This window comes from Vitis riparia, chromosome 9 (assembly GCF_004353265.1).
Source record: "Vitis riparia cultivar Riparia Gloire de Montpellier isolate 1030 chromosome 9, EGFV_Vit.rip_1.0, whole genome shotgun sequence".
Classification (NCBI taxonomy): domain Eukaryota; kingdom Viridiplantae; phylum Streptophyta; class Magnoliopsida; order Vitales; family Vitaceae; genus Vitis; species Vitis riparia.
This window is the reverse complement of record NC_048439.1, coordinates 1835138-1906774: the sequence shown is the minus strand read 5'-3', so window position 1 is coordinate 1906774 and position 71637 is coordinate 1835138. Positions and strand designations below refer to the sequence as shown.

General features: G+C 30.7%; 6 protein-coding genes and 2 long non-coding RNA genes across 8 annotated transcripts in view; 3 read left to right on the top strand and 5 right to left on the bottom strand.

Moving 5' to 3' along the window:
- LOC117922496 (WD-40 repeat-containing protein MSI4-like) overlaps nt 1–1041 on the top strand; it is an 11011-nt gene extending 9970 nt beyond the window's left edge. Inside the window, exon 8 of the mRNA XM_034840626.1 lies at nt 1013–1041. Within this exon, the coding sequence (XP_034696517.1) occupies nt 1013–1026 (14 nt within the window). The 3' untranslated portion in view covers nt 1027–1041. The remainder of the gene's footprint in view (nt 1–1012) is intronic.
- Nucleotides 1042–2397: 1356 nt separating this feature from the next.
- Nucleotides 2398–3380, bottom strand: LOC117922499. Its single transcript, XR_004652490.1, has 2 exons — nt 3243–3380; nt 2398–2748 (listed from the first exon to the last, which is right to left on the bottom strand). It is a non-coding gene; the product is annotated as an uncharacterized LOC117922499 (long non-coding RNA).
- A 4450-nt stretch (nt 3381–7830) lies between these two features.
- LOC117922497 lies at nt 7831–8912 on the bottom strand. The gene is made up of 2 exons (XM_034840627.1): nt 8786–8912; nt 7831–8297 (listed from the first exon to the last, which is right to left on the bottom strand). The coding sequence occupies exons 1-2, from the start codon at nt 8856–8858 to the stop codon at nt 8062–8064; spliced, it is 309 nt and encodes a 102-aa protein (XP_034696518.1). The 5' UTR covers nt 8859–8912; the 3' UTR covers nt 7831–8061.
- A 5360-nt stretch (nt 8913–14272) lies between these two features.
- On the bottom strand, nt 14273–15069 carry LOC117922500. The gene is made up of 2 exons (XR_004652491.1): nt 14948–15069; nt 14273–14715 (listed from the first exon to the last, which is right to left on the bottom strand). It is a non-coding gene; the product is annotated as an uncharacterized LOC117922500 (long non-coding RNA).
- A 22627-nt stretch (nt 15070–37696) lies between these two features.
- LOC117922713 (WD-40 repeat-containing protein MSI4-like) lies at nt 37697–46427 on the top strand. Its single transcript, XM_034840908.1, has 15 exons — nt 37697–37869; nt 38961–39024; nt 39873–39959; nt 40058–40120; nt 40596–40661; nt 40797–40871; nt 42259–42334; nt 43357–43552; nt 43897–43978; nt 44651–44724; nt 44929–45040; nt 45163–45237; nt 45381–45442; nt 45584–45683; nt 46075–46427. The coding sequence occupies exons 1-15, from the start codon at nt 37736–37738 to the stop codon at nt 46168–46170; spliced, it is 1362 nt and encodes a 453-aa protein (XP_034696799.1). The 5' UTR covers nt 37697–37735; the 3' UTR covers nt 46171–46427.
- Nucleotides 46428–47575: 1148 nt separating this feature from the next.
- LOC117922745 (transmembrane 9 superfamily member 7) lies at nt 47576–52116 on the top strand. Its single transcript, XM_034840953.1, has 7 exons — nt 47576–47734; nt 49110–49274; nt 49379–49488; nt 49692–49800; nt 49877–49989; nt 50397–50547; nt 50627–52116. Exons 1-7 carry the CDS (start codon nt 47636–47638, stop codon nt 51782–51784), a joined length of 1905 nt encoding a protein of 634 aa, XP_034696844.1. The 5' UTR covers nt 47576–47635; the 3' UTR covers nt 51785–52116.
- Nucleotides 52117–52625: 509 nt separating this feature from the next.
- Nucleotides 52626–57779, bottom strand: LOC117922746. The gene is made up of 7 exons (XM_034840954.1): nt 57019–57779; nt 54477–54529; nt 54156–54243; nt 53981–54079; nt 53394–53530; nt 53228–53309; nt 52626–53096 (listed from the first exon to the last, which is right to left on the bottom strand). The coding sequence occupies exons 1-6, from the start codon at nt 57547–57549 to the stop codon at nt 53270–53272; spliced, it is 948 nt and encodes a 315-aa protein (XP_034696845.1). The 5' UTR covers nt 57550–57779; the 3' UTR covers nt 52626–53096; nt 53228–53269.
- Nucleotides 57780–59315: 1536 nt separating this feature from the next.
- Nucleotides 59316–66427, bottom strand: LOC117922061 (beta-galactosidase 1). The gene is made up of 19 exons (XM_034840060.1): nt 66002–66427; nt 65759–65854; nt 65526–65638; nt 65321–65387; nt 65120–65212; nt 64842–64985; nt 64228–64316; nt 63951–64056; nt 63772–63859; nt 62803–62921; nt 62541–62705; nt 62186–62358; nt 61950–62059; nt 61461–61577; nt 61234–61337; nt 61052–61162; nt 60516–60721; nt 60085–60421; nt 59316–59928 (listed from the first exon to the last, which is right to left on the bottom strand). The coding sequence occupies exons 1-19, from the start codon at nt 66209–66211 to the stop codon at nt 59818–59820; spliced, it is 2559 nt and encodes an 852-aa protein (XP_034695951.1). The 5' UTR covers nt 66212–66427; the 3' UTR covers nt 59316–59817.
- Between the last annotated feature and the right edge of the window lie 5210 nt (nt 66428–71637).

Here is a 71637-nt window from a genome sequence, read left to right as displayed (position 1 = left end):
TTTATAATGTTCTCAAAAGTCAGTCAAGAAACCTTAACTAATTTTTAATATTGTTCTAATAAGAAGAAAATATGACAAAACAGAAAATTGGAGAGAGAAATGTATTCAACAATACCGGTAATATTGATTTCGAGAAAATCGCTTTCCTCCACCCAAACGCCAACATTCTTTGTCCGTTGTTGTTGCCCTGACATTGATAAGGTATGAAGGAAGCAGCAGAAGGGTGTTAGGGTTAGGGTTAGGCCTTGAGCTGATAATTCATGGCTTTGTATATATAGCTGGAAAATGGACCAACTTTTCTTGCACAGCCGTGCGAATCTTATTCCAAACTTTTTGCTTTCTTGACCTAGGATTCTAACTCAGGAAAAGTACCATTCCTTGCTTTTGATCACGATGTTTCAAACTTCGAAAAAAAGGAATAAACTATATTACCCCTTTGAGAAGTAAATAATAACTTGATTCGATGAGTTCGGAGGATAGGTACCTTCGCCGGAAGGCTCTCGTTCCAGTTCTCGACGGCTGGTTCACTAACCACAACCTCATCTGGCCTTCTCTCTTGCCGGTCCGTATACTTCTTCTTACGTTTCTCAATTCTAGGGTTTTCAGGTGCTCGATTCTTGACCGGTTAGGGTTAGGCTCTCGTTTCTCAAGTCTAGGGTTTTCCCTGAGTGACAGGAGTTGAAAAAGGAAGAAATGAGGGGAGTTTTGATTGGCTTTAGTTTTCTCGTTCTCTCTGTTGTTTCATTTCTCAGTTCTGGAGTTTGTGGTTCTTGATTGGTGGTTTTTGCTGAGGACTTGGATTTCAAGGAAAGGATATGAGTGGAGAAACGAAATTTGGTGTTGTTTTGTTTTGATTTGATTTGGTTTTCTACTCTGCAGAGCTTGCATTGTCTTATTTCTCAATTCCAGGGTTTCGAGGTTTTCTTTCTGGTTCTTGGTCAGTTGAGTTCGTCGTCTTCAGTCAGGAATCTGATTGTGTTTCTGTTGAATTTTTTGTGTTTCTGTCGTGAAGGTGAAGGAGCATAGAGAGGAAGTTGGATTGCTCTGATTCGTGAGGGAAAATGAATCTTTTTGATGGCTGTGTTTATGCTTCTGTTTTTCCTTCTTTTACTTTCCAACATTTTCTAGGCAACCAAATGGTCCAAATCATATAATTAATTTTATATATTGCATAAAAAGTTTTTGAAATTGTCAAATTTTTAGATAAATATTAAAATTAACAATTAAAAAGCCCACAAACTCTTAAAGAAAAGATGGAAAAAAAATACTTCATATTTATTCTGAAAAGCAACTTGATTTAAAAAATAAAATAAAATCTTTCCAAATAATAAAATTAATTTGAAAAATAATTTTAAGTTGAGAATTTGGAAAAGAGATTTGAAAAATAATTTAAATTTTGAAAGAAAAATATTTCTAAATCATTTTTAATTTAAAATATGATTTTTATATTAATTCTAATAATTTGTTTGGCAATGATTTTAGGAAGCGCTTTTAATATTTTTAATACTTTGAAATTTTTTATTAAAAATGCTAGAAACGTTTTCTATAATCACTCCTAAATACACTCTAAATTTACTAGATTTTCTTTTATATATACCTATGGAATGAGTTCTCTTTAGAGGATGCGTCTAAACTTTTAAGTCATTATTCTTAATGCTTAACCTAAATTTGATTGAAAACAAGACCTACATTCCCTTAGGAGTCGAGACAAGATCTAATAGAGCATATAAGATGTTGCGTTGCAAACATAAATTATAATATATATTTTAGAAAGTAACTCTAAGGGTAACATTTATTAGATAATTTTCTGTACTACTTTCTTACAATCGTGTGGGTTTTTATCTCTGCATGTTGTGTAAGGGTTTTCTATGTAAAATTTTTGTCTTTGTTGATTTTTCATTGTTTTTTTAGGTTATGTTTGGTTCCCGAAAAATACTAAGGAAAGAAAAAAAATACAAAGGAAAATGATTTTTTCATGTTTGGTTGTCCTATGAAAAATATAAAAGAAAATCAAATATAATTAAAACTAATTAAAAACTTATGTATTTTAAAATTATTTAATCTTTATATTAATGAGTTAAAATAAATAAAATGAGTTTGAAGTAAAAAATAAAAATAACTTATCAACTTTTAATCTATTTTTTATTTTCCTTCACTTTTTCTTTTCTTCTATTTTTCCTTTGCATTTTCTTTCCCTTGTATTTTCCCTCAAATTTTCTGAGAACCAAACATAGCCTTAATCAGTTGAGTTAAAAAGGTTTAAATCTCATTCACTGGTTTAATTGGGTTAAAAATTTTAACCCGTATTTTTTTCAATATTTGTTTGTGGAGCATAAAAATATACATCAAAGGAACAGAAGTAAAAAGATGAAACAAAAACAAAGAAGGCTTATTGGGTCTCACCAATATCATGACATTAAGAAGATATTTTTCATTGCATATTCTTTAAAAGACACAATCGTATCATATATAAAAACAATAAAAGAAAAATAAAATAGTCTTATATACCATAGAAGACAATAACCATTATTTTATATACAATAAAAGTCAAATATCTTCATGTCTTCAATAATATTTCCATATCTCCAATATCATTTGGATACGCTTCTTGCATTTAATTTTTACTGTCTTTCTCGGGCTCCGTGGATTTTGCCTTGGGGTCTCGGATGATTATTTGTAGATTCTTCTTAATGTTGGTTACTTGCGGGGTGCCTCCATCTGTCTTCAGCTCAATTTCTTTTCCAGTAACTAAGAGTGAGAACAACAAATCAAAATATTAACAACATTCTACTGTTTGGTAACGGTTTTGGAAAATAAAAACAATTTTTCATAATATTATTTAATATTTTGTAAAATAAAAGTTTGTCTATAAATCTGAAATGTTCTTAACCAGATTTTAATATTTTTAAATTAAATATGTTTTAAAAATAAATTTTATATCCGATACTTTAATTTTTAATTATTATATATATTTGTATAATTAATTTTTTTTAGACAACTTTGAAAACACAAGTAAAACAACTAAAAACAAATATCTGAAAACATCGTATTTTCTATTTTTAAAAATAAAAAATAAAAAACAATTACTACCCTATGTGTTTTCCTCTATTTTTTAAAATAGTTATCACATAAACCATTTGTTTCTAATAAAAATAAAAAAGTTTAAAGTAAATTCTCATCAAGTAGGCCTTCGAAATAAGATGACAAAACAGAAAATTGAAGAGAAGAAATTCATTCAATACCGGTAATATTGATTTCGAGGCAACCGATTTCGTCCATCTGAATGCTAACAGCCTTTTTCACCGCTTGTGAGTCTGATGGTACCGACATTGATAAAGTATGAAGGAAGAAGCGAAGGGATGTTAGGGTTAAGGTTAGGGTTAGGCCTTGAGCTGATACAATATTAAGTCATGGTTGTGTATATATAGCTAGAAAATGGACCCACTTTTCTTGCTCACCCATGCAATCTTATTCCAGTCTTCTTTCTTTTTTGAATGTACCATTCCTTGCTTTTATTCTCCCACAATTTGTTGGGAATTTGATAAAAGTATGTTTCAAAATTTAAGAAACGAATAAAATACTTAACTTAGGTGGTGTTTAGTTTTTTGGCTTTTTGCTAAAAGCAATTTGTTTTCAGAATTTAGATTATTTGTTTTTTTACTTTTTCATGACTTATTATAAACTTTTTATTAAATAGAAAAAGTCAAAATATGTAATTTTTTCTAAATTAAAAAAATAATATAATAGTTTTTTTTACTTTTTAATATTTAACAGAAATAAAATACTATAAAAATAAACAACCTAATATTTAATACTATTAAGCATTAAGGTTCTATTTAGAATTAAGTAAAAAAACAAACATCACCTTAATTTATAACTTAATTTGATAAAATCTACCCTTTGGTTTGATTAGTATAACTTAACTTGATTTGATTAGTGCATAATCATTTAGCTTGTAACTTAAGATTTTAAGTCTATGCCTAGCTCCCAAAAAATTTAAGGTAATGTTTGGTTCCATTACCTTAAATATTAAGAAAAGTGGTTTTCTAAGGAAAGGAAAAAAATATTAAGAAAAATGGTTTTCTAATATTTAGTTTCATTATAAAAAATTCAAAAGAAAATCATATATCATGAAAATTAGATATAAATTTATGTATTTTGTAATTATTTAATATTAATATGATTGAAATAGTTGGAATAATATTGCAAGTTTGATGGGTAAGGGCTAAGATGGTTTTTTTTTCATTCTATTTTATAACATTTATTTTGCTAAGTATGCCTAATCTTTTTGTTTTTTTATTTTATTTTATATATTTTGTACTTTACAAATCCACTCATGTTGCTAAGTGTACCAATCTTTTATTTTTATTTTTATTTTATATTTTATATTTTATAAACTCCTCTATCTTACTATTTAAATGTCTAAAGTTTTATATATTGCATAAAAAGTTTTTGAAATTGTCAAATTTTTAGATAAATATTAAAATTAAAAATTAAAAAGTTCACAAACACTTAAAGAAAAGTTGAAAAAAAAAACTTCAAATTTATTTTAAAAAGCAACTCGATTTAAAAAATATATATATTTCCAAATAATAAAATTAATTTGGAAAATAATTTTGAGTTGAAAATTTGGAAAAGAGATTTGAAAAATAATTTAAATTTAAAAAAATTCTAAATCCTTTTTAATTTAAAATATGAAATCTCTCTAAAATTCCTAAATTATTTTGTAGTCAAATATGATTCTATATTAATTCTAAGTACACTAAGTTGTCTTTTATATATGTCTACTGGGAGAGTTCTTTTAAGGGATGTGCCAAAAATTTTAAGTCACTATTCTTTGTGCTCAACTCAAATTGAGTTGGGAAGGAAATTGTATTCCCTCGGGAGTTGAGATAAGATCTGTTGGAGCACATAAGGCGTTGTGTTGCATTGCAAACATAAATTATATCATAAGTCATAGAAAGTAAGTTTAAGAGTAGCATCTATTAGATAATTTTGTACATTACTTTTTCATATAGTAGATTGTTGATTTGAAGTTTCTGATCCTAGTGGTTTTTTATCACTACACAACGAGGGTTTGCCATGTAAAAATATTTTGTCTCTTGCGTGTGATTGATTTTTCATTAATCTCTTTAATCAATTGAGCTAAAAAGGTTTGAATGTCTTTCATAGGTTAAAATACCTTTCATAGGTTTAATTAGGTTAAAGATTTCAACTTTTGTATTATAATTTTTTAAAATCATCCATTCACTCACTTACCCTACTACTATGTATTTCATAAGTAAGATTTATAAACTCACTTTTGTCACTTACCCTACCTACTACTATGTATTCCATAAGTAAGATCTATAAACTCACTTTTGTTCGTTACTTTTTTTTTCACCTTCCTTCTTTGTTCATTACTCCATTATTCTTTCCCTTTTTTTTTTTTTTTTTCGACTTACCATCATTGTGAGCGGAGAAGGGTTGTTAATACCATTATATTGAGAAAATATTTGTCATTGCATATTTTTTTAAAAGATACAATGGTATTATCAATGTTTTGAAAACTGAACCAGACTGATCGGTCTAACCAATTCAACTGTCAAGGATTTGAACCTTAGACCTCAGGTTTTGTAAATAATATAATATTTTTAAAAATTATACAATTAGTTTAAATTTTCATTTTTAATATATTCACATTTAAATATTATACATATTTCATTTAATAAAATTTAAAATATTAATATGATTTAATTTGATAATATCAAATATATAAAATAATATTATTGATTTTTAATTTATTCATATATATTTTAATTTTTTTATAATTATTTTTAATTTTAATAATATATAAATCACATATTTATGACGTCACCGATTCGACCACAATTCGACCATCGGTCCAACCAGTGAATTGTGAATTAATAACTTTTTCGGTTCAATGACCGGTCCGATTCTGAAAACATTGGATAGTATATATAAAAACAATAAAAGGAAAAAAAACAAAGGATTCTTCTAAACACATCCATAGCATGGAAAGCCAAATATCTCTATATCTTCAATTATACTTTCATACCTCCAATATCATTTGGAGACACTTCTTATATTTGATTTTTAGCTGGTACCTTCGCTGCTTGAGTTTTAGTGGGGTCTGGGATCATTATTTGTAGACCTTTCTTACATTTGATTGTCAGCTCGATACCTTCGTCTATCTTCAACAGAATGTCTTTCCCAATAGCTTAGAATATACAACAGATCAAACGATTAACAACATTTTACTTTCCCATTGAATATGTTTGGCACTATTTGGTAACGGTTTTCAAGAACAAAAACAATTTTTTATAATGTTCTCTAATGTTTTGTAGATCAAAAGTCAGTCAAGAAACCTTAACCGATTTTTAATATTGTTCTAATAAGAAGAAAAGATGACAAAACAGAAAATTGGAGAGAAGAAATTTATTCAACAATACCGGTAATATTGATTTCGAGAAAATCGCTTTCCTCCACCCAAACGCCAACATTCTTTGTCCGTTGTTGTTGCCCTGACATTGATAAGGTATGAAGGAAGAAGCAGAAGGGTGTTAGGGTTAGGGTTAGGCCTTGAGCTGATACAATATTATTAGCCTGTGGTGATGGTGACCGAGTCAGTTTAATTCATGGCTTTGTATATATAGCTGGAAAATGGACCAACTTTTCTTGCACAGCAGTGCGAATCTTATTCCAAACTTTTTGCTTTCTTGAATGTTCAGATCTAGGATTCTAACTCAGGATTGTCTTATTTCTCAATTCCAGGGTTTCGAGGTTTTCTTTCTGGTTCTCGGTCAGTTGAGTTCGTCGTTTTCAGTCATGAATCTGATTGTGTTTCTGTTGTGAAGGTGAAGGAGCGTAGAGAGGAAGTTGAATTGCTCTGATTCGTGAGGGAAAATGAATCTTTTTGATAGCTGTGTTTATGCTTCTGTTTTTCACTTTTTCCATTCTTTACTTTCTAGCATTTTCTAGGCAACCAAATCATATAATTAATTTTATATCATGCATAAAAAGTTTTTGAAATTGTCAAATTTTTAGATAAATATTAAAATTAAAAATTAAAAAGCCCACAAACTCTTAAAGAAAAGTTGGACAAAAAATACTTCATATTTATTTTAAAAAGCAACATGATTTAAAAAAAAATTTCCCGAATAATAAAATTAATTTGGAAAATAATTTTAAGTTGAGATTTTGGAAAAGAGATTTTAGAAATAATTTAAATTTTAAAAGAAAAATATTTCTAAATCCTTTTTAATTTAAAATATGATTTTTATATTAATTCTAATAGCTTGTTAGGTAGTGATTTTAGGAAGCGTTTTTAATATTTTTAATACTTTAAAAATTTTTATTAAAAATGTTAAAAACGCTTTCTAAAATTACTCATAAATGCACTCTAAGTTTACTAGATTTTCTTTTATATATACCTATGGGAGGAGTTCTCTTTAGGGGATGCATCTAAACTTTTAAGTCATTATTCTTAATGTTTAACCTAAATTGGATTGAAAACGAGACCTACATTTCCTTAGAAGTCGAGAAAAGATCGAGTAGAGCATATAAGATATTGTGTAACAAACATAAATTATAACAGAGATTTTAGAGAGTAAATTTAAGGGTAGCATCTACCAGATAATTTTGTGTACTACTTTTTTACAACACTATGGGTTTTTATCTCTTCATGTTATGTAGGGGTTTTTCATGTAAAAATCTTATCTTAGTTGATTTTCTTTTATATATGCCTGTGGGGGAGTTTTCTTTGCATCTAAACTTTTAAGTTATTATTCTTAATGCTTAACCTAAATTGGATTGAAAACAAGACCTACATTCTTTTAAGAGTCGAGACAAGATCCACTAGAGCATATAAGATGTTGCGATACAAACATAAATTATAACATAGATTTTAGATAATAAATCTAAAGGTGTCATCCACTAGATAATTTTGTGTATTACTTTCTTACAATCCAGTGGGTTTTTATTTCTTTGTGTATGTGTTTTCCATCACATCTTCGATAATATTTCCATATCCCTAGTATCATTTGGAGACGCTTCTTGCATTTAATTTTTACCGGTGCCCTTGCGGCCTGGCTTGCGGCCTGGCTCGTGGCCTGCGCTGGGGCCTGGCTCGTGGCCTGCGCTGGGGCCTGGCTCGTGGCCTGCGCTGGGGCCTGTGCTGGTGCCTGCTGCCTGGGGGCCTGCCTCGGGGTCTTTGATGATTATTTTTAGATTGTTGTTATATTCGATTTTTTTCCGGGGGCGTCCATCTTTCTCCAGCGCAACTTCTTTTCCAGTAACTAAGAATGAGAACAGCAAATCAAAAGATTAAACAACATTCTACTGTTACATTGAATACATTTGGCACTGTTTGGTAACGGTTTCGAAAACAAAAACTATTTTTCATAATATTCTCTAATGTTTTATAAAACAAAAATTTGTAGAGAAACCTGAAATTTTCTTAACCAAATTCTAATATTTTTAAATAAAATATGTTTTAAAAATAATTTTTATATATATATGTATAATTAATTTTTTTAAAACAACTTTAGAAACACAAGTAAAACAACTAAAAACAAATATATGAACATACCATATTTTCTATTTTTAAAAATAAAAAAAATAAAAAACAACAATTACCCTGTTTTTCTCTATTTTTGAAAATAGTTATCACATAAACCATTTGTTTCTAATAAGAAGAAAAAAGTTTAAAGTAAATTCTCATCAAGTAGGCCTTCGAAATAAGATGACAAAACATAAAATTGGAGAGAAGAAATTCATTCAATACCGGTAATATTGATTTCGAGGCAACCGTCCTCGATTTCATTCATCTGAATGCTAACAGCCTTTTTCCCTGACATTGATAAGGTATGAAGGAAGAAGCAGAGGGATGTTAGGGTTAAGGTTAGGGTTAGGCCTTGAGCTGATACAATATTAAGTCATGGCTGTGTATATATAGCTGAAAAATGGACCCACTTTTCTTGCTCACCCATGCAATCTTATTCCGGTCTTCTTTCTTTTTTGAATGTACCATTCCTTGCTTTTGTTCTCCCACAATTTGTTGGGAATTTGATAAAAGTATGCTTCAAAATTTAAGAAACGAATAAAATACTTAACTTGTGGTGTTTATTTTTTTAGCTTTTTGTTAAAAGCAATTTGTTTTCAAAATTTAAGTTGTTTGTTTTTTTTACTTTTTCATGACTTATTATAAATTTTTTATTAAATGGAAAAAGTCAAAATATGTAGTTTTTTCTAAATTAAAAAAATAACATATTAGTTTTTCTTTACTTTTTAATATTTAACAAAAATAAAATACTATAAAATAAACAACATAATATTTAACACTATTAAATATTAAGGTTCTATTTAGAATTAAGTAAAAAAACAAACACCACCTTAATTTATAACTTAATTTGATAAAAGGTACCCTTTGGTTTGATTAGTATAACTTAATTTGATTTGATTAGTCCATAATCATTTAGCTTGTAACTTAAGATTTTAAGTCTATATTAGCTCCCAAAAAATTTAAGGTAATGTTTGGTTCCATTACCTTAAATATTAAAAAAAGTGGTTTTCTAAGGAAAGGAAAAAAATATTAAGAAAAATGGTTTTCTAATATTTAGTTTCATTATGAAAAATATAAAAGAAAATCATATATCATTAAAATTATATATAAATTTATGTATTTTGTAATTATTTAATCTTAATATGATTGAGAAAAATAAGTTAAATGAGTTTAAAACAACGTATAAAAATAATTTATTATTTTCTAATCTATATATATATTTTTTTTACTTTTTCTTTCCTTCCACTTTTCCTTTTTATTTTTTTTTCCCTCACATTTTCGGAAACCAAACATAGTCTTAGGTTATGTTTAGCTCCCAAATTTTTTTTGAAGGAAAGCATCTTAGGTTATATATATATTATATATATCCCATACGATTATCTTTGTGGAAAAAGTGAGGTTGAGGAGCATCTTCTAACTTCTAAGCAACTTCATTCGTCAGATTCTTTTGTGTGGCCTTTTTCAAATTAGAGGCATAACCTAAATATCTTTGGTTGTGTCAAAAAAAAAAAATCATATTAAAAAGGAAAAAAAAGAAACCAATCTTGAAAGGGAGAATTGAAGAGAATGAATTCATTCACATGCCCCATGGAGAGAGGCATTGATGATGATGATGATGAGTGTGGATGTGGTCCACATCATCATCATCATCATAACCATAACCATATCCACCTCCAAAAATTCAACTTAGAAATCCATGCTATATGCCACTCAATTATACATGCAGGGCAATTGATTGCCATTAAGATTGGTTATGAAACCAAAAAACCATTTTTTTTTAATATCTTGTTTCTTTCCTTAGTACTTTATACTTAATCTGACTATGTTTGATTCTCATAAAATTTAAAGAAATGATTAATATTTTACCTATAAAAAATAAATTATTAATATTTTGATTATCTTATAAATAATGATATTAAACAGACCCATTATGAGGTCAAGACTAAAGAATTCCTTCAAACTTGACACTTGGGACTTGATTTATGGCTTTAATACCATTTTTTTTAAAATTATTTCTTTAATATTTCCTTTTAAATGGTTATATATTTATTTTTAGGATTATTTGATTAAAAGCGTGTTGAAAACTTCAAGAAATTTAACTCTCAATCATTTTTTATATCGTTTGGACAAAAATACCCTTATTATTTTATAATAAGTATAATATATTTTTTTAAAAAAAACTTACATATAAATACTTGAAGTGATAAAAAAAAAACATATATGTTAAAAATGAGTTATTTTTCAAGTAAAAACATGAAAAAAGGTAGGGCATGTTTGGTAATTGATTTCAAAAACAATTTTGAAGTTTTTGAAAATTATTCTCTATTTTTGTAAAACAAAAGTTTGTTTGAAAATCTAAAATATTTTAAACATGTTTTTAATAGTTTTAAAAATAAATTTTATATCTAATATTTTATTTTTAATCATTTTTCATATTTGTATAATTATTTCTTAAAATATTATTCATAAAATAAGTGAAAACAATATAAAACAACTGAAACATATTTTGTGAAAACATTTTATTTTCTATTCTTAAGAACAAAAATTAAAACAAGTTTTTGGTTGTCAAACATATTTTTTATATTTTATATTTTTTGAGAACAGAAAACTGTTTTAAAAAACAATTTCCAAATAAACCCTTAGGGTACAACTACTTTCAAGAACAGTTTTATGTTCTTTAGAATAAAAAATAGAAAAATACCTTGAACAATCAAAAACCTATTTTATGTCTTATATTCTTAAAAACTGAAAACAAAAAGCGTTTTAAGATAATATTTTTTTAGTTATTTTTTAAAGGTTTTATAAAAAATAATTATATAAACATATAGAATGATTAAAAATAAAACACTAAATGTAAAATTTATTTTTAATATATATTTCAAAACATTAAAAATATTTCAGATTGCTGTACAAAATATAAAAAAAAAAAAGACAAATTTTAAAATATATTTCTTTAAGAACTGTTTTTGAAAATAGTTTCCGAATAAGCACTTACATTAATATAGGATTATTTTATCCTCCAACTAGCTTAATTCTTATTTTAATAAACTTCCATTTTTGCAAAATTATTACATCATCAAAATCTCAAAAGCAAGCACTCTTCCTACGTGCCATAAACTTGCTGATGTGGCAAGGTCTGAAAGTTCTGCTAAAAAGGCCGGTGACAATCCCACCCACTGAATGCAGAGTGTGGCGGGAAAGCCAGAGAATGAGGAGCAATAGCAACATGGTCAATCAATTTAGCATATTAGACATTATTAGATTCATATGGAGAATTAGCGGAACAGGAGAAAATGAAACTTGTGTATGGGTAGAATTAGACTCTGTTTGACAATGATTTTATAAAATGCTTTTAATCTAAAAAACGTTTTTTTTTTTTTTTTTTAAATTAGGTGTTTGATAAAATTTAGGAAACGTTTTTAAAAATCTAAAAAATCATTTGTAGTATTTAAAAATCATCTGTAATGTTTTTTTTTATATATATATAGAAATACGTAATATGTGATTATCTTAAAAACACTTGCAAAAAAAAAACATTATCAAATATACTCTTAAAAATACTTGAAACTAAAGAATATGGAGATATTACGGATTCTATACCACTAATAGAAAGTTGAGCAAAAAGGGTACCATCGAAATTATGAAAACAAACAATTGATGATTTAGCGAAAGATTTTATACCAAGGGCCTACTCATACAAAAGAAGAAGTGGATTGTAGACTTTATATTTATCAAATATTCATCTTTAAATTGCGATTTGATGAACATTCATTGTACATTGAATGGACCTAAATTGCAACTAGTTTTTGTTGTATGATCTCATATTGGAAAAACAAGCACAACCAAACATCTTGCCACTGAGTAATTAGTTCTTGCTTTGAAAATGACTTTTTTGGGTGAGTTGTGTTGTAGTGTGATAGTAGGCAAGCATCAAAATATAAAAAAAAAAAAAATATATGAAAATATTTTGCAGAAATATTGGGAAATATCGAACCAAGATTCAAAAAAAAAGAAAAAGAAATAGATGGAAATTGATTACTATTAAAAAAATATGAGGAAAAACTCCAAAAAAAATAAAAATAAATAAACAATAATATATATTTTTAAATATGTATATAATGGAATTTGTGGCATTTGGAAATAATATACAAAAATACATTTAATATTAAAATGATAATTTATTTAATTTGGATATATTTAATGATATAAAAAATATTAACATATGTACAATTATTTTTTGTTTAAAAAGTTTATAATTTTATTTACAAGTTTATATTTCTATTATATTTAATAAATATAAAAAAGATATAAAAATTCTTATTAAAAAAATTATTATATGATGGATTATATTTTGAGCAATCAGTTTATTGACATTTGAAAGTGACATAATTGAAATTAATTTACTCACCATAGTGTAATTTTTAATATTCATTTTTCTATATGGATATAAAATTAATGCCTTATACAATGTTTGGTTACGAGAGCATATTAAGGATAGGAAAAAAAACTAAGGAAATATGAAACAAGTACTAATTAAAATTAACTAAAAACTTCTGTATTTTCCACATTTTTTAATCTTTAGTAAGAAGAGATAAAAAAAAATGAGTTCAAAGAATCATGTAAAAATAATTTATTGATTTTAAATTCTTTTTTCTTTCACTTTTATTTACATTTTTTTTTCTTGGGTTCTTTTTTATTGTCACTCAAAATTTCCAACGAGTTACTAGGTTTAAACCCAATCCTCCTATTGATCTTGGCTTTCCTTCGAGTAGTAAAATAGTGTAATTTTGTCCAAATCCATTGAAAAGTTTCACAACTAATCGTTCTGGGTATCCATTGATTTTCTTACCAATTGTCATGATTGCTTCATTTTATTAGTAGAGACCCGTCTTTAGAGACTTAGACGGGTGCTACGGTCCCTACCATACGTTCCTGATAAGTAACCTGACCCCCGAATCCTGATTCGATTTTTCACAGACCACTTAAATAAGGAATCACACTTAGAGTTTTCTTTCTTATTTTGTTTATCCTATGAAAATAAAACAAAAATATGTGACAACTCCAAGTCATTTTCTAAAAAAACAAGTCATTTTCAAATAAAAAAACGAGTTCACCATCGAGTGGAAGCTCATGAATAAAAGTACGAGGTCACAACCAATCTTTTATTTTTATTTTTTATTTTATAAACTCTTCTATCTTACTATTTAAATGCTTAAAATATTATATATTGCATAAAATTTTTTTGAAATTGTCAAATTTTTAAATAATATTAAAAATTAAAAAGTTCACAAACACTTAAGAAAAGTTAAAAACTTCAAATTTTTTTAAAAAAACAACTTTAAATATATAATTTTAAGTAGAAAATTTGGAAAAAGAGATTTGAAAAATAATTTAAATTAAAAAAAAAAATTCTAAATCCTTTTTAATTTAAAATATGAAATCTCTCTAAAATTCATAAGTGTCTAAATTATTTTGTAGTCAAATATGATTTCTATATTAATTCTAAGTACATTAAGTTTTCCTTTATATATGCCTATCGGGAGAGTTCTCTTTAGGGGATGTGCCAACAATTTTAAGTCACTATTCTTTGTGCTTAACTCAAATTGAGTTGGGAAGGAAACTATATTCCCTCAATAGTTAAGATAAGATCTGTTAGAGCACATAAGACGTTGCATTGCAAACATAAATTATATCATAAGTTATAGAAAGTAAGTTTAATAGTAGCATCTATTAAATAATTTTGTACACTGTTTTTTCATGCAGTGGATTGTTGATTTGAGGTTTCTGACCCTAGTGGTTTTTCATCTCTACACAACGTGGGTTTTCCATGTAAAGATACAATGGTATTATACATAAAAACAATAAAAGGAAAAGGAAATAATCCTATATACAATAAAACAAACAGTAAGGATTCTCCCAAGATCTTCATCCATAGTATGGAAAGTCAAATCTCTCTATATCTTCAAGAATACTTTCATACCTCCAACATCATTTGGAGACGCTTCTTATATTTGACCTTTAGCTGTTACCTTCGCTGCTTGAGTTTTAGTTTTGTTGGGGTCTGGGATCATTATTTGTAGACCTTTCTTACATTTGATTGTCAGCTCGGTACCTTCGTCTATCTTCAACAGAATGCATGTCTTTCCCAATAGCTTAGAATATACAACAGATCAAACGATTAACAACATTTTACTTTCCCATTGAATATGTTTGGCACTATTTGGTAACGGTTTTCAAGAACAAAAACAATTTTTTATAATCTTCTCTAATGTTTTGTAGATCAAAAGTCAGTCAAGAAACCTTAACCGATTTTTAATATTGTTCTAATAAGAAGAAAATATGACAAAACAGAAAATTGGAGAGAAGAAATTTATTCAACAATACCGGTAATATTGATTTCGAGAAAATCGCTTTCCTCCACCCAAACGCCAACATTCTTTGTCCGTTGTTGTTGCCCTGACATTGATAAGGTATGAAGGAAGAAGCAGAAGGGTGTTAGGGTTAGGGTTAGGGTCAGTTTAATTCATGGCTTTGTATATATAGCTGGAAAATGGACCAACTTTTCTTGCACAGCAGTGCGAATCTTATTCCAAACTTTTTGCTTTCTTGAATGTTCAGATCTAGGATTCTAACTCAGGATTGTCTTATATCTCAATTCCAGGGTTTCGAGGTTTTCTTTCTGGTTCTCGGTCAGTTGAGTTCGTCGTTTTCAGTCATGAATCTGATTGTGTTTCTGTTGTGAAGGTGAAGGAGCGTAGAGAGGAAGTTGAATTGCTCTGATTCGTGAGGGAAAATGAATCTTTTTGATAGCTGTGTTTATGCTTCTGTTTTTCACTTTTTCCTTCTTTACTTTCTAGCATTTTCCAGGCAACCAAATCATATAATTAATTTTATATCATGCATAAAAAGCTTTTGAAATTGTCAAATTTTTAGATAAATATTAAAATTAAAAATTAAAAAGCCCACAAACTCTTAAAGAAAAGTTGGACAAAAAATACTTCATATTTATTTTAAAAAGCAACTTGATTTTAAAAAAAATTCCAAATAATAAAATTAATTTGGAAAATAATTTTAAGTTGAGAATTTGGAAAAGAGATTTGAGAAATAATTTAAATTTTAAAAGAAAAATATTTATAAATCCTTTTTAATTTAAAATATGATTTTTATATTAATTCTAATAGCTTGTTAGGTAGTGATTTTAGGAAGCGTTTTTTATATTTTTAATACTTTAAAATTTTTTTATTAAAAATGTTAAAAACGCTTTCTAAAATCACTCACAAATGCACTCTAAGTTCACTACATTTTCTTTTATATATTCCTATGGGAGGAGTTCTCTTTAGGGGATGCGTCTAAACTTTTAAGTCATTATTCTTAATGCTTAACCTAAATTGGATTGAAAACGAGACCTACATTTCCTTAGAAGTCGAGAAAAGATCGAGTAGAGCATATAAGATGTTGTGTCGCAGACATAAATTATAACAAGGATTTTAGAGAGTAAATTTAAGGGTAGCATCCACCAGATAATTTTGTGTACTACTTTTTTACAACACTATGGGTTTTTATCTCTTCATGTTATGTAGGGGTTTTTCATGTAAAAATCTTATCTTAGTTGATTTTCTTTTATATATGCTTGTGGGGGAGTTTTCTTTGCGTCTAAACTTTTAAGTCATTATTCTTAATGCTTAACCTAAATTGGATTGAAAACGAGACCTACATTCTTTTAAGAGTCGAGACAAGATCCACTAGAGCATATAAGATGTTGCGATACAAACATAAATTATAACATAGATTTAACTTTTAAGAGTCGAGACAAGATCCACTAGAGCATATAAGATGTTGCGATACAAACATAAATTATAACATAGATTTTAGATAATAAATCTAAAGGTGTCATCCACTAGATAATTTTGTGTATTACTTTCTTACAATCCAGTGGGTTTTTATTTCTTTGCGTATGTGTTTTCCATCACGTCTTCAATAATATTTCCATATCCCTAGTATCATTTGGAGACGCTTCTTGCATTTAATTTTTATCGTGGCCGCCTGCCTTGGGAGGATCTGCCTTGGGGCTTACCTTGGGAGGATCTGCCTTGTGGCCTGCCTCGGGGTCTTTGATGATTATTTTTAGATTGTTCTTATATTCGATTTTTGTCGGGCGCTCTCCATGTTTCTCCAGCACAACTTCTTTTCCAGTAACTAAGAATGAGAACAGCAAATCAAAAGATTAAACAACATTCTACTTTTACATTGAATACATTTGGCATTGTTTGGTAACGGTTTCGAAAACAAAAACTATTTTTCATAATATTCTCTAATGTTTTATAAAACAAAAATTTGTGGAGAAACCTGAAACTTTCTTAACCAAAATTTAATATTTTTAAATTAAATATGTTTTAAAAATAATTTATATATATATTTGTATAATTAATTTTTTTAAAACAACTTTAGAAACACAAGTAAAACAACTAAAAACAAATATATGAACATACCATATTTTCTATTTTTAAAAATAAAAAAATAAAAGACAACAATTACCTTGTTTTTCTCTATTTTTGAAAATAGTTATGACATAAACCATTTGTTTCTAATAAGAAGAAAAAAGTTTAAAGTAAATTCTCATCAAGTAGGCCTTCGAAATAAGATGACAAAACAGAAAAGCGGAGAGAAGAAATTCATTCAATACCGATAATATTGATTTCGAGGCAACCGTTTTCGTTCATCTGAATGCTAACAGCCTTTTTCACCGCTTGTGAGTCTGACGGCACCGACATTGATAAGGTATGAAGGAAGAAGCAAAGGGATGTTAGGGTTAAGGTTAGGGTTAGGCCTTGAGCTGATACAATATTAAGTCATGGTTGTGTATATATAGCTAGAAAATGGACCCACTTTTCTTGCTCACCCATGCAATCTTATTCCAGTCTTCTTTCTTTTTTGAATGTACCATTCCTTGCTTTTGTTCTCCCACAATTTGTTGGGAATTTGATAAAAGTATGCTTCAAAATTTAAGAAACGAATAAAATACTTAACTTGTGGTGTTTAGTTTTTTGGCTTTTTGCTAAAAGCAATTTGTTTTCAGAATTTAGATTATTTGTTTTTTTTACTTTTTCATGACTTATTATAAACTTTTTATTAAATAGAAAAAGTCAAAATATGTAGTTTTTTCTAAATTGAAAAAATAACATAGTAGTTTTTTTTACTTTTTAATATTTAACAGAAATAAAATACTATAAAAATAAACAACCTAATATTTAATACTATTAAGCATTAAGGTTCTATTTAGAATTAAGTAAAAAAACAAACATCACCTTAATTTATAACTTAATTTGATAAAATCTACCCTTTGGTTTGATTAGTATAACTTAACTTGATTTGATTAGTGCATAATCATTTAGCTCTTGTAACTTAAGATTTTAAGTCTATGCTTAGCTCCCAAAAAATTTAAGGTAATGTTTGGTTCCATTACCTTAAATATTAAGAAAAGTGGTTTTCTAAGGAAAGAAAAAAAATATTAAGAAAAATGGTTTTCTAATATTTAGTTTCATTATGAAAAATGCAAAAGAAAATCATATATCATGAAAATTAGATATAAATTTATGTATTTTGTAATTATTAATATTAATATGATTGAAATAGTTGGAATAATATTGCAAGTTTGATGGGTAAGGGCTAAGATGGTTTTTTTTTTCATTCTATTTTATAACATTTATTTTGCTAAGTATGCCTAATCTTTTTGTTTTTTTATATTTTATTTTATATATTTTGTACTTTACAAATCCACTCATGTTGCTAAGTGTACCAATCTTTTATTTTTATTTTTATTTTTATTTTATATTTTATAAACTCTTCTATCTTACTATTTAAATGTTTAAAGTTTTATATATTGCATAAAAAGTTTTTGAAATTGTCAAATTTTTAGATAAATATTAAAATTAAAAATTAAAAAGTTCACAAACACTTAAAGAAAAGTTGAAAAAAAAAACTTCAAATTTATTTTAAAAAGCAACTCGATTTAAAAAATATATATATTTCCAAATAATAAAATTAATTTGGAAAATAATTTTGAGTTGAAAATTTGGAAAAGAGATTTGAAAAATAATTTAAATTTAAAAAAATTCTAAATCCTTTTAATTTAAAATATGAAATCTCTCTAAAATTCTTAAATTTCTAAATTATTTTGTAGTCAAATATGATTCTATATTAATTCTAAGTACACTAAGTTGTCTTTTATATATGTCTACTGGGAGAGTTCTTTTAAGGGATGTGCCAAAATTTTTAAGTCGCTATTCTTTGTGCTTAACTCAAATTGAGTTGGGAAGGAAATTGTATTCCCTCAGGAGTTGAGATAAGATCTGTTGGAGCACATAAGGCGTTGCGTTGCATTGCAAACATAAATTATATCATAAGTCATAGAAAGTAAGTTTAAGAGTAGCATCTATTGGATAATTTTGTACATTACTTTTTCATATAGTAGATTGTTGATTTGAAGTTTATGATCCTAGTGGTTTTTTATCACTACACAACGAGGGTTTTCCATGTAAAAATATTTTGTCTCTTGCGTGTGATTGATTTTTCATTAATCTCTTTAATCAATTGAGCTAAAAAGGTTTAAATGTCTTTCATAGGTTAAAATACCTTTCATAGGTTTAATTAGGTTAAAGATTTCAACTTTTGTATTATAATTTTTTAAAATCATCCATTCACTCACTTACCCTACTACTATGTATTTCATAAGTAAGATCTATAAACTCACTTTTGTCACTTACCCTACCTACTATTATGTATTTCATAAGTAAGATCTATAAACTCACTTTTGTTCGTTACTTTTTTTTCACCTTCCTTCTTTGTTCATTACTCCATTATTCTTTCCCCTTTTTATTTTTTATTTTTTTCGACTTACCATCATTGTGAGCGGAGAAGGGTTGTTAATACCATTATATTGAGAAAATATTTGTCATTGCATATTTTTTAAAAGATACAATGGTATTATCAATGTTTTGAAAACCGGACCAGACCGATCGGTCTAACCAATTCAACTGTCGAGGATTTGAACCTTAGACCTCAGGTTTTGTAAATAATATAATATTTTTTAAAATTATACAATTAGTTTAAATTTTCATTTTTAATATATTCACATTTAAATATTATACATATTTCATTTAATAAAATTTAAAATATTAATATGATTTAATTTGTTAATATCAAATATATAAAATAATATTATTGATTTTTAATTTATTCATATATATTTTAATTTTTTTATAATTATTTTTAATTTTAATAATATATAAATTACATATTTATGACGTCACCGATTCGACCACAGTTCGACCATCGGTCCAACCAGTGAATCATGAATTGGTAACTTTTTCGGTTCAATAACCGGTCCGATTCTGAAAACATTGAATATTATATATAAAAACAATAAAAGGAAAAAAAATAATCCTATCTAAAAAAACAAAGGATTCTTCTAAACAAATCCATAGGATGGAAAGCCAAATAGCTCTATATCTTCAATTATACTTTCATACCTCCAATATCATTTGGAGACGCTTCTTATATTTGATTTTTAGCTGGTACCTTCGCTGCTTGAGTTTTAGTGGGGTCTGGGATCATTATTTGTAGACCTTTCTTACATTTGATTGTCAGCTCGATACCTTCGTCTATCTTCAACAGAATGTCTTTCCCAATAGCTTAGAATATACAACAGATCAAACGATTAACAACATTTTACTTTCCCATTGAATATGTTTAGCACTATTTGGTAACGGTTTTCAAGAACAAAAACAATTTTTTATAATGTTTAATGTTTTGTAGATCAAAAGTCAGTCAAGAAACCTTAACCGATTTTTAATATTGTTCTAATAAGAAGAAAAGATGACAAAACAAAAAATTAGAGTGAAAGAAATTTATTCAACAATACCGATAATATTGATTTCGAGAAAATCACTTTCCTCCACCCAAACGCTAACATTCTTTGTCCGTTGTTGTTGCCCTGACATTGATAAGGTATGAAGGAAGAAGCAGAAGGGTGTTAGGGTTAGGGTTAGGCCTTGAGCTGATACAATATTATTAGCCTGTGGTGATGGTGACCGACTCAGTTTAATTCATGGCTTTGTATATATAGCTGGAAAATGGACCAACTTTTCTTGCACAGCAGTGCGAATCTTATTCCAAACTTTTTGCTTTTCCAAACTTTTTGCTTTCTTGAATGTTCAGATCTAGGATTCTAACTCAGGATTGTCTTATTTCTCAATTCCAGGGTTTCGAGGTTTTCTTTCTGGTTCTCGGTCAGTTGAGTTCGTCGTTTTCAGTCATGAATCTGATTGTGTTTCTGTTGTGAAGGTGAAGGAGCGTAGAGAGGAAGTTGAATTGCTCTGATTCGTGAGGGAAAATGAATCTTTTTGATAGCTGTGTTTATGCTTCTGTTTTTCACTTTTTCCTTCTTTACTTTCTAGCATTTTCCAGGCAACCAAATCATATAATTAATTTTATATCATGCATAAAAAGCTTTTGAAATTGTCAAATTTTTAGATAAATATTAAAATTAAAAATTAAAAAGCCCACAAACTCTTAAAGAAAAGTTGGACAAAAAATACTTCATATTTATTTTAAAAAGCAACTTGATTTTAAAAAAAATTCCAAATAATAAAATTAATTTGGAAAATAATTTTAAGTTGAGAATTTGGAAAAGAGATTTGAGAAATAATTTAAATTTTAAAAGAAAAATATTTATAAATCCTTTTTAATTTAAAATATGATTTTTATATTAATTCTAATAGCTTGTTAGGTAGTGATTTTAGGAAGCGTTTTTTATATTTTTAATACTTTAAAATTTTTTATTAAAAATGTTAAAAACGCTTTCTAAAATCACTCACAAATGCACTCTAAGTTCACTACATTTTCTTTTATATATTCCTATGGGAGGAGTTCTCTTTAGGGGATGCGTCTAAACTTTTAAGTCATTATTCTTAATGCTTAACCTAAATTGGATTGAAAACGAGACCTACATTTCCTTAGAAGTCGAGAAAAGATCGAGTAGAGCATATAAGATGTTGTGTCGCAGACATAAATTATAACAAGGATTTTAGAGAGTAAATTTAAGGGTAGCATCCACCAGATAATTTTGTGTACTACTTTTTTACAACACTATGGGTTTTTATCTCTTCATGTTATGTAGGGGTTTTTCATGTAAAAATCTTATCTTAGTTGATTTTCTTTTATATATGCTTGTGGGGGAGTTTTCTTTGCGTCTAAACTTTTAAGTCATTATTCTTAATGCTTAACCTAAATTGGATTGAAAACGAGACCTACATTCTTTTAAGAGTCGAGACAAGATCCACTAGAGCATATAAGATGTTGCGATACAAACATAAATTATAACATAGATTTAACTTTTAAGAGTCGAGACAAGATCCACTAGAGCATATAAGATGTTGCGATACAAACATAAATTATAACATAGATTTTAGATAATAAATCTAAAGGTGTCATCCACTAGATAATTTTGTGTATTACTTTCTTACAATCCAGTGGGTTTTTATTTCTTTGCGTATGTGTTTTCCATCACGTCTTCAATAATATTTCCATATCCCTAGTATCATTTGGAGACGCTTCTTGCATTTAATTTTTATCGTGGCCGCCTGCCTTGGGAGGATCTGCCTTGGGGCTTACCTTGGGAGGATCTGCCTTGTGGCCTGCCTCGGGGTCTTTGATGATTATTTTTAGATTGTTCTTATATTCGATTTTTGTCGGGCGCTCTCCATGTTTCTCCAGCACAACTTCTTTTCCAGTAACTAAGAATGAGAACAGCAAATCAAAAGATTAAACAACATTCTACTTTTACATTGAATACATTTGGCATTGTTTGGTAACGGTTTTCGAAAATAAAAACTATTTTTCATAATATTCTCTAATGTTTTATAAAACAAAAATTTGTCGAGAAACCTGAAACTTTCTTAACCAAAATTTAATATTTTTAAATTAAATATGTTTTAAAAATAATTTATATATATATTTGTATAATTAATTTTTTTAAAACAACTTTAGAAACACAAGTAAAACAACTAAAAACAAATATATGAACATACCATATTTTCTATTTTTAAAAATAAAAAAATAAAAGACAACAATTACCTTGTTTTTCTCTATTTTTGAAAATAGTTATGACATAAACCATTTGTTTCTAATAAGAAGAAAAAAGTTTAAAGTAAATTCTCATCAAGTAGGCCTTCGAAATAAGATGACAAAACAGAAAAGCGGAGAGAAGAAATTCATTCAATACCGATAATATTGATTTCGAGGCAACCGTTTTCGTTCATCTGAATGCTAACAGCCTTTTTCACCGCTTGTGAGTCTGACGGCACCGACATTGATAAGGTATGAAGGAAGAAGCAAAGGGATGTTAGGGTTAAGGTTAGGGTTAGGCCTTGAGCTGATACAATATTAAGTCATGGTTGTGTATATATAGCTAGAAAATGGACCCACTTTTCTTGCTCACCTATGCAATCTTATTCCAGTCTTCTTTCTTTTTTGAATGTACCATTCCTTGCTTTTATTCTCCCACAATTTGTTGGGAATTTGATAAAAGTATGTTTCAAAATTTAAGAAACGAATAAAATACTTAACTTAGGTGGTGTTTAGTTTTTTGGCTTTTTGCTAAAAGCAATTTGTTTTCAGAATTTAGATTATTTGTTTTTTTTACTTTTTCATGACTTATTATAAACTTTTTATTAAATAGAAAAAGTCAAAATATGTAGTTTTTTCTAAATTGAAAAAATAACATAGTAGTTTTTTTTACTTTTTAATATTTAACAGAAATAAAATACTATAAAAATAAACAACCTAATATTTAATACTATTAAGCATTAAGGTTCTATTTAGAATTAAGTAAAAAAACAAACATCACCTTAATTTATAACTTAATTTGATAAAATCTACCCTTTGGTTTGATTAGTATAACTTAACTTGATTTGATTAGTGCATAATCATTTAGCTCTTGTAACTTAAGATTTTAAGTCTATGCTTAGCTCCCAAAAAATTTAAGGTAATGTTTGGTTCCATTACCTTAAATATTAAGAAAAGTGGTTTTCTAAGGAAAGAAAAAAATATTAAGAAAAATGGTTTTCTAATATTTAGTTTCATTATGAAAAATGCAAAAGAAAATCATATATCATGAAAATTAGATATAAATTTATGTATTTTGTAATTATTAATATTAATATGATTGAAATAGTTGGAATAATATTGCAAGTTTGATGGGTAAGGGCTAAGATGGTTTTTTTTTTCATTCTATTTTATAACATTTATTTTGCTAAGTATGCCTAATCTTTTTGTTTTTTTATATTTTATTTTATATATTTTGTACTTTACAAATCCACTCATGTTGCTAAGTGTACCAATCTTTTATTTTTATTTTTATTTTTATTTTATATTTTATAAACTCTTCTATCTTACTATTTAAATGTTTAAAGTTTTATATATTGCATAAAAAGTTTTTGAAATTGTCAAATTTTTAGATAAATATTAAAATTAAAAATTAAAAAGTTCACAAACACTTAAAGAAAAGTTGAAAAAAAAAACTTCAAATTTATTTTAAAAAGCAACTCGATTTAAAAAATATATATATTTCCAAATAATAAAATTAATTTGGAAAATAATTTTGAGTTGAAAATTTGGAAAAGAGATTTGAAAAATAATTTAAATTTAAAAAAAATTCTAAATCCTTTTTAATTTAAAATATGAAATCTCTCTAAAATTCTTAAATTTCTAAATTATTTTGTAGTCAAATATGATTCTATATTAATTCTAAGTACACTAAGTTGTCTTTTATATATGTCTACTGGGAGAGTTCTTTTAAGGGATGTGCCAAAATTTTTAAGTCGCTATTCTTTGTGCTTAACTCAAATTGAGTTGGGAAGGAAATTGTATTCCCTCAGGAGTTGAGATAAGATCTGTTGGAGCACATAAGGCGTTGCGTTGCATTGCAAACATAAATTATATCATAAGTCATAGAAAGTAAGTTTAAGAGTAGCATCTATTGGATAATTTTGTACATTACTTTTTCATATAGTAGATTGTTGATTTGAAGTTTCTGATCCTAGTGGTTTTTTATCACTACACAACGAGGGTTTTCCATGTAAAAATATTTTGTCTCTTGCGTGTGATTGATTTTTCATTAATCTCTTTAATCAATTGAGCTAAAAAGGTTTAAATGTCTTTCATAGGTTAAAATACCTTTCATAGGTTTAATTAGGTTAAAGATTTCAACTTTTGTATTATAATTTTTTAAAATCATCCATTCACTCACTTACCCTACTACTATGTATTTCATAAGTAAGATCTATAAACTCACTTTTGTCACTTACCCTACCTACTATTATGTATTTCATAAGTAAGATCTATAAACTCACTTTTGTTCGTTACTTTTTTTTCACCTTCCTTCTTTGTTCATTACTCCATTATTCTTTCCCCTTTTTATTTTTTATTTTTTCGACTTACCATCATTGTGAGCGGAGAAGGGTTGTTAATACCATTATATTGAGAAAATATTTGTCATTGCATATTTTTTAAAAGATACAATGGTATTATCAATGTTTTGAAAGCCAAACCAGACCGGTCGGTCTAACCAATTCAACTGTCGAGGATTTGAACCTTAGACCTCAGGTTTTGTAAATAATATAATATTTTTTAAAATTATACAATTAGTTTAAATTTTCATTTTTAATATATTCACATTTAAATATTATACATATTTCATTTAATAAAATTTAAAATATTAATATGATTTAATTTGATAATATCAAATATATAAAATAATATTATTGATTTTTAATTTATTCATATATATTTTAATTTTTTTATAATTATTTTTAATTTTAATAATATATAAATTACATATTTATGACGTCACCGATTCGACCACAGTTCGACCATCGGTCCAACCAGTGAATCATGAATTGGTAACTTTTTCGGTTCAATAACCGGTCCGATTCTGAAAACATTGAATATTATATATAAAAACAATAAAAGGAAAAAAAATAATCCTATCTAAAAAAACAAAGGATTCTTCTAAACAAATCCATAGGATGGAAAGCCAAATAGCTCTATATCTTCAATTATACTTTCATACCTCCAATATCATTTGGAGACGCTTCTTATATTTGATTTTTAGCTGGTACCTTCGCTGCTTGAGTTTTAGTGGGGTCTGGGATCATTATTTGTAGACCTTTCTTACATTTGATTGTCAGCTCGATACCTTCGTCTATCTTCAACAGAATGTCTTTCCCAATAGCTTAGAATATACAACAGATCAAACGATTAACAACATTTTACTTTCCCATTGAATATGTTTAGCACTATTTGGTAACGGTTTTCAAGAACAAAAACAATTTTTTATAATGTTTAATGTTTTGTAGATCAAAAGTCAGTCAAGAAACCTTAACCGATTTTTAATATTGTTCTAATAAGAAGAAAAGATGACAAAACAAAAAATTAGAGTGAAAGAAATTTATTCAACAATACCGATAATATTGATTTCGAGAAAATCACTTTCCTCCACCCAAACGCTAACATTCTTTGTCCGTTGTTGTTGCCCTGACATTGATAAGGTATGAAGGAAGAAGCAGAAGGGTGTTAGGGTTAGGGTTAGGCCTTGAGCTGATACAATATTATTAGCCTGTGGTGATGGTGACCGACTCAGTTTAATTCATGGCTTTGTATATATAGCTGGAAAATGGACCAACTTTTCTTGCACAGCAGTGCGAATCTTATTCCAAACTTTTTGCTTTTCCAAACTTTTTGCTTTCTTGAATGTTCAGATCTAGGATTCTAACTCAGGATTGTCTTATTTCTCAATTCCAGGGTTTCGAGGTTTTCTTTCTGGTTCTCGGTCAGTTGAGTTCGTCGTTTTCAGTCATGAATCTGATTGTGTTTCTGTTGTGAAGGTGAAGGAGCGTAGAGAGGAAGTTGAATTGCTCTGATTCGTGAGGGAAAATGAATCTTTTTGATAGCTGTGTTTATGCTTCTGTTTTTCACTTTTCCTTCTTTACTTTCTAGCATTTTCTAGGCAACCAAATCATATAATTAATTTTATATCATGCATAAAAAGCTTTTGAAATTGTCAAATTTTTAGATAAATATTAAAATTAAAAATTAAAAAGCCCACAAACTCTTAAAGAAAAGTTGGACAAAAAATACTTCATATTTATTTTAAAAAGCAACTTGATTTAAAAAAAATTCCAAATAATAAAATTAATTTGGAAAAGAGATTTGAGAAATAATTTAAATTTTAAAAGAAAAATATTTCTAAATCCTTTTTAATTTAAAATATGATTTTTATATTAATTCTAATAGCTTGTTAGGTAGTGATTTTAGGAAGCGTTTTTAATATTTTTAATACTTTAAAATTTTTTATTAAAAATATTAAAAACGCTTTCTAAAATCACTCACAAATGCACTCTAAGTTTACTAGATTTTCTTTTATATATTCATATGGGAGGAGTTCTCTTTAGGGGATGCGTCTAAACTTTTAAGTCATTATTCTTAATGCTTAACTTAAATTGGATTGAAAACGAGACCTACACTTCCTTAGAAGTCGAGAAAAGATCGAGTAGAGCATATTAGATGTTGTGTCACAAACATAAATTATAACAGAGATTTTAGAGAGTAAATTTAAGGGGAGCATCTACCAGATAATTTTGTGTACCACTTTTTTACAACACTATGGGTTTTTATCTCTTCATGTTATGTAGGGGTTTTTCATGTAAAAATCTTATCTTAGTTGATTTTCTTTTATATATGCCTGTGAGGGAGTTTTCTTTGCATCTAAACTTTTAAGTCATTATTCTTAATGCTTAACCTAAATTGGATTGAAAACAAGACCTATATTCTTTTAAGGGTCGAGACAAGATCCATTAGAGATTTAGAGCATATAAGATGTTGAGATACAAACATAAATTATAATATAGATTTTAGATAATAAATCTAAAGGTGTCATCCACTAGATAATTTTGTGTATTACTTTCTTACAATCCAGTGGGTTTTTATTTCTTTGTGTATGTGTTTTCCATCACATCTTCAATAATATTTCCATATCCCTAGTATCATTTGCAGACGCTTCTTGCATTTAATTTTTATCGTGGCCTTTCTGATCTGTCTTGAGGCCTGTCTTGCGATCTGTCTTGTGGCCTGCCTTGGGATCTGCCTTGGTGCCTGCCTTGGAATCTGCCTTGTGGCCTGCCTTGGGGTCTTGGATGATTATTTTTAGATTGTTCTTATATTCGATTTTTTTCGGGCCGTCTCCATCTATCTCCAGCGCAACTTCTTTTCCAGTAACTAAGAATGAGAACAGCAAATCAAAAGATTAAACAACATTCTACTTTTACATTGAATACATTTGGCACTGTTTGGTAACGGTTTTGGAAAACAAAAACTATTTTTCATAATATTCTCTAATGTTTTATAAAACAAAAATTTGTCGAGAAACCTGAAATTTTCTTAACCAAATTTTAATATTTTTAAATAAAATATGTTTTAAAAATAATTTTTATATATATTTGTATAATTAATTTTTTTAAAACAACTTTAGAAACACAAGTAAAACAACTAAAAACAAATATATGAACATACCATATTTTCTATTTTTAAAAATAAAAAAATAAAAAACAACAATTACCCTATTTTTCTCTATTTTTGAAAATAGTTATCACATAAACCATTTGTTTCTAATAAGAAGAAAAAAGTTTAAAGTAAATTCTCATCAAGTAGGCCTTCGAAATAAGATGACAAAACATAAAATTGGAGAGAAGAAATTCATTCAATACCGGTAATATTGATTTCGAGGCAACCGTCCTCGATTTCATTCATCTGAATGCTAACAGCCTTTTTCCCTGACATTGATAAGGTATGAAGGAAGAAGCAGAGGGATGTTAGGGTTAAGGTTAGGGTTAGGCCTTGAGCTGATACAATATTAAGTCATGGCTGTGTATATATAGCTGAAAAATGGACCCACTTTTCTTGCTCACCCATGCAATCTTATTCCAGTCTTCTTTCTTTTTTGAATGTACCATTCCTTGCTTTTGTTCTCCCACAATTTGTTGGGAATTTGATAAAAGTATGCTTCAAAATTTAAGAAACGAATAAAATACTTAACTTGTGGTGTTTATTTTTTTGGCTTTTCGTTAAAAGTAATTTGTTTTCAAAATTTAGGTTGTTTGTTTTTTTACTTTTTCATGACTTATTATAAATTTTTTATTAAATGGAAAAAGTCAAAATATGTAGTTTTTTCTAAATTAAAAAAATAACATATTAGTTTTTCTTTACTTTTTAATATTTAACAGAAATAAAATACTATAAAATAAACAACCTAATATTTAACACTATTAAATATTAAGGTTCTATTTAGAATTAAGTAAAAAAACAAACATCACCTTAATTTATAACTTAATTTGATAAAAGGTACCCTTTGGTTTGATTAGTATAACTTAATTTGATTTGATTAGTCCATAATCATTTAGCTTGTAACTTAAGATTTTAAGTCTATATTAGCTCCCAAAAATTTTAAGGTAATGTTTGGTTCCATTACCTTAAATATTAAGAAAAGTGGTTTTCTAAGGAAAGGAAAAAAATATTAAGAAAAATGGTTTTCTAATATTTAGTTTCATTATGAAAAATATAAAAGAAAATCATATATCATTAAAATTATATATAAATTTATGTATTTTGTAATTATTTAATCTTAATATGATTGAGAAAAATAAGTTAAAAGAGTTTAAAACAACGTATAAAAATAATTTATTATTTTCTAATCTGTATATATATATTTTTTACTTTTTCTTTTCTTTCACTTTTTCTTTTTATTTTTTTTCCCTCACATTTTCGGAAACCAAACATAGTCTTAGGTTATGTTTAGCTCCCAAATTTTTTTTGAAGGAAAGCATCTTAGGTTATATATATATATATATCCCATATGATTATCTTTGTGGAAAAAGTGAGGTTGAGGAGCATCTTCTAACTTCTAAGCAACTTCATTCGTCAGATTCTTTTGTATGGCCTTTTTCAAATTAGAGGCATAACCTAAATATCTATGGTTGTACCAAAAAAAAAAAAAATCATATTAAAAAAGAAAAAAAAAGAAACCAATCTTGAAAGGGAGAATTGAACAGAATGAATTCATTTACATGCCCCATAGAGAGAGGCATTGATGATGATGATGATGAGTGTGGATGTGGTCCACATCATCATCATCATCATCATCATCATAACCATATCCACCTCCAAAAATTCAACTTAGAAATCCATGCTATCTGCCACTCAATTATACATGCAGGGCAATTGATTGCCATTAAGATTGGTTATGAAACCAAAAAACCATTTTTTTTAATATCTTGTTTCTTTCCTTATTACTTTATACTTATATGATTTGATTCCCATAAAATTTAAAGGAGTAATTAATATTTTACCTATAAAAAATAAATTATTAATATTTTGATTATCTTATAAAATATGATATTAAGTAGACCCATCATGAGGTCAAGACTAAAGAATTCCTTCAAACTTGACACTTCGAACTTGATTTATGGCTTTAATACCACTTTTTTTAGAAAATTATTTCTTTAATATTTCCTTTTAAATGGCTATATATTTACTTTTAGAATTATTTGATTAAAAGCGTGTTGAAAACTTCAAAAAATTTAACTCTTAATCATTTTTGGTATTGTTTGGACAAAAATACCCTTATTATTTTATGATAAGTATAATATATTTTTTTTAAAAAACTTACATATAAATACTTGAAGTGATAAAAAAAACATATATGTTAAAAATGAGTTATTTTTCAAGTAAAAACATGGAAAAAGTTAGGGCATGTTTGGTAATTGATTTCAAAAACAATTTTGAAGTTTTTGAAAATTAATCCCTATGTTTGTAAAATAAAAGTTTGTTTGAAAACCTAAAATATTTTAAACATGTTTTTAATAGTTTTAAAATAAATTTTATATCTAATATTTTATTTTTAATCATTTTTCATATTTATATAATTATTTCTTAAAATATTATTCATAAAATAAGTGAAAACAATATAAAACAACTGAAAGATATTTTGTGAAAACATTTTATTTTCTATTCTTAAGAACAAAAATTAAAACAAGTTTTTGGTTGTCAAACATATTTTTTATATTTTATATTTTTTGAGAACAGAAAACTGTTTTAAAAAACAATTTCCAAATAAACCCTTAGGGTACAACTACTTTCAAGAATAGTTTTATGTTCTTTAGAATAAAAAATAGAAAAATACCTTGAACAATCAAAAACCTATTTTATGTCTTATATTCTTAAAAACTGAAAACAAAAAGCGTTTTAAGATAATATTTTTTTAGTTATTTTTTAAAGGTTTTATAAAAAATAATTATATAAACATATAAAATGATTAAAAATAAAATACTAAATGTAAAATTTATTTTTAATATATATTTCAAAACATTAAAAATATTTCAGATTGCTGTACAAAATATAAAAAAAAGGACAAATTTTAAAATATATTTCTTTAAGAACTGTTTTTGAAAATAGTTTCCGAATAAGCACTTACATTAATATAGGATTATTTTATCCTCCAACTAGCTTGATTCTTATTTTAATAAACTTCCATTTTTGCAAAATTATTACATCATCAAAATCTCAAAAGCAAGCACTCTTCCTACGTGCCATAAACTTGCTGATGTGGCAAGGTCTGAAAGTTCTGCTAAAAAGGCCAGTGACAATCCCACCCACTGAATGCAGAGTGTGGCGGGAAAGCCAGAGAATGAGGAGCAGTAGCAACATGGTCAATCAATTTAGCATATTAGACATTATTAGATTCACATGGAGAATTAGCGGAACAGGAGAAAATGAAACTTGTGTATGGGTAGAATTAGACTCTGTTTGACAATGATTTTATAAAATGCTTTTAATTTAAAAAACGTTTTTTTAAAAAAAAAATTAGGTGTTTGATAAAATTTAGGAAACGTTTTTAAAAATCTAAAAAATCATTTGTAGTATTTAAAAATCATCTGTAATGTTTTTTTTTATTTATAGAAATACGTAATATGTGATTCTCTTAAAAACACTTGCAAAAAAAAAACATTATCAAATACACTCTTAAAAATATTTGGAACTAAAGAATATGGAGATATTACGGATTCTATACCACTAATAGAAAGTTGAGCAAAAAGGGTACCATCGGAATTATGAAAACAAACAATTGATGATTTAGCGAAAGATTTTATACCAAGGGCCTACTCATACAAAAGAAGAATCGGATTGTAGACTTTTACGAAAAAAATGAAAAGAATGTTTATCAAATATTCATCTTTAAATTGCGATTTGATGAACATTCATTGTACATTGAATGGACCTAAATTGCAACTAGTTTTTGTTGTATGATCTCATATTGGAAAAGCAAGCACAACCAAACATCCTTATTATTGAGTAATTAGTTATTGCTTGGAATATAACTTTTTTGGGTGAGTTGTGTTGTAGTGTGATAGTAGGCAAGCATCAAAATATAAAAAAAATATGAAAATATTTTACGTAAATATTGGGAAATATCGAACCAAGATTCAAAAAAATAAAAATTAAAATCAAATAGATGGAAATTGATTACGATTCAAAAAATATGGGGAAAAACTAAAAATAAATAAATAAACATAAAATAAGTAATAATATATATTTTTAAATATATATAATGGAATTTGTGGCATTTGGAAATAATATACAAAAATACATTTAATATTAAAATGATAATTTATTTAATTTGGATATATTTAAAGATATAAAAAATATTGATATATGTACAATTATTTTTTGTTTAAAAAGTTTATAATTTTATTTACAAGTTTATATTTCTATTATATTTAATAAATATAAAAAAGATATAAAAATTCTTATTAAAAAAATTATCATATGATGGATTATATTTTGAGCAATCAGTTTATTGACATTTGAAAATGACATAATTGAAATTAATTTACTAATCACGATGTTTGGTTACAAGAGCATATTAAGGAAAGAAAAAAAAAACTAAGGAAATATGAAACAAGTACTAATTAAAATTAATTAAAAACTTCTGCATTTTCCACATTTTTAAATCTTTAGTAAGAAGAGATTAAAAAAATGAATTTAAAGAATCTTGTAAAAATAATTTATTGATTTTAAATCATTTTTTCTTTCACTTTTATTTACATTTTTTTTCCTTGGGTTCTTTTTTTTTCTCACTCAAAATTTCTACCGAGTTACTAGGTTTAAACCCAATCCTCCTATTGATCTTGGCTTTTTTTTTAGTAGTAAAATAGTGTAATTTTGTCCAAATCTATTGAAAAGTTTCACAACTAACCATACGAAGTCGAAACACTTGTAAACATAGAAGAAAGTAGCTAATAACCTAATAATAAATCTTAATGTTCCAAATCAAGAAAATCTAAATTTATCTTTACTCCAATTTCATCCAATGTTTTCATAATCAAAACAGTGATTGAATCGAAAAAATTATCGATTTTTGATCTAGTAGAACTGCTGATTAAACTAGGGGTGCAATTTGGGCGAGGTAACCCGATCCAATCCTATATTTGGGCAAGTTTGGACAATCATTTTTAATACTCGGATTGAAAGTGTGTTTGGTAATGATTTTAAAAAACGTTTATAACTTTTTTAATACTTGAATGATAAAAATTGTAAGTGTTTGAAATGTTAAAAACATTTCACAAAATCATTGTCAAATAGACTTTAAGAGTGTGTTTAAGAGTGATTTTATAAAGCATTTTTAACATTTTTAACACTTGAATGATGAAAATTTTCAAATATTAAAAATATTAAAAGCGCTTTATAGAATCACTACCAAACGGGCTATGAGTTTAAGTTATGTTTTTTCAATCTAAACTCAATTTGGGTTGGGTTTAAGCTAAGGTTCGAACATTCCAAAGCTAACCAAACCAATTTAATGTTTTTATAATATTTATAATACATCTTATCATATATAATAATACTCATTTTCTTTTTCTATTTTTAAGAAAAAATATCAAATTACATTATATTATATGTTTTTCATTTTTTTAGAAAATATATAAATTTATGTTTTTTTTTTTTTTGTTACTATCTTGAAATTTTGTTCTATTTTTTATTTAAATTTTCATATAAATACATTAAAAAGCTAAAAAAAAAATATTATAGATATATTTTGAATTATGCAACCTAACCAATCCGAGTTTAACTTAATCAATTTGAATCTAACTTGAACAACCCGAACTTGACCCAAGCTTAGAAAAATGAGGTTACATTGGGCTTGGGTTGAGTACCTCATATCAGAGTTCAAGATGGGTTGAATTTAGGTTGATTATTTTTTATCTTGGTTGGACTTTGGCAAATCATCAACTCGACCAACTCGCCCAAGTTGCAGTCCTAGGTTAAACCCCCATCAAACTAGTGACACTATAAATATATAATTTTTATATTATATAAAATTAAAATAATTATTAAAAATTAGTATGAACATACATTTAAGATGAAAGGAAAATTATATATATTTAATTTTACCAACACGTCAAAAGCTTAATATTTTGTTATTTTATAATTTTAAAAACTATTCAATTTAACATATATTATTTTCATATTTATATAATTATAAAATCATCATAAAAGTAAATATTAATATTAATTTAAGGATTTTAAAGGTTAGACTGATGGATTTTTAAAAAACTTGGGTTTCATCCAAAGAACTCAAAAAACATTATGGACTTGATCTAATAGGACATTCGCAACTTTCTAATTGAAATAACTAATATTGGTTTACGGATGTAGGGATAAGGTCGTGGACTTCCATTGGAATGCATTTGATCCATGGACAATTGTAAGTGTATTTGATGATGGTGAAAATAGTGGTGGTGGTGGTACACTATTTTATGATCATCTCTCAATTTTACTTTGAAAATTCTATTTTTCTTAATCTATAGACGCATTTTATGATCATCTAATTTATTTGTTATTGATAATCAACAAACATATCGTATGATATAACTCATGAAATTATTTGTCAATGAGTATGATATGCATATTGAACTCAAATCTTGTGAGTTTAAACTTTTAAGAAAATTGGTAGTTCAACATGATATTGAAGCTTGATTTGATTGGAGGTCTTGTATTTGAATCGTCTCTCCATAATTTACATTTCTCCCATTTTTTTCATTGTATACTTCAAATGTGGGTATGGCTTGCGTGTGAGGGAAAGTATTAAGGAGCATGATATGTATATTGAACTCAAATCTTGCAAGCTTAAGCTTTTAGGAAATTGGTAGTTTGACACTATTTGTTGGTAATATTTCACAATAATAATTTTTATTAGGGTGCAACAATATTGTTCTTAACTTGGGGTGCAACAATAGTTCACAAGGTGTGATGCCGAAATCCATAAAATGTTTGGTTTGACCTCATTAGATACTAATTGGTTTTCAAATGAGACGGTCAAAGTTCAATCCAACAACTTTGTCAAGGAACAAGATAAACAACTTTATTGTCTCATCTCAGGTTTTTCTATTATTAATTTAAATCCAAATTACCATCTTGATCTTATATACTCTAGTGTTTTTCAAACATCCAACACAACTCGCTTTATGCATCATGAATTGTGGTGGTAGAGGTATGGCAAATCACTGATTTGCTGCATAAGGCAAAAGATGGGGTCTTGATCGAGATAGAAGATGCCAAATCAAAGATGGTTAGATGTTCAAAAGCTAAGTCGAAGATGCTTAAACCTACTAATTCAACATTTTTTTAGCCAATGACTTCTAGTCTCTTTTGAAAAGATTCGTCCTATTTAGTTTATGCATAATGTGTAACTATGGGTGCTTCATCAAATGAAGTTATTACATATGTCATTTTTCTAGTCTCCCTATATGACAAATTTGATTGGTTTGTGTTGGAAACCTTCAAAAAAGGTAAAAATCATAATACACCATGCTAATCAATCAAGCAAAATACACAAAATATTCTCAATTTTGAATATTGAGTATTAATAATAAACAAACATAGAAATGACATACAACATCTTCAAACAAGCCAATAACTTACTCCATATAGGAATTAGATTCTTTCAAGTATTAGAGAAAAAGTGGAAGATAAATCTTTCGGTTTTCCTTTTTTTCAACATCAAAGAATAAACCAAGCTCTAAAAAGATATGTTACAAAATTTTGAAGAAAAAATTTGTTATAAAGATGAGGTTAATTTCATTCACATTCGTTAAAGTTTGGACTAAATATATCCGACCATCATTGGATTGAAAACCTGTCAAATATTTGAGGCACTTTAAACCTAATTTTTTAATTAGAGTACTATGTATAAAATAACGATCAAAATCTACGTAAAACTTTTTATTCCTATTTCAGTTTTTAAAATCTATATACGATAATAAATTTAAAATGGAATGATTTTTTCATTTTAATTTTTTATTCTCGCATTCTAAACATATTCTTAATGTAGATGTGTATCCATGGTAACAAAATAACCTTAAGTATTTTTTTTTAATAATATTCAAATGTCGTATAGGAATCAATATATTTGCATATACGTGTCATTATATTTTCAAATTTAATGTATTGCATTCCATAACACATGTCATGATGTTACCTCATCATCAATATGGTATGTTGTAGAAACCCTAAAAGTTACACATACATCGTAGACCTATAGCACCGCCTAATGCAACTCTATAACATTTGCAACATAACCCTAAATTCTAATTTATAAATAGGAAATGGCATTCGACGTAGCTTAATACGAGTTTCAAAGCAAGATTCTCGATTATGAGCATGGTAGAAAACGAAGTCGAAGATGTAGATGATGATCTTTTAATAGATCGTTGTCTTCTATAAATTGGATCAATAATTTACCATCGATAAAACACAGGTTTGACCTCTTGATTACTATTCTATAAGTTTATACTTTTAAATTTTTTTTTCATTGAGCATGAAATGAAATGATTATTAATACTTTTGCGTCAAATTATTTTTAAATTTATTATGCATTTTTATTATCATATTATATACAATTAATATTAATGTTTTAAAATAAAATTTGATGAAACAGGAATGGTGGTGGTATGAGACATGATATCACAAGCCAATTGCCAACATACACTACCACCCTTCATTTTTTCCACATCAGCGATCCTCCCAGGAAGCAGCCATCTATACCTGCCGGAACAACCAGAACCGGCGAAGAGGGGGCAGAAGAGTGATCGGCGACCATCCCCGCTGTTGGTGCATTTCAGAGCAAAATAAATAAATAAATAAATAAATAAATAAATAAATAAATATATATATATATATATATATATATTACAATTTTTAATTTTGATTTTATTTTTCTATTTTCTAGTTGTAAGAATTAAGATTACCCCAAGGAATTTGGACTCCCCAGAAGCAATTTTCTGGTTCGTTTATCAGCTCTTTGTATTGTCACGTGGAAGGATGTATCTATTTTCCCATTTTAATATATATTTTTTAGGATTATTTTAAAAAATGATTATATAAATATAAAAATGGTTAAAATAAAACAAGTAAAAATATAAAATAATGTTTTCAATTCCCAAATAAACCCTTTTTTAGTTTAAAAAATACCCATTTTTAATAAAAATAATATATATTTTTAAAAACCCATTTTTAATAAATATCTCTATTTTTTTTTATAAAAATTATATTTTCTTTTAAAGCTTATATATAAATAATCCAAATATTAAAGAATATTTATACAAAATGAATTATTTTTTAAATTAAAAATGAAAGAGATTATATTTATAAATTTGGGATTTTTTTTAATGATTAATTAATTAATTCAAATTATGGTAGTCATTAATTTATTCGAGTTATGATTAGAATGTGTAGGAGATGAGATGGGAATATTTATCAAAGAAATGATATCAATTTCCACGTGGTCACTTTTGACACCTGTATATGCCCACATCACCATATTTGGCACGTGTTTATGTCCACATCACCATAGTTGGCACTTGTTTATGTCCACATCACCATATTGACACGTGTAAACTATTAGGACTTTGTGGCAGCATAAAACCCTGAGGGTGCTCTTAGAGGAAACTGAAGCAGTGCGGTGACTGTAAGGCAGAATCAACAGAGTGAGAGAGAGAGAGAGAGATGAAGGAGACGAGCACAGCCGGCGAGACGTCGATTTCGGTGGACGAGAGGTATACCCAGTGGAAGTCTCTCGTTCCGGTGCTCTACGACTGGCTGGCCAACCACAACCTCGTCTGGCCCTCCCTCTCCTGCCGGTTCGTTTACTTCTAATTTTCTCTTTTTGTATGTAGGGTTTCGTGGAAGTTCCAGGGTTTTTTTTGGGGTTTCTGATGTTTGATTGGTTGGAGTTTGGTTTTTTGACGAGGAGAAATGGTGGGTAGGCGGAATGACTACTTGGGTCTGGTACTGGGATGGGCGTTGTTGGTGGTGGGTTTGTGATTTTGCGTGATTTCGAGGGGATTTTGTGTGTTGAGTTGGTTTGAGATGTGTTTTGGAGAATGTGCTAGGGTTGGGGTTGAAAAGGAGGGGAATGGGTGGGAAAGGTTTGACCTTGTTTTGTGCCGAACGGATTCAATGAGTAAGAACTTGAAGGAGATGGTCCTCATTTTGGTGATGTTATGAAGCAGTCCATTCACTGTTTGGGGAAGCAATTCGAAGAGAAAAACATTTTCCCCCTGGAAAATGGATAGGCCAAAATGGTTGTGCGGAGGTTTTTGTTTTACAGTGTTTGGAGTTTGGTTTCTTTTATTTTCTCGCTTTTCTCGGTTACCAAACGGTTTGAGTTGCGTTTTGTCATTTGGGAAGTTGAGCGAAACTGATGAAAATTAATTTTTTTTATATTGGCTTCAAAAGCTGGAGACTTCGGCTCAAGTTAGCCAAATTGTTGTCTTGGGCTTTGTTGAGTGGATTTACATTTTTCTTTATCAGCCAACCAGTGGGAAATGAGAGAGTTGATGTGTTGCTGAGAGAACTAAGGAAGAGAGAAGAAAGTAGAAATGCTCGTTCCTAGAACTCAAGATGTTTTTCTCAAAATGCAGACTTGCCTCAACCTAATGGTTGTGTTAGGGTTGGTTGAATGGGTTTTTCCTCCCCTTTATTTCTTAATTTTCTGCAATTTTCCTGTGAGGGAAATGAGAGAGTCGAAGATTCCATTGCTGAGATAATTGAGGAAAAAAGAAGGAAATAAAATATTTGATCTTATGTCTTGTGTTGTTTTGTTGAAATCACAGTTCTGTTTTCCATGTTTTAAATAGGTGGAAGATGTGATGTGCATTTTGCTTCCTTTGTACTTGTGATTTTAAATGTTTAACGCTGTTAATCAGTCGTGTATTATGTGTACTGATAGATGGGGTCCGCAATTGGAGCAAGCTACGTATAAGAATCGGCAACGGCTTTACCTTTCAGAGCAGGCAAGATAATCAACTCAAACATGTTTGCATGTCTTATGTTGTTTAGTAATCAAAAGTCAGGGACATCTTATTGAGTTGGAGCAAACATTTGAACAAAATGCTCCAATTATGCGATTTTATCACTTAGGAAGCTTTGTTCTATTTGTTTGTGAATGCTAAGCTATCAACACAGTGAGTTAAAAGTTCTTCTAATTGAGTTAGGATGCGAAAAGTTGAGTTGTTTCTATACACTCAAATCCAAAGCTCGGTTGCTGGAAGTGTAATGATGACCCATTTATAGTAATTATGGATTTTGAATTTCCAAGATTGTTTCTGAGAGATGTTAGTTTGATTGTGAGGAACTGTTTGTATGTTTGTGTTTGTAGCCATACCCAAAGGATGACCAGTTTGCCTTTTTTAGAAGAAAATCAAACTAAATTTGGATTGGCTTAGGTGCTTGCTGCTTTAGATGCCATTTATGGAAGCATGCCGTGCTTTGGACACCAAGTTTTTTGTTTATGTAGTGGAAAAATGACAAAAGGGTCATATTTTGACTAAGCTAGTTTGTTTTATAGCTTCCTAGATGGTCCCTAAAGATTTTTCTTTTTTGGCAATCATAATATGAATCATTTGCACAGCTCGGAAAAATTAAGCTAGTGGAGTCACATGATTAAATGGTGTTGAACTTGTTGGATATAGTAATTCATGATATTTGTTCAGTGTGGATAAGGTGTTCTACTTGTTTGCTCATAACAGTGTTGGTATGATGTTGTGATGATCTTGGTATATGCTATCTTGCATACTTATTCTTGTTCTGTCATCGTCTTCGTTGATGATCATGTTTTCTGCTTAACTTTGTTTTCTCCCAGACCGATGGCAGTGTTCCGAATACCTTAGTTATAGCAAACTGTGAAGTCGTTAAACCTAGGGTAGCTGCCGCAGAGCATATTGCTCAGGTAATGTCTCCATGACATGTCATTGTTTGCCTCCTCATTCCATGTTCAATTTTCTTTTAGTTATTATCCTATTTCTTAGTTCTTGCTCGATTTTTCAGTTCAACGAGGAAGCGCGGTCACCCTTTGTAAAGAAGTTCAAAACAATTATACATCCAGGAGAGGTATCTATTTTGAGCACTTGTTCTGTTCCTCCTGTTTCATGAATTGTCAATCTACTGATCAAAGAAGTAGGGTTTTATATTTATATATTGGTTGATTTTTGACCCTATCAAACGCAAATAATCTTCATAAAAGTTGATATTGATTGATTTTTGACTCTATCAAATGCAAATAATCTTCACAAAAGTTGCCTAATAGGAATTAAAACTAACTATGCAATATTTTAGAAATGTCAAAGGAGACATTCTTATAGCTGAACATTCAAAACTTGGAAATTAAATATGTGCAATTGATGTGGGAATGGAGATTTCAAATCAAGGTCTTTTTCACAGTCAATATGAAATGGATAAGGCTTACCAATCTTCTCCTGTGATTTCATTTCAAAATATGAATTTTTTCATTAATAGAATGAACATACTTGCTCTGAACAGAATTCTAATTGCACATCTTTAATCAAGCATAATCTTGACTGTGCAGGTGAACCGAATCAGGGAACTGCCACAGAATAGTAAGATAGTGGCCACACACACTGACAGTCCTGATGTAAGAACTCATTTTTGTTTTTTTTTTGTTTTTAAAAGTCAGTTTGAATATGTAAGATTTCTTAGCTTATGTTTATTTTTTTATATGAAGTTTATTGAAATATTGATCTCACTGTTGTTTACTTTTGTTGAATAGGTCCTCATTTGGGATGTTGAAACTCAACCTAATCGTCATGCTGTATTGGGAACTCCAGAATCTCGTCCAGATTTGGTGAGTCATTTGCTTTAACTATGAAAATATTAACACTGGTACTGTTGTTGTCATATGTATTTCTAAATATGTTATGGCTTCAGTTTTGATTTACATTTTCACTAGCCGTGAATTTACATGATGTATGGAGCCCACCCAACAAATCGGGAGAAAGATTTAGCGGCACCTTTGAACCCCGTATAACAGGTTCTGCTTATTTAGAGACTACAGAGGGGAAGGTTTTGTTCCTGGTAACTCGGTCCAGCCAACCCCTATTAGAGGACATTACCTTGTTTTGGGACAAGGTTTAAATTCTTGGTCTGATTTGGGTCAGGGTAGGATCTTACTTATTGTTCCGCCTCTCTCTTCTTGCCTTCTCTGGATGGGGAGTAAATTTACAGCTTTGCCTTATTTATTCAATTAATTACAAAATTTCCTTAGTCAATGGCATGTCTCCTCTTCATCCTGAAATTAGGGATGCCACCACTTGGTCAAAACAAGACTTCAGGGGCTGCCTTCTGTTATATGAAATTGCAAACCTTCTCTCTTGAAAATGTCCACTAACAAGGTGAGCACTTCTTGCTTGTCATCAGCAACCCCACTGTAACCCATTGCCTTTTCAAGTCCAATCATGAATATCATGATACAGGTAATAGAAAACATTTCCTTTTGATCCCATGATTGGATGGAGCAAGCACATCAACTCAGAAATTAGTAGTGTCCACGGCTTCAAATCCAAGCATCTCTCCGCCATCAATTCCACTAGTCATCTCATCTTCTTCAAGAACAAGCTCTTGAGGCATGGAGCTCAAGCGGTAAAGGGTTGGGGTTGGTTTAGGGGAGGTTACAGGTTCTAGTCCCAATGGGGACATATATATATATATATATAACCTGTCAAAAAAAAAAATCTTCCTCAAGAACAGTTCCACTATGTCATCGGACTACTCCTTCCAAGCTATCAATGACCAAATCTTTGCCTGAAACTGCACCATTGTATAAACAGGGTTAGATGGAGTGGGTTGTTGACCAACTTAAAGTTCGTGAGGTTTTTGTGGGTTCAAAGCTTGGTTAAAGGTAAAGTCGTAAGTCCAATCCACATTTAGCTACATATGCTCTGTGGATGAGATGACAAAACTTGCATGAATATAAAGAATTGAGGTAGCTTGAAATTAACCTTTCTTTTTGTAGTACAATATTTAATTAATAGGTGGTTTGAAATAATACTTTATTAGTGCATTGGGGACTTTATGTTGCACTAATGTCATTAGCTGTTATATTCTCTTCAAAATTTGAAATTTTTTTAAGGAGATTCCTATATAAATAACATTTTCCTTTCCAGAGTTCAATTATCTTTTCTGCTTTTTAATGCATAGATGCCATATACGTAAAACAACACTTTATCCTGCAGATATTAACTGGGCATAAAGATAATGCAGAATTTGCTCTTGCCATGTGTCCAACTGAACCATTGGTGCTCTCTGGAGGTTGGAAGCTTCTATTTATTATTGCGAGAGTTTTAGTGACTCCTGATCTTTATGTGATATGGTTGTTAAGTTTGCTGCACTCTAATTTTTTAGATCTAATGAATAATATGTTTAGTTGAGCTACATGGTGATATTGTTTTATGTCATGTGAAATAATTGTCATTATGTTGAGCCATTCCACATGTTGCAGAACTTTTGGGGGCAAAAAAAAAATGTATTGGTGGTGTTTATTGTAGCATAATGGGAATCAGATGATATGTGAACCATGTAGCATAACAGGAATCATGTACTTATTTGACCATGTCCTTTTTGGTCTTCTCCTTGTTGTAGCACGTTCAATGAGAGCCATTATACCTCCTTTTTTGGGTAGTTACATTTGTTTCTCATTATTGAATCATGTTAACCAGTTGTCTTTCATCTTGTCTCTAATTGGTGCTCCCTTGTTGCCTGAAACCTTACACAAATTTTTGTGAAGATTAGTCCTGAGAATGTTCTCTGAAATATGCCAAATAAGAAAAGGAGATTGTAACGAGTTTCATTTTAGTTGACTTGTATATAATATTAAGGATATGTATGCCAATGCGGGATGATGGGGGATATGACACAAGAAAAATGTTTTTTTGATAGCATTTGGAGAAAGTGAATTGCAAATTTTCAGTCACTGATCCTGATAATATGAGAAATATTTATTGTAGTGTTCTCTCTAATGCTTAAATCTTGTATAGTTTTTTGTTGAGATATAGATGCCTTTCTTTTAATCAACATGAAATGTTGGTTCTTTGCTTGTTTTTATTGTTTATTTCTTATAGAGGGTGGTTGTGGTGCATTGTATAATTCTGTAATTCAGCTTAATGATGTATTCTTTAAAAAAATTAAATAATAAAAAAACAAAAGAAGGCTTGGAGTTTCAATAATCTTGCTGCTTTTTCTGCCAGCCAAAAATCTCTATTCTTTTCATGCTTTTGTGGAGATGTATTGATTTTTCTTTTAATAACGTCTAATCTTTTAAATTCTCATGACAGGCAAGGATAAGTCTGTGGTGTTGTGGAGTATTCAGGATCACATCTCAACTTTGGCAGCAGATCCAGGGTCAGCAAAGAGTACCTCTAAGGCTGGTGGTGGTAATGATAAACCTGTAGAAAGCCCTTCTATAGGAGCACGTGGTATCTACCAAGGGCATGATGATACTGTTGAAGATGTGCAATTCTGCCCATTAAGGTATTGAGCATAATCATGGCAGATATATTCATTAGGTGTAGAATAGTGATTGTATATTCATGACGTTCCATTTGGCATAGAAAAGTACCCTTGGTTAAGTCACACGCACTTCACTTAGAAATCAGGCATGTTTTTTGATTTATTTATTGTTAGGCATTAAGTCAGATGACTTGTACATAGAAATTGCCTGTATGAAGTTATTTCAAAAAGATGAAGAAAACAGAAGCTCTTTCCCATTTCCTGAATTTTTATTTTTTTCTTCATTTGGCTGCAAATAATTTTATGCTATTTCCCTATTTTCTGATATCCTCTTTCATTTATTTTCATTCTTTGGGTGCTAAAAGCGCACAGGAGTTCTGTAGCGTAGGTGATGATTCTTGCCTTATCTTATGGGATGCAAGATCTGGCACCACTCCAGCCATCAAGGTTAGGCTCCAACCTTATATCTGTGAAAACGATTCTATCTTTTGGTCTATTTTGATAATTATGTTGTGTAGGACACTTGGTCCCTCTTGATGAATGGCATGATAAACACCTGTTGACATGACACTAGACGATGATGTTGTAATAACAAATGAAATATCCTTTTTGGCCATGGTACAAGACGCCATTCACTGTACTGACTGCTTAACTGTCAGCTCAACACTATCTGAATTTTACTTAAATTTACTCCTTGCTTAGAATGTGCTGGACATTCTTTTTGGAGAACATTCCATTACTTCACCTGTATTAAATTTCATTATCCACAATTAGATTTAAATAAGGCAGTGAAATGATTTACCTCAAGCACAACCAAGGAACTGTCCCAAGACATCTCACACTGTTCTAAAGTGTCATACTCATCTGTAAGTGTAGGGCTGAGACCTAATTGTCAAAGTGGTATTTTCACTTGGTAGGAAGCCCGGTATTCTCATCTATTCTGCAATTGGTTAGTTTTAACCCAACAACCTGTGCAACAAATTGCAATTACAATATTAGAATGTTTCTTCATGGCTATTACTTTGTGGCACTATTAATTGCATTCACTTAAGATTGGTCTGTTGATTTTAGTAATGTATTTTCCCTGGCACTGTTGGTTTTTTTGTTGTTATCTGTTAGGTTGAGAAAGCTCATAATGCTGATCTTCACTGTGTTGATTGGAATCCTCATGACATAAATCTTATTCTAACTGGGTATGTATATCTCCCTTGCTTTTTTCCATCCCTGATTTATTAGCCCAACTAGGCAAATACTGTGAACACTTAGATTTTGCCACGTGGCATTGCCTGGTAGATGTTTTCTGTTTCTGCTCCTACTTACACTTCTGAATTTAAATTTCTATTGGAAGGAGTGCATGCAATTTATTGTTATTTTAATCCACTATGCTGCTTCTTCAGGTCAGCTGACAATACTGTTCGCATGTTTGATCGCCGAAAGCTTTCGTCTGGTGGAATTGGATCACCAATCCATACATTTGAGGGCCATACTGCTGCTGTCCTTTGTGTACAGGTATTAAATAAAATAAATTTATTGTCTTCTTTCTTGATTGTCAGGACTTGTTAGGCTTCATATTAAATTAATGTATTCATTGTTTTGCTGTGTTCTAACTCTATTGGGTCACTCACTTTCAGTGGTCTCCGGACAAGGCTTCAATCTTTGGAAGTTCTGCAGAAGATGGTATCTTAAACCTCTGGAATCATGAAAAGGTGTGAAGCCATGACGTATTTTTATTGCTTCTCCTTTATAAAATGGAAATCTATGTGTGCATGTCCTTGACATAGTTACACCTGTTTGAGGTATTTAATATCCAATTCCCATTTGTATTAGTAACCATATGTATCTGTTCCAGATTGATAAGAAGCAAGCTCCTAACGCTCCTCCAGGTTTATTCTTCAGACATGCTGGCCATAGGTATATGAATTCCACTTATTGTATTTTGTATACTTGTGCTTTGTCATATGCGATGGCGCCATATCTCCTTCACTTTCCTGGTGTGAGAAAATTTTTCTCATTCAGAGAAAGTTTGGCATAACTGATTCATTTTTTATGTAGGGATAAGGTCGTGGACTTCCATTGGAATGCATCCGATCCATGGACAATTGTTAGCGTATCTGATGATGGTGAAAGTACTGGTGGAGGCGGTACACTTCAGGTAATAAGATCCTCTCTTAAGTTGACATACATATGAAACTATGCCTTGACCTGTACTATATTTCTCATCCATGAATACCGGTATCTGGGAAAACATATCTTACCATTAAACTAGTGAAACTATGTGGGTTTGTAGTTTCACCTTCTTTTCCTTCAACAAAATGAAATTCATTCAGCACAGGAAAAGGGTCAGTCGATCTATCATTCTAGTTTGGATTTAGGGCAGAAAATAGGGCATGACTCTCTTTCACATCGGTTCCTTATCTCCTTGTTCTGTATATTTTTTTCCCTCGCCATCCTAATAAATAGCGTTCTAACTTAACATCATCTCATACCGTTACAATCTATGTTTGGCTGCCCAATTCTTTAACTTAATGATTGGTTTGGTGCAGATATGGCGGATGATCGATCTGATTTACAGGAACGAAGATGAGGTGCTGGCTGAGCTCGATAACTTCAAAGCTCATTTGGCCACATGCTCCCCCTGAACACTCCCTCCATGGCTATGGCTTCCATTTGGTTTCAGAAAAAGCAGTAACCCTTTGGGTTAATGTATAGAGAAAATTGGAAAATGGTGCCTTGCTCTCTTTGCAGATGTTGCATTTTGATGTAATTTCATGTGCTCAATATTTGAATTTAAGCAACTATATGCTATTATGCTTTTCAACAATTTGTACTATGAAAGTATTGCAACAGAAATGTGTTCTTAGTTGTGTCTTTGGTACCAATGGAATTTTTTTTTTAATTTTTTTTATTTTTTATTTTTATTGATGTGAATACTCTTCTTGAACTTGTATGTGAGCTATAGGAATTTTTATTTTTAAAAATAAAAATAGTAAATGTATCCAAACATGGCATGAGAAACTTATTTTTCATATTTAAATTTTTAAATATAATTTTATTTCTAAAAATAATATTTTTCTTTGAAAAAAATAGTTTTTGAATAAGTTACCACATATAAAATTTATACACTAATATTCAAAATGTCCTTTTCACTATTTTGATTTTTCAATTAATTCTTTCTTTTTTCAATTTCTTTAATTGATTTATGATGATGCCCTCTCATCTCTCAAAAGTCAAAAGCATGAAGTATTTGAAATTATTTTAATTTGCCAACTGGCTATTCTTGATGGTTGTGTAGCCTCACAAAACCCTATGTTCATTTAGATTTTCAAGGATTTAATGTAATTTAATATGATTCTTTTAGAAGTTTTTGAGGTTGTTTGAACAATTTTTTAATACGTTTAATAATTAACAATTATTTTTTTTATTATTAAAAACAAAAAATAAAATATTTTCATATACCAATTTTTAGTTGTTTTATATTATTTTTATTTATTTTTTAAAAAATAATTATTGATACTATTTGATACTTTTTTTCTATAAGGATTTCAAATGTTAAAAATATTAAAAATATTTTTTAAAATTACTTCAAACTCCAAAGTAAGGACTAAAAGGATTTGGATGTAGATGTTTATTTCTATTGAGAAGACTTTTCCTAATTTGTGCGATTGGGATGGTATGGAAGTAGGTTTATAATGATTAAAAAACAAAAAATTTTAATTTCACTTCGAGAAAACAAATAATCTCTTATCGATTTTCTTATTGTCAAACAAAATAAATCTCCGATTCCATTTTCATAATAATTTCATTGATTTGATTCTTCAACAAACCAACCGAAAAAATGATTGGATTTTGGCATTCAATTAATGATATTATTGTGTTGACAATAGAAAAGAAAAAAAAAACCCTAGTCATCATTTTCCCTCAAACCAAACAAACCCATTACACCTTTGACCTTAAATGATAAAAGACGGTAAAATAAAATAAAATAAAAATAAAGGAAAAGGTTGAAATAGCATAAATAAGCTTGGAAATAGCAGAATCAATCTTTCTATAGAACCCACTGAGACTGCTCCAACAGCTCTCTACATTCTCTCTCTAGAACCAGCCATGGATCGAAGCTCCAAAACCCTCTTTTTCTTCGTCCTCCTGATCTCTTCGGCGCACTCGTTTTACCTTCCTGGCGTCGCTCCTCGTGATTTTGAAAGGGTATTTTCAAAACCTTAGATTTTTGTTTTGGTTTCAGTGGTTTGGATCTCTGTTTTTGTTGCTTTCCTGTGTTTGAATTTCGTGGTTCTGTGTTTTTCTTAGGTTGGATTTGGGATCTAGGGTTTTGGGTTTGATTGTATCGATTGTGGTCTAGATCTGTTTGATTGTTTGTTTGGATCTAGGGTTTGGGCTTGGGTTTGGGGTTTTGTTGCATTGTCTGGATTCCTGGAGATTGAGCTCACGATTCATTTGTTTTGAACATAATTTGAGACAGCGGCTGGTGGCATGGAGAATTAGGGTTTGTGAATCGAAGGGTCCGCCTCCAAATCCAGCGTTTTTTTCTGATTTGTATGCCAGTGGATTTGGAGTTGAATTTGAATGCCACTGACCCTATCTCCGCAAGTCAATTTCATAGAACAAGCTATACTTTTGAGTTATGCAGAATTGCAATTGCATTTCCTAGTTAGATCCAACTACTTGGATTAAAACGCAGCCTCAACGTTTCCTTGTTTGATTTGGGAGTGACTCTTGATACATTTGTTGGAAGATCTCCTAGAATTTGTATAACCAATATCAGGATTCTACGTGTATAACCAATTTCAGGATTCAATTTGACGCGTGTAATGTGCCGAATGTGGAAATTAATACAGCTGGATTGTTAGTTGCAGGGTCTTAAACAATGTGCATTTTTTAATGGGAAATAAGGAAATATATGAAACGGAAAGGAATCTTCATCGGCAAAGAATTAACCGAAATTAGACTTCACGAAGTAGACAATGTAGAACTAAAGTAAGCCAAGAAAGTCTAGGTGCCATTTAGTCTTCGAGAAAGTCTTTACTTTCTTTTTGGGTGATGATGGAAAGGGAAGAAAGTATAAATTCGAATATTGTTTTGCTTCCAAATAATGAAAAATTTACCTTAGTTTCACTTGAGTGGAGATTGTGGTCTCCGGTGCCAAATGAAATGACATAAGGTTTGAAAAGATTGTTTTATTTTCTTTTTGTTGATTTTTCAACACTCAATTGGAGCATTAAAGGAAGAGCATTTCTTGTAGCTAGGAAATCTCCACTTCAATTGATGGACCTTGATACGGGATGAAAAATTTCAGCCTTTTTTGATGCATATCTAATGTGGGCTGGGGATTTTGTAAATATCTAATTAGTATTACGATAGTGTTGGAATGCACTTTGAAATTAATAGCTTACGGTACCTGGGATTGATTTGTGTAACATAAATGACTGTGCTGGATAATTATATATTTAGGCATTTCGTTAAGAAATATATTTGTCTTTTTGGCATCTTTCTGTTCCAATCTTATTATATCCCAATGACCAATTATTGATGTTTTCTCACATGACTGTCTTTCTCTGAATAGGGTGATCCTCTTCAAGTGAAAGTGAACAAGCTCTCGTCTACAAAGACACAACTACCATATGATTACTATTACTTGAAGTGGTGTAAGCCCAAGAAGATCATGAACAGTGCAGAAAATTTAGGAGAGGTTCTCCGAGGTGATCGCATTGAGAATTCCATTTATACTGTGAGTGTTTTCTAAAAAGAAGATAAAAAAAGGTCTTTATTAGATGTTACCATTTTTTATGTTACTGAATTTATGCATATCTAAGTCTATGAATTTTTTCCCAGTTCCAAATGAGGGAAGGGCAGCCATGCAAAGTGGCTTGTCGAATGCATCTTAATGCTGAAGCTGCGAAGAATTTTAAGGAAAAAATTGATGATGAATATCGAGTAAACATGTAAGTACCAAATAAAACTCCTATTCATTGTGTTACCACTGTACATGTAGATAATTTTCGTGTTTTTTCTTGGAGCCCTTATTGTGAAAATTTCACCATAAGTTCTTTCTTTTCCTTGGGAACACGCGGTAATGAAGTTATATGGTGCTGTTAAATTTGCATGGGTTTCCGTTTAAGCTGAAATCTCTGGAATGGATGTGCAGGATTCTGGATAACCTTCCGGTTGCAGTTCATAGGCAAAGGAGGGATGGAAGTCCGTCAAAAACATATGAACATGGTTTCCGAGTAGGGTTTAAAGGAAATTATGCTGGGGTGAGTAGCTGAAATCTATTGCTATTATAGAATACTCACAGGTTAATTTTAATCACCCACTTGTGTACTTATGCAGAGTAAAGAGGAGAAGTATTTTATCAATAACCACTTGAGCTTCAAGGTCATGTATCATAAGGATCCTGAGACTGATTCAGCTCGAATTGTTGGGTTTGAGGTTTCTCCAAACAGGTTCTGTAACTTATCTTTTTCTTGCAATTTTTATCAGTTCTGCATTTCTCATATGCTGCAAGCTGTGATTGACATGTGTTGACTATAGGCCTCTTTTGGTTGGGGGTAATGTTTGTTGCTTAAGTTTTTATCATTTCACCTTTCTTTTATTGCTATTTTTTATTTTGGATGGTTTTGTTGCTTAAAGTGGTAGCAAATATGTATTTCAACTTTTTCTTATTATGTCCCTTCATATTGGAAATGTTTATGGAAGAATCTTTGCCATTTGCTCATGTATATACATTTGCATCAATCACACAATAATCTAAGAGACAAGGGTATCTCAGAGCAGGCGTTAATCTGTGCTTTGTCAAATTAGTTAGATATTTTCCATTCTTTGTCCTTCTCACATAAACTTTTGCAAACAGTATTAATCATGAGTACAAGGAGTGGGATGAGAAGAACCCTCAGTTGGCAACATGCAATGCAAATACCAAAAATTTGATTCAAAGTACCACTGTCCCACAAGAAGTTGATGCCGATAAGGATATTGTATTTACATATGATGTTTCCTTCGAGGTAATTCTTTTTCGAAATCCTTGCTTGTCTTCTCCCATGATACCGTTTTTTTTACTTGTTTTTGCCTTATTATTTTCAGGAAAGTAACATCAAATGGGCTTCACGGTGGGATACATACCTCCTTATGAACGATGATCAGATCCACTGGTTCTCCATCATAAACTCTCTGATGATTGTCCTCTTCCTTTCTGGTATGGTGGCCATGATCATGATGAGAACTCTTTACAGAGATATCGCAAACTATAATCAGTTGGAAACTCAAGATGAGGCTCAGGAAGAAACGGGATGGAAACTTGTTCACGGAGATGCTTTTAGGGCACCCGTCAATTCTGGTTTACTCTGTGTTTATGTTGGGACAGGTGTTCAGATCTTTGGAATGACACTCGTCACAATGATATTTGCACTGCTGGGTTTCTTGTCACCTTCCAACCGAGGGGGCCTTATGACTGCCATGGTTCTGCTATGGGTCTTTATGGGCTTATTTGCTGGTTACTCGTCAGCGCGCTTATACAAAATGTTCAAGGGAACAGAGTGGAAGAGGAATACTTTGAAAACCGCATTTATGTTTCCGGCTATTCTTTTTGCCATTTTCTTTGTTCTGAACGCCCTAATCTGGGGGGAGCAATCTTCTGGGGCAGTGCCTTTCGGAACAATGTTTGCCCTGGTGTGCTTATGGTTTGGGATATCAGTGCCTCTAGTCTTTGTGGGCAGTTATTTAGGTTTCAAAAAGGCACCCATTGAAGATCCTGTGAAGACGAACAAAATCCCTCGGCAGATACCAGAGCAGGCATGGTACATGCAACCAGTCTTCTCTATACTCATTGGAGGCATTCTTCCTTTTGGGGCTGTCTTCATTGAACTCTTCTTCATCTTGACATCCATATGGCTGAACCAGTTCTATTACATCTTTGGCTTCCTTTTCATCGTGTTTGTGATCCTTCTAATCACATGCGCTGAGATAACTATCGTGCTCTGCTATTTCCAGTTGTGCAGTGAGGACTATCACTGGTGGTGGAGAGCTTACCTTACTGCTGGCTCTTCTGCTCTATACCTTTTCCTCTACTCAGTTTTCTACTTCTTCACCAAATTGGAGATCACAAAGTTTGTTTCAGGCATCCTTTACTTCGGGTATATGTTAATTGTGTCCTATGCTTTCTTTGTATTGACGGGAACAATTGGCTTCTATGCTTGCTTCTGGTTTGTCCGGAAGATCTACTCCTCTGTGAAGATCGATTGATACAAACATGCAGAGAGAGGGCAAAGCTGCTGGAGGGATGCGAGGCCTGGATGAAGTTGAGACGTAAAGTGAGGCAGCAAGGTGTGCACTTAGCTTCTGCAGGGTAAAGATTGCAGTCTAGAAAGTTTTCCTCCCAACCTTGATAAAACCTTTTGTCGTTTTGCTGATGGTAGTGTAGGGCTTGGCTTGTATGTCCCCTTTTTTATTTTTTAATCTTCTTATCTACACTCCTGTTAACTGTTATGAACTGTACTTTTTGGTGAATTCTGCACTAGAAGTTTAAGCAGTTATCTAAATCCGATATCATCCACACAATCACAAAATTACTGAAATCTGACATGCTCTTTTAGTTAATTGTTTTGTTTTTGAACCAGTTAAAAAGTATTGACAAGCAAGCTTGCCGTCCAGGTATCCTTCTGAATGCCAAGGTTTGGCTGTTATTGTATTAGGGCAAAGGGTTTAAAAAATCCAGGATAAATACCAGAAACCTCAAAGAACTCGTCCATGGTTGGGATGAATGCCTTGTTCAATGAAAATGATAGGTGCTATACCCATACCAAAAAATATGGCAATTTTTCATCAGGTGTTACACTTTTTGGTGATATATATTGGGAATTTGGAGTTGTATTTTCCTTAAATTTCATTGCATTTTCTGAAGCAACCAGGGACAACTTTCATCCATGTTGAATCCATGACCAATGAATTGCAACTTGCCATAGTTGGAAGGAACCTTTTTTAAGTGAATCAACTGTTTAATAATTTTACAATGCCGGAAAGTTAGTTTGAAGCAAGAAGTAGGAAATGAATGGTAGGTTTTGTTACAGTCAACCCTGAAGAGAACTATACAAAACACCAAATTCATTGCAGCATTAAACAAATAAATGCAATATCTTCTTACCGAAAACAAAGGGTTATATATGCCTAAGCTGCTGTCACAAGGCAAATTTCCATTCCTACAACTTATTTGAATATGATGATGATATGAGCAATATGATAAGAAACCCAGTTTTTGGATAAAAATTAAGCAAACCCAAAACCGAGAAAAATCTCCCATCTTTCAGAATTTTTTTTTTTTGCCCCATATGTAGACTTGGGGTCAAATCCACAACACAAGTCATGTCTGTTAAGTTCTGAGACACATTCACTACTTTTGGTATCAAAAGGCCATGCATAGAGAGAGGCCTTCTTGCAGCTTATCATCAAAGTTCAACTTCCAACAGGATGGTTTTGGTTGTTAGCTAGTCGTGATATACAATGCTGAATTTCTCATCATATCTAGAGGATTTGATTGATTAGCATCCACTGGGAAAACCTAAAAGGAAAATGAAACATTTTAGTCAGGTTCTGTTCAAACAAATTGATGCAAAGAAGCATGTTGCAGCTAAAAATTGCATGAAAGGGAATGCTGGGATGATTCATCACCCGGTTATTGAATGTACGTACCACTATTGGTGAGACTTGAGTGTAGTTAACAAACAAATGCTTTCATCGGCCCGAGCAAGACCTCGGCTTGCCATTCTTCTGCCTGCATATGGACAAGCAAATTATGATTATTGATGAGTAGTACCAAAAGGGATTATGAACTTGTCATTTAAGATTGGTGACTGACCAGAATGAATCCTTCTTCTCCTGAGCTAATAACTCTTCAAATGAAATGTCAGAAAATTCAGTATCTGTACTGTCTGTGCCTTCCGTCAGCTCGCCAGATTTGGCCTTCAACTCCATGCAGGCACTAATCTCAAGCATCTTTAATGAGAGAGAGAGAGAGAGATGGGTTAGAATTATTAGAGCCTGTCAGATAGGATCAAAGAGGAAATCTCCAAACTTTGAAGAGATCTCCCAAATAGAAAAAAGCAAGAAACTGTTATCCTGATACATGCTTTCCCCTACATAATTCAAAACTATTTCCGCTATGATATATGCAAATCGCCAACTAATCACCAAACACAATATGCTAGGTTGCAGTATTAATGGTGCTGCTATTGTTCAACCAAAATCATTGATGGAAATTGTCAATAATTTTCATAGAAACCTCAGCACCAATTTAATTGGGAAAAATAAGGAACATGGCTGAACCACAACCAGCAGAATGTGATTGGCCTGCTGCAGCAATGACTGTTGAAAGGGTTGTGGAGGAGCCAAACATTGACCATTATTATCACAATCAACAACTTACAAAAGAAAGATATTTGATACCTTTTTGTATGCTGGTGAGAGCTTAAGTTGTTGTTGAAGCCAGTTATAAACAAATGCATCCTCCTCTAATCTCTTTTGTTCCATTTCTAGCTTGTATATCTGGAGTCATCAATACATTAGTCCCCTTTTTATCCAGACCATATGCCAAAGTTCAATAAAGCGCTCTATGACCAACCTGTTGACGAAGACGATCAAATGAAGACCTATCTGCCTTGAATAATAGAGCCTTTGTTATCGTGAACTTACGTTGGATGACCTCAGACCTGTAGTACAGAAGTCGATTTACACTCATGAATTTGAGTTTAGGAACCATTTCTTGGTAGGAGTTTGGGAGCCAAATTACTGACAAAGCTATCATGAAAAAGTTTTGAGTGAGGGGGGAGGGGTGTTGAAAGCATGTTTGGACATACACAAATAATTTGCATATTATTCACGATATTTTACAGTACTTGAAAGACTATTGGTTACAATTCCTGGACAGAGATTTATGACATACTTGTGCTGTAGCTCATTTCTAGCCTCAATCAAGCAATTAGCAAACTGTCCAACCTGCAACAAGTTAGAAAATTAAGAGTAGTTCAATTGTATGGGCAACTCATTCAATTTTCAAATAATTTGTAGTTCCATCCTAAATTCATTTCAAAAAGATAAATGTGCTTTCATCATTTGGAGTTAAACATATTGATATAGAAAAAGTTTGTACTTTCCCCAATCAAACCATCAAAACAAGAATTTTACAAGTACCATACTGGCTAAATTGCGTGGATATACAAGGAAAAAAACCAAGACCAGACAGAGAATCTGCCTAAAAGTTCTTGGCCAGTTCACCTTCAGTTGAACCAAACAATGAGATTCATTAAACACAACTTTCTCTCAGTTTCTTCAGAGAGTCTGTGAGTTGCTGAGTCCATCAATAACTTGGTCAAAGCATTTCAGCATATTATCACAATAAACTTCTTTGGATAACAACCACCAGTTGGAATTTCAAATTTCTGCTTTGTTTATGGTAAGCCCAAGTCAGAAAGACCAAGGAGGTGGGATATCTATTCAATCAGATGATACCGAATAGACATCCCATATTATTTGCCGTTTCTCATTTCTTAAAAATTTGTCCTCAGTGGTGTTTATGTACACAGACAGAAATATCAATGAGGCTAAGAGCAAGAAGTAGACCATTTTGGTATCAACTTCTTAGATCAATTTCTGCCCTGCAGTTTCAACAAGAACTACAAGGAGAATTGATTAAAACACAAAATGTGATAATGTAAAAAGGGCATCTCCATTAAGCTTTTTCCTTTTCTTTTCCGGCGAAAGCATTTTTCCCTTTGTTGACATATCTGAACCATAACTACACAGAAATTTGTGATCAACAGGGTAAAGTATTATACAATTTCCCAATCCTTGACAGAATTATTCACTAGACCCATGTAAGATAGCACAAATGCTTCTTAGCTGCAAGTAACCATGTCAAAATGAGTCCCGAGAAAACTTCAACTCTATAACTTATGGACAGCCAATTTCCTTTCACATTACTCAACCAAAGTGGATTCTAGAACTTTGATAGAAACCAACTTGATGGTCTTGTGAAGTCTATTTTTAATTTTGTGATCAACCTACAACCCTTTCAACTACAGATCCTAAGCCATAAAGTCAATAAAGGAATGACACACAATTCAGCACTTCTCCCAAAGTTGAAACACAATATTTGATAAAATATTGGCATGGAATATTACAGAGAGATAGGTGGTTTGAAAGGCATCCCTTTTTTGCAGAGGCAGGAAGGAGTAGGTGTTGGGTTTATAGGACTGTGGACTGCCTACAGGAGTGGTTCCACCCACTAGTTTGAAATAAGAAAAAATCATCTAAAGATTCTCAAAAACATACAAATGGCAATGCATTATAATAACGGAAAAGGATGTAATATCAATAGTATAAATGGCAACTAAAATTCTCTTTGAACCATCAAATTTAACATTTGGTTCAAATTTAACATTGGCCAGGCAGATCAGTGAAATCAACACACCAGATCAAGACACAAAATATAACTATTCATTAAGAGCATGGTTTGAAATCAGCCCAACTTGAATACCTATGATGCTTTAAATAGCATTAGATGGTCCAACCCCAATTTCATGCATGTTGGGCACAAAATTACAGAAAATCACAGGCATCTCATGAAGTGTGGTGGAAAATTTGAAATGGTGCCACGCTTCAACTTGTATGATGATGTCAGCCATTTAATTTCTGTGTGACCCATCATTATGTAACCATCAACCAATGACAAACTAGGAAAGGAACCCGGCATTTAATCTGACAGAAATTAGAAATATCCAAGGTAAACAACAAGAATCAAAAGGAACATTCAATATTAAAGGAACCCAGTTTTACTCTCATAGAAAATAGGAATATCTAAAGTAGACACCAAGAATAAAAAGTAACATTCAATATCTAAATATCACTTCCTTCTGCCTTTTTCTCCCAAACAAACAGAGCATAACTAAACAGCTAACATCTTCTCTTGCTATACATCTTATATGAACCAAATCCATCATAACAAACTTCACAATAATTGGGCAGACCACAAGAATTTGAGCCAACATAAAACACTGCCTCTTAAGTAAACCGAGCTATTAAAAATTTTAAGTGCCAAATCCTGATTTCTTTCATTTCCCTTCATTTTGCTGGCAACAACACTGATCTTAGAACAGCTAGAACTTAATTTTGGCTAGAACAAATAAAAATCCAAATCAACATCAAATAATCAATTAATAAACATCAGCATTCAAAACCTAATACTCAAAATCTTAATTTCTGTTCTTTTTCTCCATTTTCTCAGAAAACAAATAGACCCCAACTAAACAAAAACAGTAACAATCGAAAACAAAAACCATTATTATTTTAACTAAACATCGACACTCCAAAACCTAAAATTCAAAATCTTAACTTCTTTCTTTTTTTCCCCATTTTCACGGCAACCAAACAGACAATGATTAACAATAAAAAACAAAAGCCATAGGTTTGGGAAGAAAATTGAAAACCTGAGCCAGTGTTAACCCCTTAGAGCCATGGCACTTCACAAGTTGATCATACTGTTGCTTGATTTTCCTCTGTGTAGCACTAGAAGACGATGTAAACGGGTACAAACACACCAATTCTTGCTTCTCCTTCTCTTTCTCCTTCTCCTCAACACCATCGTCTCCCCCCTTCGCCCTCTTCTTCTTCACTCTCTTCTTCTTCTTCTTCTCCCTCTGCTCCCCACCTGAATCACCCTCACCCCTCTCCCCACCCAACCCCCCTGACCCATCAACACCCGGGTCCCCACCAAACAATCCCTCCCATTTCGCAGAATTGGAGGGTAAGATCTCCAAAAGAAGCGAATGGGTCAAATGGGTCGGGCTCAGATCACGAGGCTTGTGCTCCAAGATTGGGTTCTGGGTTTGGCCCTCTGTTCTATGGAGCCTCTTGTAGAGCGAGAAACAGAGGAGAGAAAAAGAGAGAAGAGAGAAAGTGAAGAATACAAGTGTATACATAGGTTGTTGTAGCTCTAGCAGGTGTGGGAGAAACGCCATTAATAGGCACAAGTCGGTGCCAATTGAAACGCGTCGTTTCGGACAGGACAGCTATAGAGAGAGAGAGAGAGAGAGGGAAAAAAAAAAAAAAAAAAAGCTCTGGTTTTTGGGGTTTTGTGTTGTGTAAAAAACAAAAGAAAAAGGAAATGGGGTTACGGGCCAAAGTAGGTTTCTCATTCGGTTCCTTCTAGTCGTTGCTTTGAAGCTTCTATGATCTTTTTCTCCCCCCCTCTCTCTCCACTTTCTAGAGAGAGAAAAGCGTTTGGCATGTCTGAATCCATTGCCTCTTTTCTAACCCATAAACACTCTTCAGCCTTTGATTCTAAAGTAAAAGATATTTCCAAACCTCAACTTTCCTCATTTCCAAACAACATTTGAGCATTTAAAAACATGTTAATTTTGTAAGATCATGCATAAAATTTTCCTTTTTTAGGGTTTTGATAATTAAGTTTGATATAATTGTTGACCTAGGTTTAATCATTTTTAGTTAAATTTGTTTTTACTTGTTTTAGAACAAATTTAAAAATTAAATTTTAAAAAATATGGCCAAACAAAACCTAACTTTTTTTTATTAATCTAGGTTGACTATAACATTGTATCAAGTATCAAACTCATCACCTCTCAATCCAACGGTTCAGATCATTCCAATCCTCATGTATGAAAAAAAAAAAATCAAAAGGGTATGTAATGAAAATGAGAAGGGTCCCACCACAGGGATGAATCCAAAATGGTATGTTCATGATAAAGTCTAAAATTCCACAACGGGATGTTGATGTTTTGAGGGATGAAGTCATAAGCATCTTAACACAATTACACAAATGCGACCGTATGATGTAATGACTAACCCGCGATGTGGATTTCGTCAATTTGTAGTAAACAATAAGTTAATTTTTTAGTGGGTGGACTTTTTGGTCATATTCTACTTGTCTAGATTATTATTCATATAATGAGATGTTTGATTTTTAACCATATCTACCAATCTTTTATTAAGAGATGTTTGATCACATTTGAAAAGTAATCTCCTCGTAATTTGAAAGTAATATTTTATTGGTATTATGTCACTCGGAAAAATCTTATAGAGAATACTAAGGTATTGTAGTAGTGTCCATCGAAGAAAAGATTTGGACCATTAAATATGTATAATAAGATTTGTCGTTAAATAAAGTATAAATAAATAAGATTAAGGTACAAATAATAATACCTAAAAATATATATATGATACCACTTGATTGATGGAATATTTTCGATAGATACTAAAAAAAATACACTTAGGTAGAGTAACCAGACCCAAATCTTATATTTTGATGCCAAGGAAACCAATGAGGCTTTTACCAAAATGCCATGCTAAAGGCTCATTTGAAGCTAAGCCCAAGTGTTTCTCACTTGGCATAGGGCTTGGTTTATCAAAGTCATCTGGTTCCTTTTTTTTTTTTTTGGGAATTTATCTCAAATATTTGCAAATATGGGTAATATGGGCTTGCCTCTCCTCTCTACCATAAACCACTTTCAAGTGTTAAGAGGCCCAAACTGGAAACCTCTATTTGAAATGGAAATGGAAAGAATTTCTCATTCTCAGTCTCTATTCCACCGTTCCAAACATGGCTTAAAGGGTATTATCCATGAAAGCATCTACCAACCAAACAACAATGCCACATTCTCCAAAGTGGGGATCCTCCCATTATTGCAGATATCCATGGCTCAAATCCAACCCAGTATTCTACACGAAAAATCAAAACAATAAAAGAGATGTTCCAAGAAATGAAAGCACTTGAGACACTGATAACTTGATATTATTATTGAAGTTGAAGAAAAGCAAATGAAACAATTGCTCCCCCAGGAAGTTGCAGACAATACAAAACATTGAAAATCACAGGAAACCGAAAATTTTCCATCTTCTACCATTACAATACTGGCACATGGACAAAATCAGTATCATCATCTCAATGTGCTTCTAATAACACCCCTCCCTCCCATCTTCCAATTTTCTATAACAAGTAGGGCACAGACAAAGGCTAATCATCTATATACATATTTTTTTATCCCCCCAATCATCTTCACAATCTATACTGGCTTCTAGCCAGATGGTGTGTTGCATGAGTTTGTACAACTTCACCCTGGTCAAAGCCAAAACAAATGGTTGCGGCGATCTTGGACGTATAATAAGCTTAAATAATACTAGTTGTTTGATCTCAAAATACTGTACCTAAGTGTTAAAAATTTTCTTCAACCCTTCTTTATTTCGCGTTCTTCAGATACTGCAGGTTACTATCAGCTGCAAATGGCTTCCACAGAGAGTTTCTTCATGACACTTGGACATGGATCTCCTCCAAATATTTCAGGTGCCACAGTTACAGAGCAAGAGTTCATCCCAATGCAGCTCTGCAAGAAAAAAAAGAAAAAAAACTCATGATATGATTTCAGGTGCATGGGAAAGACCACCAAAGAATCCAGGCATGAAAATGGTTAAAAGTTCAGTTAGATTCTTTAGCTCTAATAAAATGTCTTTAAAAGAGGCCATGTAATGAGATGGCTTACCCGTTCAAATGCATCATATGACTTGTGGGCATGGCAGCTTCCTTCACGGTAACTCCCACAAACTCCTTCTGGTGTTCCAAAACTAGCAAACTTGATTGATGAGATTTTCTGCCCAGGAGCACACCATAAATGGGCCTTAGGTCTCAGGGGCTTATTGACTTTACCAGAGGCTTGCATCTCGTAATTCATAAGAGTTGGCTGCCATTCATATATATCAGCACATACACTTTCGATTTCTCTTTCAACCAAAGAGATCCCAGCAGGATTTCCACCCGATTCTTCAAACACAACCAATAAATTCCCTGTTGGGCTCAACCATGAATGAGGAACATGATACCTGAAATTATTAACCATTACTTAATTTGTCAATAAATTCATATCTTCCAAAAATGGTTTGAAGCAAATAGTTTTTTCTTTTTTCTTTCCCTCACCATCTTTGGGAAGGTTCTCCACAGTTGCTTAAGCATTTCTTCTCACTGTATGTTCCAGCATAGTTACAATCACCACAACCACCAGTAGCTTTATATGCAGGCCAGTATCGTCCCACGTTCTGTCCATTTATCCATATTTGACCTTTACCCATACTGCCCATGTCTAAAGCCAATGGTGTATTTCCACCCGGGGCATTGAAAGTAGTCTGGAAACATGACAAGAATAAGTCAACTTATAAGCCTTAGTAGACCTAGTAAACAAGTGCACCTCAAAGCAGCATTTAGGTGCTGGTTTTACTCAAAGTTACATTACAAGGAAAAAAAAATGGTTCTGCTGTAATTCATCAATTAAGATCGTCTTTTCTTCCTAGTTTTGTTTTGTCAAACATGGGCATATTGTGAGGAAGCAACCTCAAGTACTTTAGTTATGAACAGGAGCAGGGAAGAAGGATGTTTTTGTGGTGTTACAAATGCTCTTCCTTCGGAAATTCAGAGAAGCAACAAAATGCTCTTGGCTGAGTAAAGAAAATACTTACTTTGTACCATGTCAGAGGTTGCCCCCGAGCCATCAAAGACCCTTCTACCCACTCAACAGAGGAACTCCCACTAAGTGAATGAAGACTCAGAGCTTCTCCTTTTAGACCAACCTGATCAAACAAATGATGCTTTAGCATATAAGGGCAATTAGACAAAAAAGTATAAATGCCTGAAGACAAACCTTGTAAGACCATTTCTGCCAAGACAAGTCTCTCCTTCCCTCATTGAGACCATTCAATGAAACCGGACCAAGAACACCAGCATTCCACGTCTCAAAATGGGGACCAACATTCTGAACTCAAATCACATGCACCATAAGGAATAGTATCATCAGACTCAGACCATCAAAAACAATGATTATAGAATATGACAACCTAGGCACACATGTATGTCTAAGAGAGAGAAAACCAACATTCGGGAGACCAACAGCAATGCTGAGTAGTGCAATCGTGTTAACACCAGCTCTCAGCTTCACACCCTGACTGAAGGTTAGTTTTGGGTTCTCCAGACTTCCATAGGCAGTTCCTGCCAATTTTCGAGAGAATACATGTTTAGGGGAGAAAACATAAAAGGATAAAGTGATTAAATTATGAACCACTTATCAGACAAGGTAGGAAGCAGGAGATTAAGGAAGCCTGATATCTAAATTATTTCAGTATTTATTCCTGAAAGAAGTATATATCTGCTTTATTAAAAAGAAGACTAATTGAGAAGTTAAAACTTAAGGTGAAGCATTTTTTGAAGTCACATAGCCAAGCACTGTTTTTCCACCATTTTTTTCCTTTAAAAATTAATTCTCAAACGGCAAATTAGAATCCTTCTAATCACTTTGAGAACTTAATATTCATATATTTGTCTCAAAAGTTCCATCAATATCCAAAAAAACATGCTGCCCACCTGACAGTCGACCGTTAATGAAAACATGCAAAGCATGGCCAGCCGATAAGACCGTAAGCACAGGATACCTTCCACTCTTTAAAAACCCTTCATTGTAACCAATCTTGACACTGAGAAAGGAAAGAGGATATGCATAAATTTTCAGAATGCAAACAAGTATAGCTATTTTTACTGGAAACATGTATTTTTTCATAAATGTTCAAAGGAAAGACCATGCATGGTTATTTGTTACTTACTCTGTGGAGTACCACAAGTAATCAGAGACATCTCGGGTTGTATTTATCTGCTCTAACAATCCAACTGCTGTAAAAGAACTGTCATCATAAGAAGCCGTTTCTTCATTGTACGACTGCCATCCGAATCTTCCACTAACAGGAGTCATCTTCATTGTTGCACTTTGAGCCCCTAACTGTATGGAGTTACAGATGGATGTCAGATAGAGAAGTTAGAGGTAAAACGCCATCAACTAGAAAAGCTTTCAAAAAATCTTGTCAATATAATGTGGTAATGATTTGGATAAGAACAATCTTATGATAAATATGCTAAAATGGAAGGAAGGATTTTCAAATTAACCGACAATCTCTCACTCACCCTTGCAGTGTTATAAACAGTGTTCTTGCAATCAGGAAGAATGCTGATAGACCAAGGAGGCAGATTGTAATGCATATTCCTAAAAGACACTTTTGCATAGGATCTCGGGTTGTAATTTGCAAGGAATGCAGCACAAGCACCAGACTTTGAATGGAAAACATGAGCCTGTAAGGTAGTTATAAAAGGAAGTATTTGTACTTTAGTTGTGAAGCCAAATTGAGGAAGAAATAAATAATTCTTCAAAAATTGAAGTGAATCTAACCTCTTCATAATTTCCAAGTGGTGTCACAGTGGGATCTCCAGAAACTAATGCTGGTTCGCAAAGCTTGATGGCTCTATGAAGATCTTTCAAGTGGCCCCATTTAGGTTGCCTCAGTAATCCTGAACAGAAAAAAGAAATTGTAATTTCCGATCCCATGATCAGTATTGATATTTACATATTTAAAGATCCAGTATTGTTTGAAACATGTTAAAGGAAGAAATGTTGGAAAAAATCAGGAGGGAAAACTGTAGGCTGCAAATTAGAAAGTTCAGAAGTAAAAGTACAATGGTACTATCTCGGATTAGGACAGCTTTGAGTCATCACAATAATCATCTTTTTGGTCAACCTTTTTCCTACAAATCTCAACTATCGTCATCATGTGATAGATCCGATCCCATGATCAGTATTGATATTTACATATTTAAAGATCCAGCATTGTTTGAAACATGTTAAATGAAGAAATGTTGGAAAAAATCAGGAGGGAAAACTGTAGGCTGCAAATTAGAAAGTTCAGAAGTAAAAGTACAATGGTACTATCTCAGATTAGGACAGCTTTGAGTCATCACAATAATCATCTTTTTGGTCAACCTTTTTCCTATAAATCTCAACTATCATCATCATATGATAGATCCAATACCATGATCAGTATTGATATTTACATATTTAAAGATCCAGCATTGTTTGAAACATGTTAAAGGAAGAAATGTTGGAAAAAATCAGGAGGGAAAACTGTAGGCTGCAATTAGAAAGTTCAGAAGTAAAAGTACAATGGTATTATCTCGGATTAGGACAGCTTTCAGTCATCATAATAATCATCTTTTTGGTCGATCTTTTTCCTACAAATCTCAACTATCATCATCATATGATAGATCCGATCACCATAATGTCTACCAATCAAAATGCACCACACTATGATATGGAGGGGCATGGTTGTCATTTCACCAAAAACAAATCGGATGACACACTTACCGAATTCATCGAGAGGAGCATCATAATCATAGCTAGTGGCAATGAAAGGACCACCAGCAGTCCTGCCAAAATTTGTTCCTCCATGGTACTGAAATCATAAAAACAAAACAATAAAAAATCAGTTGAATTCTTCCCAGGTTTGGATTCAATTGGTAAAATCAACAAAATGAGTCACTTACCATATAATAATTAATGAATGATCCTCCCTTCTGTATAAACCTTGCAACCGAAAACGCCAAGTCTTCAGCAGGTCTGTGAGGAACAGCACCTCCAAACTCGGTAAACCTGTGGAGAAAACAGAGGGTACAAACCAATAATCAGAATATATATATATATATATATATATATATATATATATATATATATATATATATCTTTATGAACTTGTAGCTCTTTCCAGAGGTCATAAAGATACAGAAACTTGTGCTCAGTAAGGTGACAAGCACGAAAGTTTACCAGCCAGTCCAGGCTTCAGTCCACATCTTGGGCTTATAGGCCTTGTTCGGGGAGAAGTAGTCGCAATAGAAACCATTGCAGGTGTTGATCTGTTAGAAAACAAAAATAAAAGAATAATGAAAACTAATGAAACACAATATATAGAAAAACCGATCATTCAACACAATAATGTATATCATAAGATTACATATGATTTGAACAAATGACAAGTTCAACCAGATGAAAATATATTACTTCCTCTGTACATCCAAGATTGAAAAGAACAAGTACTCATTACTTGCTATGGGAGTAGAAATCATGTGACAATAATGAAGAGAGAGACAGCGGCATGATTCCATCATTACAAAACTTGAAAGCCAGGGCAATTAAATAAGGACAAAGAAGAACAGATAGGATACAGAAAGTGCAAAGGCCACCCATGTGCATGCGAGATAAAAATTCATACAATCCATGACTGCACAGGGAGTCAACACACTGTTTGGTAACAACCCCACTAAAGATGAGGAAACATAACATGAGGGCCACCAGCATTGTCTCTGGAACATTGAAGGAAAAGGCGAAAACCTACTGTGTAAACAAAAATGAATTGAAACGTTTGGTTTGGTGGCACTTACGATCGGATCGGGGGCATCATCTTGCTTGCACATGACCCATGGGACGCCAGTGCCGAGCCCCACAGCCATTTTGGCCGCCCATTCAGTGTAAGCTCGACCAGGGGCTCCAATCTCATACTCCAGGGGCCCATATTCATTCTCAATCTGTGGCACACAATTTATAGAAATCTCAGTTCACAACCTTAATGTATCAAATGGAACAATTTCCATTCAATGAGTAAAATCTAAGCAAGTCAATCAAATAACAGAACAAAAAGAAAATGGACTGTTTTGCTTACTTGGGATAGTATTATTGGACCACCCTGAGATTCAAACAACCCTTCGGATTTCATCATATCCACAATCTTCTTTGTAAATCTTTGCATATGCCACTTCAGTATAGAAAATTTAGAAATCAAATTTACATGAACAAATATAGTAAAAGAGCACACATTAATTGAATAGGGAAATTTAAGGCGCACGAATCACAAGTCCCTCACCTTGAAAGGCTCATTATTTGTCCTGAAATTGATACCTGGAACATATTTCAGCCAAACAGGGAAACCCCTGAACAAAGCAGAAAATTTACTTCAAGATTTGGAGAGAGATCATAATAAAAACAGATTTTCTTCTCCTTTTTTCTCCTATTTGAGAAGCTATATGATTGATGTTTGTTAAAAGTGTGAAGTTATTATTATTATTTACCCAAAGTTCCACTCAGCACAAACATAAGGGCCAATCCTGAGATGAACATAAAGGCCTGCTTGCTTCACCAGCTTGATGAATCTTACCAGATCATACCTCCCCTCAAAATAATACTGCAAAAACAAAAAAACAAAAAAAAATATATGTATATATATATATCATTTTTTGTTTCAAATATACATACAGATATACAAAAAACACATAGAAGAATGGAGATTGTTTCCATACTAATATTTTCCCTGTGAAGGTTCATGCCCGTTCCAGAAAACATATGTTTGGATTACATCCAAGCCTCCTTCTTTGGCCTTCTGTATAAGATCAGGCCACATCTGGGACACCCAAAAAAATAAACAAAAACCCAAAAACGTTATCAGAGACAAGAAAGATGAACAGAGGGAAATAGACAGACCCCTATGGTGAAAATCCAAAAAAAGCGGAAGAATAACAAGACCCATGAAGCACATTTGGGAAAATACCTCAGGAGAGCTTCTTGGGTAGTGAATGGATCCAGAAATGAGTATCCTCCTCTGCCCATTAATAACAATAGCCCTCCGGTCGTAGGATACAGAGGCTGTAACCCAACAAACCAATGAGCTCAACACCACCACCACCACCACCACCAAAAACGACACCGTTTTGGCCCTCAACCCCTCCCACATTCCAAGCTTGGAACCCATGGCCACCATCCCCAATATCCCCCTGCAATCTACACAAAGCAATGGCCTTTTTTTCTTGGCTTGGTATTCTTTGCCTCACCCCACTTTATTCTATACTTCTGCAGAGCTAGAAAGAGAAAAAGGGTAGAGAGAGAAAGTGGAGGAAAACAGCTGTAGATGTTGTTTTTCCTTTTTTTTCCTGGGGGAGAAACTGAGAGAAAAGTTGCAGGCTAAATTAATGGTGGGCAAAAATGGGGGCTTTGTGGGTTCTTTTAAACACACAGTGTGGGCGCCACATCCAGCGTCACTCTCACTGACACTCACCTTCGTCCAATTACTTTTTTCATTTTATTACTAAAAAAAATAATCTTTTTTTAATTTTAATGGTAAAGGGGTGTTTGGACTGCAAGAAAGAAAATCGAGGTGGCTTTATTAACGCGTTCTTCTAACTTCTAAGTGCCAAACACAAAGATTCTTTCTTCTTAATCCCCATATGGTCGGTTACTAGCCTACTAACCTACTAGTCTACTACTTTTCAACCTATATTTTCAGGGTGTTTGGCTACGCAAATAGCCAGCCCTTGAGCAAAATTATTAAAAAAAATACTTTAATTTCCATGGATACTTTTACAAAAATAAAACCCATTAAATATTTTTTTTAATAAATTCCATGAGGCCCTTCACAAATATTTTTTAAAAAATGGGAATTTTGTGGCATATATTATTTTATTAATTTTTTTTGTTTCCGACAATCACATACATCCAAACAATGTGTAGATTAATTTTCCTTGGAAATATCGCCCATCACAATGTTACTAGTGTTTGATCACACCCCGAGATGGTCAAACTTCTCTTTAATTTTTTTAATTAATTATTTAATTATCATTGAATCCAATAAGATATATTTTTCATAAATTTTTTGTTAAGTATAATTAGATTTAGGTTAAATTCATGTTATTTTTATAATCCATTCAATAAATAAATAATTTTAAAGTTAATCTTCATAACACGAATTTGAACTAAATTAACACATTTAATAATCACCATTGATTATTTTAATTACAACTTAAAATTATCTAAATAAATAAATAAATCAACTCAATCATAAATATGTTTAATTAAGATATTAATTATATAAACTTATAAAAAAATCTAAATCAACATGAGTTTGATCATTAAATGAGTTAAAATGAATTACATGACATGTTATTCAATAATTATATAGTATTTTGATTTTCTTTTTTTTTTTACGCTATTATCATTTGTATCGAGTTTGAATTGTAATGAAATATCTAAACTTTGACATGACATGAACACGACCTACTAATACTAATTGTCACCCCATGATGAAACCATGGTTGGAACTCGCTATCCAAAATGTAACAATGCAATTTCCACATTCACATCTTGAGATTCAAACCTCACCAACTCAATCAAAATTTCATAATAAATGAAATTCTGCATTAATCAATAACCAATGTATATAACCATGCTCGGTTATCGGCTAAGTATAAATCATTCAACCATAATTTATAGCATCATCCGTATAACTTTTTGCATATAACCATCTATAAATACACAAGGATGATGCCATAAATTATGGCTAGATATTTATAGTCAACTTGTATAATTGGTCATTGATTAATACAAAATTTACTTCATTAGTAGATTTTGATTGAACCAATGAAGTTTGAATATCGGGATGTAAATCTACAAGATTGCGCGGATAAAATTATGTACTATTAAGGAGTGGTTAGCTTTCTTATTTTTTTGGTATCTGTTTTCAAAAACATAAAATATAAGTTAAAAATATTTTGGTTTGTAAAATAAAGTTTTATAACAATTTAAAATGTTTTATTTCAAAAATTATTTTTGGAAACACTTATCAAATATAGCGTTAACATTTATGGTAGTTTGCTCGTGGGTTATTTCCTTCTTTCAAATACCTCACATTGATGTCCTAACTTTTTTGGTGGGACAAATATTCAATGTCAGCCATTTGATTGTACTTCAATTGCCCCCTCTTCTTTTTTGTTTCTTAAATATATATAATTTCAACGAATAACCTTTTGAGATATAATATATGAAATAATTCAAATTTAAAAAAATATAAAAAAAATATCCTTATTATAATAAAAAAATTGAAAATAAATAAATAAATAAATAAATATATATATATATATATAAGTTTGATAGTGATTTTGAGATCATTCAAAAATATAAAAAATTATTTGAAATGATTCATGAACAGTCATTTAGTAGGTGAATATTTCAAAATTTTTATGCATAGTATTAAACAAATATTACTAAAAAGCAATTTTCTTGATTTTGTCCAAATATTATGTAATTTTATTTTAAATTAGTTGACAGAAAATATGTGAAAATAATTAAAATATATTTTTGAAAAACATTTTATTCTTATAACGGATGTCAAAGTATGTTTTCATATTTTTTAACACTTTCTAATCAAATATGCTTTACTTTTTTCCTAAAAACAAAAAAGTGTAAATCAAAATGCATTCTAAACTATCATTATCTTCAATTCAATTTTGAAAATAAAGAAAAAAACCATTATGTTTTGATTGAAACTTATTAAAAAAAATTATAAATAATTTTTTTTAACTCGATATTTAAATTTCACAATTCTTTTTGTAATCGAGCTAAAATCTATATATTAAAATCAATACATAATTATAGTACGCATTTTTTTAATTAGTAATAGATGACCTAATTGAGTAATTGTTAACACAAACAACTTTTTTTTTTAATTATTTTATTTTTGAGAAGATCGAAATATGATTTTACACATAAGACAACGAGTCCAATTATTCAAATCAAATTATTATAAAATTGTTAGAGTTAATTGAGCACCACATGTTATTTAAAGTATAAACCCTATCTTTTGTTTAATAATTAGGTGGATGAGTCTAGTTCCGAGTCACATGAAAATTTTGTTTAATAATTGGTAGTTTCGTCTTATTTTCCTATAGATTCTTCACTAAAATAATAGATCCGAAACACATTGGATATATCCAAAAGGACGATCACCAATCAAATTATGAACTTTCTCTCTCTCAATAATGCATGTTCATGAATCCATGATCAATAATTATAAATAAAAAATAATACATTAAAAACTTATTTTAAAAATGTTTTCTAAAATAAGCAAATTTTTAAAAATAAAATTATTTTTATTTTTGTTGTAAAATTATTCATATGAAATGTTTTAAAAAATTCACATTATTATTATTATTATTTTAACTTTTCAAGATTCAAAATGATCCTAGGTGGAGGATGTTTGGAGAATCTAATCAATGAGAATGTGTTGTAAAAGTAATCACCATTAAAGTAAGAATCTTTCACTTTTGGAAATCTAGTAGTTTGCTTGGCTGAAGGAGAAAGAAAAGAAAAGAAAAGAAAAGAAAAGAAAGGAAAATGCTTATCCAATATGAGTTTGTTAGTTATCTTGAGAATCCCATGAACCCAAGCAAAGAAAATAATAAATAAAAAGCATGCATGCACTTCTCCTCCACTCACTAACCCCATTATGACAATCACCAAACTCCTCTCAACTTCCAAGATTTCCCACACCAAAATCATATCTACACCACCCTTTAGCCCTAGATCACCGAATTTTCTACTCCACTTAGGGCACAAACCCTAATGAGAAATTACCATTATACCCTCACAATTATTTATTTTTCTAGAATTTATTAAAGGGGGGTGCCCATTTGGCCATTTCATTTATTTTAATAAATAAATAAATAAATAAATACCCATAAAAAATTGAATGAGACCCAATAAAGAATGTGGGCTTGAGAGTCAAACAACTTAGCTGGCAAGATAATTAAAATATTAAATAATAAATAATTAAATATAATATGCAATATGGTAAATTTAATGAGAAAAGATGAAAAAAAGAAATTAATTTATGAAATTTGTTTTTATTTAATTATTTATTGTTAGGTATATATCCAAATAGTGTGGAGTCTTCAACATATGGGACACTGAGATCTTGTAAACCCATCTTTTAAGGAAGGGCAAATCAAAGGGAAATATTGTCTTTGAAGCATCAAAAGAGTGAATCTAAATTTTTTTAAAAAAATATGCAAATAATTGCATTGTTTGGTTGGAGGGAAAAAGGGAATGGAAACTTGCAAGGAAGTGGTGGTTAAAAAGATGGTAATTCTAGCCTTTAATAGGGCCCTACTTAGTGGTTTGTCCAAAATTTTTTTTAAAGGGTCATTGAGAATTGATTGATTCACAAGTTCATTCATACTAAAATTGGAAATGAAGGGTTGGATTTTCTTTTCGCTTTATGTAGCCATGTTTTTCTCTTCTCCCAAACACCCCCTCAAAACATGGATTTTCGAGCTCAATCTTGACGTCTCCTAGGGTTGCGTGAAGCATTTGTTTGGCTGCTCTTTTAGGGTTTGAAACCTGCAAACATACCTATCTTCATTTCTACCCTCCCCTGAACCGTCCCTGTCTCTTGTAATTAATTTTTTTTATTAATATTTAAAATAATAATTATTAATATTTTCTAATAATAATTATAATGTGATGGGTTTTGGAGGTTTAATTCATTACCCATTTAAGATTATAAATCATTTTTCAAATAAAATGTGTTAAGAAAATAATTAATATTAATCTAAAATTTTTCAAATTAATATTAGCTTTTTGAGAATTGTGTATTTATCTTCTTTTTTTTTCTAATTGTTAAAAATTTAATATTTTAATAGTTTTTTTAAATGACCCATTTAAAAAAATTCAAAAAGAAACCGTTTTTTTAAAAAATTTGTTATTTAGAAAAAAACAGAAAAACACGTTTTACAATTAACAAATGAAAAATAATGTTTTATTTAAAAAAATAGTGTGTTTTGAATAATTATTTTTAATTGTTTTAAAATATAAGAAATAGATTTAAAAACAAGTTCTCGGAAAGATTTTTGTTTCAAAAAATATTTGAAAATGGTTTTCAAAGAACCCTTTTTTAAAACTGTTTTTAAAAAACACTTTTCCAAACATTCCTTAAATTTCAATTTCTTGTTTTTTTTTTATTTAAAAAAAAACAAAATTGACGACCCAGTGAGCTCACGATCTGTCAAACTGTTTGGAAAATGATGGACAAAAAGTCAAAAAAAAAAAAAAAAAATCTTTGCGAATTCTTCTTGGAAGACCCACAGACCAATAAAGAGTTTATATATATATAGGTTAAAAGACTGTGGGTTCACGTGGATGATTGATTATTGAATGAAGCCATGGTTTTTTGCAGTAGAAAAAGGTGGACAAAGGAAAAAAAAAGGACAGAGAAAAACATGTGGTCAAGAAAGTGGGCGTGTGATTTTAAATTCAAACTTTTCTTCAGTAAAAGCTGTGACCAATCGCTCTCATGAACCCTAAAAAATTTATTTCCCTCTGAGCTCAGGTGAACATGTGAATCCATTTTCATACGTT

Bases quoted from the DNA above. Each gene is read 5' to 3' on its own strand.
- LOC117922497 (XM_034840627.1), bottom strand. From the start codon at position 8,858: ATGTCAGGGAAAAAGGCTGTTAGCATTCAGATGAATGAAATCGAGGAC. The intron at 8,298-8,785 runs GTATTGAATGAA...TCTCATTCTTAG, and splicing joins CCTCGAAATCAATATTACCG to TTACTGGAAAAGAAGTTGCG.
- LOC117922746 (XM_034840954.1), bottom strand. From the start codon at position 57,549: ATGGCGTTTCTCCCACACCTGCTAGAGCTACAACAACCTATGTATACA. The intron at 54,244-54,476 runs GTATGTCATAAA...TCTGTACTACAG, and splicing joins AGAAATGAGCTACAGCACAA to GTCTGAGGTCATCCAACGTA. The intron at 53,310-53,393 runs GTCAGTCACCAA...GTCCATATGCAG, and splicing joins GAGAAGAAGGATTCATTCTG to GCAGAAGAATGGCAAGCCGA.
- LOC117922713 (XM_034840908.1), top strand. From the start codon at position 37,736: ATGAAGGAGACGAGCACAGCCGGCGAGACGTCGATTTCGGTGGACGAG. The intron at 43,553-43,896 runs GTATTGAGCATA...GGGTGCTAAAAG, and splicing joins GTGCAATTCTGCCCATTAAG to CGCACAGGAGTTCTGTAGCG. The intron at 45,238-45,380 runs GTGTGAAGCCAT...TATCTGTTCCAG, and splicing joins ACCTCTGGAATCATGAAAAG to ATTGATAAGAAGCAAGCTCC.
- LOC117922061 (XM_034840060.1), bottom strand. From the start codon at position 66,211: ATGGTGGCCATGGGTTCCAAGCTTGGAATGTGGGAGGGGTTGAGGGCC. The intron at 65,388-65,525 runs GTAAATAATAAT...TGCTTTGTTCAG, and splicing joins TGTGCTGAGTGGAACTTTGG to GGGTTTCCCTGTTTGGCTGA. The intron at 61,163-61,233 runs GTTTGTCTTCAG...TTGTTTGATCAG, and splicing joins GGCAGAAATGGTCTTACAAG to GTTGGTCTAAAAGGAGAAGC.
- LOC117922745 (XM_034840953.1), top strand. From the start codon at position 47,636: ATGGATCGAAGCTCCAAAACCCTCTTTTTCTTCGTCCTCCTGATCTCT. The intron at 47,735-49,109 runs GTATTTTCAAAA...TTCTCTGAATAG, and splicing joins CTCCTCGTGATTTTGAAAGG to GGTGATCCTCTTCAAGTGAA. The intron at 49,801-49,876 runs GTGAGTAGCTGA...GTACTTATGCAG, and splicing joins TTAAAGGAAATTATGCTGGG to AGTAAAGAGGAGAAGTATTT.